At 45.8% G+C, this 72089-nt stretch overlaps 2 protein-coding genes across 4 annotated transcripts; both read right to left on the bottom strand.

The window, feature by feature from the left end:
* Positions 1-4700: 4700 nt before the first annotated feature.
* On the bottom strand, positions 4701-33235 carry LOC118508973 (mucin-5AC). 3 transcript variants are annotated; one of them, XM_036048950.1, is made up of 12 exons: positions 32692-33235; positions 26476-27577; positions 20313-20454; positions 13401-13558; positions 12032-13331; positions 11233-11958; positions 9994-10716; positions 6715-6892; positions 6492-6644; positions 6297-6412; positions 6066-6221; positions 4701-5980 (listed from the first exon to the last, which is right to left on the bottom strand). In XM_036048950.1, exons 3-12 carry the CDS (start codon positions 20452-20454, stop codon positions 5820-5822), a joined length of 3813 nt encoding a protein of 1270 aa, XP_035904843.1. In that variant the 5' UTR covers positions 26476-27577; positions 32692-33235; the 3' UTR covers positions 4701-5819. The 3 variants fall into 3 exon arrangements, with proteins under 3 accessions (XP_035904843.1, XP_035904842.1, XP_035904844.1); XM_036048949.1 differs by having other exon boundaries at positions 11221-11958; positions 32692-33234; XM_036048951.1 differs by lacking the exon at positions 11233-11958 and having other exon boundaries at positions 32692-33227.
* A 5008-nt stretch (positions 33236-38243) lies between these two features.
* Positions 38244-70239, bottom strand: LOC118510001. Its single transcript, XM_036051385.1, has 13 exons — positions 69828-70239; positions 61131-61257; positions 59532-59860; positions 58937-59456; positions 58762-58869; positions 58536-58689; positions 53377-53702; positions 45256-45435; positions 40190-40756; positions 39357-39534; positions 39144-39291; positions 38928-39077; positions 38244-38841 (listed from the first exon to the last, which is right to left on the bottom strand). Exons 2-13 carry the CDS (start codon positions 61210-61212, stop codon positions 38548-38550), a joined length of 3036 nt encoding a protein of 1011 aa, XP_035907278.1. The 5' UTR covers positions 61213-61257; positions 69828-70239; the 3' UTR covers positions 38244-38547.
* Positions 70240-72089: the final 1850 nt, after the last annotated feature.

Below are 72089 nucleotides of genomic sequence, written 5' to 3'. Positions count from 1 at the left end.
CGCAGACAGACAGCTCATCAAATCCGATTGCGGCCCTAATGATAGGATACTGACAGGAAATTTCTTACTCACGTTTTCAAATTGTACAATACAATTCCAAGATAAGAAATTTACATCAAAGGAAATTCATGTAAAAAATCCTTCAGTATCTGGAACAACGTTCAACATCGCAATCCATCGGAAAGTTGTAGAAACACCTTTGGCGTCCCTAGACAATAGAACATTGACAAATCGCAAACACATCGAACACATCTACTTGGAACAGTACAAAAACGTTACTTGGAATTGGAGCCTGTTAAGTGGAATTGGAATTTCCACTGCCGTATCTATAACCATGATCATTATTGCCTATGTCTATTTCAGTCACCTCGTCTCTGCTATTTTATCCCAAGTCGGAAAAAGGAAACACCGCATTCGGAATGAGTCCCGTAGCCATCGTAGTGCAGATGATACCGTGGGAAGTTCGAACGCGTGAGGGCACGCTTTTTCACCCCCCGGAGGAGTTACGCATAATAAGACACCGTCAAGTCGCCACGCGCGCACTTTCCGACGCGCATGTCAACAGCGAGCTGGCAACCGGACCCGACACGTGGACACGCGCTTCCGCTCCACGACAGCCGCTACCAGTGAACCAGCCAGGTCAGCTTAACGCCAAAGCAGGTCATTTGAAACATATTCCAGCCGATGTTAGTTAGTTACGATTTAGAGATCAGGGAATAAAGTAAGCTTTTTGTAAAAAGTACTCCCACCGTGTCGTTTCTATAACTATATATCCATACAAAACTCTCACATGAAAAAAGGAGGTCTATCACAACGGCGACGTGAAGTAACATAAAGGGGTATGGAAGACAGAACAGTCAGTCAGACCGAGCATCTGATAGCAGAAGAAATAGGTGGCAGAGTAGACATGAAGATATCTACGGACAGTATAGAAAAGCGCGTAAACCTTCTCTGGATCCTAATCCTGCTTATTGTGGTACCACATACAGAATAGTTCCAAGTCAACTTACGAGGTGGCAGCCTGAAAGAGACGATATATCATTTAGTTGGAAATGGGTCAGGGTGGTTTTGGAGGGTTTGACAATAAAAAGACTAGGACACAGGTAAAACTAAATTAATATCATTAGTGAACAAAATATGTCCATCAATAGAGAGGAAATTGAAAGATCCAAGAATGGATGGACGTCCAACTGGACAACGTGTGTTCCAATTTGACTGAATTTTTATTTCGATTTTATAAAATTGATCTCAGTCAGCAAAGAATTGGTTTCCCAAAGCCAAGTTATCCAAATTCTGCTCATTAAGGGTCATGCTATCAAAAACTTTTTTGAAGCCGGTGTATAGGGCATCAATTTGACGTTTAAAAACAATGTTGGACATAACTTTGAACACGAAACTCATGAGGTTTGTTGACGTTGAGCGTTTGGGCATTACAATATTATGATTTGGAAATATAATTTAACCCCTGGATTGGACAACATATTCAAACACTTTGAACATCGCACAAAGGATACTGACAGCATGATAATTAGGGACGACCGAACGGTCACCTTTCATAAAAGATAACATAGATGCAAACAACAAAATGTTGCAATCAACTATGGTACTAGGCGTTTAAACTAGAGCCTCTGAAAGAGACACTGTACTGCTGCATGGGTCAATGGAAACGCCAGAGAAATGCCTAGCGAAAAACTCGCAGCATCCAGAGACCGTATCAAGCACTTCAACATCTAAGGAAATGCAGGAAGGTGCTAGATACTGCTAGATTGAAGATATTAGAAAATCGCCAGAATAAACTCCAGTATGCCGTTAAAGTATATTAAAACATACTCGAGAGTTTTCAATTCTCGAATATTGTTCGCCCAACATTATGAGCAAAGCTACTAACAGGAGCGACAAGAACTGAAGGTTTTGAACTGAAAGGGCATCACACTTTAAAAGCAATGTTGGTGCGAAAACAATCCTACACATTGCGACAACGAAATGGGTCAAACAGCACCACCACCACCACCGAACACTTTCGGTCCATCAATTGCCATTAAAATCTATCGTTTCGCTGGACACTTTTAAATGGAAAACCAAAATCTTCCCCAAACGAAAAACCCGAACATTTAAATGCTACTTTTTAACTGTCGTTTTCTCCATTAAAGCGCGCCGCTCGATATCGCTCGATAGCAGCCGACGGCTTAATGACTACGAAGGCTTAGCGTATCGTTCAACGTGTGTTGCGATGGGTAGACGACTTCTGGCAAAGCTTACCCTGGGCCCGTGTCAACAAACGAATCAGTAATGCTTTCCCGTAGGGGTTGGATACATTTTTTTGCCGTTGTTGATTTGGTTTCGGTTTCTGTTGCTTCTATCCGAATTGTACTGCGACGCGCAGATGACTTTCTTTGCAGTGCCGGAAATTGACATCCATCTATCCAGCTTTCCGCAGCATGGTAGTAGAAGGAAAAAAAAACTCGAGGAAACATTCCGAAAGATCCGTCAATTGATGAAGCGCTTTTATTTGCTGTATCTATTTTCAGGGGTAGGTTTTCTTTGTTTGAGCAGTTCGAGGTTTTTTTTTGTTACTTTGGCTGATGTTTCCTCTCGTATTTGACAATCGAAAGTTTTCCCTGAAATACACAGGAAAAAAAAACCAAGACGACGACTTGAAAAACCCATCAAAACGCAACACACACACACAGGCTAGACATGGAAAGCAAAAGTTGTGGCGTGATGGTGAAGTACTTCGCGCGAAGAGCAAGGGTTAAACGGGAAGGTACACACGTTCAAAGTGTGATTTTGCTAAATGGTTCTGTGTCGTTTTCCCCTGCGGAGCAATTAATCTGTTACCGAGCAATGGAAGATTGCTCCAAGCAAGTAATGTGAAGATAAATACTTTCCCGAAAAGTGTTTGAGAAGGTTCGCTTAAGGCATCTTGAAGTTAAGTACAGTTTTACGTGTTGGCTTGAGTTGTGTATGAATGTTTTGACTGGATTAGTTGGTAGAAATTTTTGGTTTATTTGCTACTGTGTATCCTGTTGTTTTAAAAATTTAACGAAAGCGGATACTTTAAAAAAAGCATGCTTTACATGATAAATTTCTTTGATAGGTCATCCCTATGATTTACATAAAATATTAGCGTTATGATAATAACCAGGATATATGTATGTCTAATCATTACAACCTGAAAAATACTCATAGAACATTTATTTTAAAAAAAAATATAGCACCATTGCAATCACTCAGCAATAAATTTCAGACCTTCCACAATTCATTTATCCATGCGGACGTCCGGAAAAAAGACGTCACAGGCTTGGTCGGCCGGTGCCATTCTCATGACAGGACGAACTCATCGGAACTTAGTAAGGTTAATTCAGTGTACAATAGTGAGATCATCGCATAGTTCTTACTCAGAATTGGAGTAACATTTCTTCTTCAACATTTTTTTCCTTTTCGCGGCTAAGAGGATTTTTTTTGTGTTGGACGAACTCCAAGTGTCGTAGGTAGGTCTGTCAGCATAAAGGGAATAAAAATGTTCTATACAGTCCCAGCATCGTCGGCACCACATGCACTTTAAGTTGAGAAGCTTTAAAAGGCTGTAGAATGATAATCTGGCAACCGACAATCTTGCTTGGGTCTCGGGAGTTGTTGTTGGTGTATAGTTCAGAGCCAAGATAGGTGAAGTTTTGATTCGAAGGCCTAATCACCTACTGCTAAATCGCCATTTTTGTGTGCTGCAAGCTCGAAATGTGATGGCCTCTCATTTACGGTTTTCCTTGACTTGATTTGAAAGATCAAACGGCATTCGGTTAAAGGTCTTGCCGTTTGAAAGGCAACTACTATTTAAGCAACTGGACTTTAGACATCATATTATTCAATTAATTCCTCGCAGTTGTGATGGGATTTGTTATAAATTCTGTCCTTCCAAATATTATGAAAATTGCTTGCATGAAATCATTGCAATAACAATTGCTTACACTCAACTCATCATACTTTTATTCTGATTAAATATTAGAACAATAAAAATGAACATAAAAATGGTACAAATTGCCGTTAGGCAGTGCATGCCTTCAAATGGGGCCAAACATTCAAATTTGATAATTCGAGCAGCTTTGATCGCCAACATTTTCGAGCAGGCAGATAGCGCACCTAGTGGCAATATTTGGAAGCATATGTGTGAAGAGATTGCATACCTTTGTATTTATGTACACATACAATTTTGATGAACCATGCTGGAGTAGAGGAAAAATTCACGTACAACAAAAAAAGTCATGCGATATATGCTTCAAAATATATATAAATGATAAAACTAAAATGAGTTTCATTTATGTAATTTACAAAAAACGCAAATCTATGCAATATTTATATTTATTTGAGAATTTTATTAGAAGCAAACCGTAAATTCAGTTAATCAAACCGCAAACTCAGTATGAGCAGGCCACGACCTCTTAAAATAGTAAAACCAAAAACAACAGTATATAAATAAAATATTCATACGGTCTTTATTCGGCAGGACCGGGGTTCAAATCTTATCCTGATCGTTCCCCCGTATTAAGGGCTGACTATTCAACGACGTGGTATCATTGAGTCTAGTAAGCAAGAAAAGACAAGCATGACCTTAGAGGTCGTTAGGCCAAGAAGAGAGAGAGAGGGAGAGTGAGAGAGAGAGAGAGAGAAATAAGATAAGAAAAATTAAACACACACAGAACGACTCACATTTGTAGTTGTTTAAAATGTTTATTTCAAAGTATAGTACAGTCGAATTTAAATAGATGTTATCGGAATGGATGGGGCTTCTTACGTTAAAATATGTACAGGAAAATTTGTCACACACTTGCTGAATATCTTCTGACGAAAATGCTCACCGGTTACACACTGTTGACTTTGCACTAGCAGAAGCACCTTATGCGATTGTTTCTAAACATGTCCTTTCCGTCCTTTCTTCCTTCCATGCCTTCAGCTGCCGTTCCGTGTTCCGTTCCCCTAAGCTGGTCAATGCGACTCTCTACCAAGTGTATCTAGCGGCGTATAAATAAATAAATAAAGTCCTCTTACCATGTAACATCATGTACTTTACTAGCAAAATAGTGTCTAACTACCGATAACTGTCGTAACTCTAGGTTTGCATCCTCCATCCTGTGCAGCACAAGTGCACTGATCCGCTTCGTTCGTTGCAACGCTTGCGACGATGCATCGATTTATCACAACGTACTTTAATTAAAACCGGCGTACTTTACTAATGTCTTGTTTTCTTTCCTTCTTTTTCGTGCTAGGTTAAAGTTACTGTGTGTATGCGTGTGATCCTAGCGAGCATTTTTTGATCGAAATGCGTACAGCTTGCTGTGTCTTTTGTAACGAGCGCAGTGTCTACCACCGCTTGCAACTAAATAATACCTTCTCGTGTCCTCCTTTAACTCACTGGGTTGTGGATGCTTTGAGCAAAACTTTCGGGACGGGAGAATAACTTAACACAATTGCTCTAAACTTTACCGTGCCACCCAAAACGAGATGCACTTCGCCATCGAGTTTGCTGTGTCGACGATCCACCTGCCAGTGGCTTATCGATCGGCTCGACTGGTCGATCTGTTCCGCTGGCAGATCGATGATCAAAACGGCACCTTATCAAAACTGAATGCTATTAGTAAACGAATTATCAAACATCAACAACTACACGTCCAACTGTCCAGTCGAGTTGGCCAGGGATCAGATCCACCAGGTTCGTAGGTCTTCCGGAGAGCACTGTTCCAAGGATCTGTACACTGAGCGAGTAGGCATCGCTACTGCGTATGCTTTGTCAGTTAGTCACCGCCCGTTTGGCAGAGCTGGTGCGTTTAAAACTGTAGAATCTGATTAATCCAATCCCGGAACTCGGATATCCTGGTGTACACACCGGGTTGATTTGGTTCAGCGCAACCGATACCCCAGGAAATGACACCGGCGAGCAGGAATCGCTTGTCGGGGCGTTGAATTACCATCGGACCACCAGAGTCACCTAGTAGTAAGAGGAAGACGGAGACGAGACATTTGATTGAATGTGATGATATTTTCTCTTCTTTCACACCAGAGCCAACACCTACCTTCGCAAGAGTCGTAGCCTCCCTTCTTCCAACCGGCACAGATGAAAATGTGTGGAATGTGCTCAATATAGCCGGCGCTTCTGTACATCGTTTCACAGATCTTATTTTCGATCACCGGCACGGTAACCTCCTGCAGCACACTTGGCAGTGGTCCATCTGTGGGAGAGCATTAAAACGAGCGTTACCACACTGACTTTCCATACTCTATGCCACTATTGCGCCACTCTATACCTTCGTAGAGACGACCCCACCCGGTAACGAATGCTGTTCTGCCGATGAAGTTCTCATCGTTCTCCGGCACGCAGACGGGAATGATGTTCGGCTGGAACACCACCGGTTCGTAGAATCTAGAGATAATCGGAATGTTAACACGCTTCGCTATCGCCCGCTCGGATATCGAACCCCTTTCAGAAAGCTTTCTCTTACCTCAAAAGTGCTAGATCATACTCGAACGTCCGGGGATCGAACTGTGGATGAGAGGCGACGATCTGTACCCGGCGCTCCTGATAGCCGTACGGTTCCTCCTCCAGTGCCAGATCGTACTCGCCTAACCGCAGCAACAGATCCGACGGCGGCACACTGCGTGGTGAAAGGTAGGTGTATTAACGTGACGTGCGTTCGACGGCTGGATGCGGCGTCCCGTACTTACTTGTCAACACAGTGGGCAGCCGTAATGGCCCAGTTTTCGTTCAGCAGTGCCGCACCACACTTGTGCAGATAGGTGGACGTTCTCCACTGACGCAGCGAGATTTGCCAGGGCCAACGGCCAAACGCTGCTTTGGTGCCACCGACGATACGCGGCTCGGGGAACATCCGTTTGCCGCACACTGAAAGAGGAGTACACGAAAGAGGAAGACAAACACCGTATAAATATATGCTCGTAACGTGTATCGATAAAAAGGAAAGAAAAGCGGCAGATACAGTAAGAAAATCAGTCTCTCATCTCGGGCGAAGATGCGTGCATTAATGAGTTGTTCGGCGCAGCGAGGATGAATGAATCGTAATTATGCTGCCATAAAAATTGTAAATGATCCAAGCCAATCAGTTCGGTACGATCTTGATGTGCACGGTTTGCGTATCACTTAAACTGCGCTCTCCAGGACTAGCATGAGGTCGCGCTGCGTGGCGTGCTGAGTGTGGGAACCAGTTTTTGCTTTTTCTTATCTCACGCTGACTTAAGCTACCCACCGTGCATCTGAACGTGCAGCTGAAGCGAACTGTAGCGGGAAGATTAATTCGCTTCCAACCCGATCGGAAGGGTCACTCGCACGAGGAATATGCCGCAAACCATGCCGCCATCGACGACGATCAAAACGACAGCGTGCATAATATGTAATGAAATATTCACTTTACGCGAACGAAAGATGTGCCAGCGGAGCGAAAAGGATACCCGATTATCATTAGACGAACCGGCACGGATAAGAGTGGCCGGAATGTGTACGTATCGGTCTATTTGCACTCCCGCGGCTGATGTGGATTGTGGAACTCTACATGTAATTCGCTGTCAACGATGGTTTTATGTTTCTCCTGTGGCACAGCAACGCTTACCGTGTACGATCAATTCGCAGCGGACATCAACACTGTCGCCTTAGCTTGGCAAAGTAATTGAATGTTAAGATGGCGACCCTTCGGGTGGTTTAATGTATGATAAATGATCATTAGCACTGCAGGTAATGCATCTTGCAGGAATGAATCTATCAACACCGAGAATAACAGCGTGAAAACGTGTGACTATAGGAAGACTTGCACTATTGTTCCAGCATCACAAAGGGACGATATGTTGGTAGGTGTAATCGATCGGTACGAATGAAGAGTACTCTAATTTCGGAATCCCTTCCGATTGTAAACACATGTAAACTATCGAATTCGAATCGATCGTTACACTGCGAAGCTCCCTGTTCTTGCCCTGCTCTGACGACATAGATGTCAAAGAACTTGATCCGTGTTTTCCTTCCAGGCATCCAGTACAATGTCAGTAACCGGACTGCCGTCGTTGCGTGCTGCCCTCACATAAATGTACCCTGCGGTAACAATTAATTACATAATGTTTACATGGTAAGCGATAAGCCACCGCCACACTCCCCAGCTACATTCCGATGCGTGGAATCGATGCGTGCGATCCGAAACCCCGAAGAACGCATCACTATTTGCGATCGTCGTCGTTGCTACCAAAGGGACGCTGCTTAACAAAGTGTGAAGCGTACGCGCCCAGTGAAACAAGAACCGGATAACGAACGACCTGTGAATGCCCTGCATGACCACGGTGACAACGGCGCGCTAGGCTCGAAAGGATCACGCAACGCGCGCACCGTCAAAGTCAGCGTGCCGAACCATGGCGGGGATATAAATCAACATTACCGGTGTGATAGTAATGATACCATTAAGTAAATATAAATAATTTATTTTATTCAAGCCCGAAAAACCAGTAAATCAGGTGTTGGGACGTGTTCACGGCTTACACATCGGTCGGGCCGTGGATGTTTCGCGGGCGTCCTCTTTCACGCTCAGGACCTTCGTTCGTACTGAGTGGAGGCGATTGTTGCCTTTGCATTTGTTCTTCGCTGCTGGACCCGCCAAGATGCGATAATATTTCATCCTGGGTGAGGGTGCGTGCGAGCGATTCAATTTAGTGTCCGATCTCTGTACAGTGATGGACGTTATATTAAGATTGTTCTTGGGGCTTATCTGGAGGAGATGCTTTGAGGATGGCCAGCAAATTGTATGTTTTATGAATAGCTTTAATGCCCGTTCCCTCAGCCGGATTATTTCATTCCATCGCTTTGCCAAAAATCTCGATTTCCTTTGCGTGTTGGTCATCAGCTTGGACCGACACGGCAGGGGGGCACTTAAGTACATAAAGCTAATTTATCACACTATCAATCATCGCAGCGCCATTGTGTTCTGCCCAACAGGTCCTACGGTAAATAGGATCTACCTGTCGATAGCGATCGGCGTAATCGATTTTGAAACAGGTCGTGTCTGTCTCGGCCTCATCCAGAGATCAGAGATGTGCGCCTTGTGGCTTTGGGGGTCGTCGAAAGGTGCTCGCAAATCTTTCCTGTGAGGTATTGTTTAGTTATTTTTCTTTTCGCTCAATGTACAGCATTAAAAAATCTGCACGCCCGCTGCCTTTGCAAACCGGGACGAGCTGTGCGAACAGCCCAGGAACGGGGTGTTCCTGGTAAGGAAGAATTCCTGCACGAAGATGATACACTCGTGCCAGTGATCGTTCCCCTTTCCGTAGCACTCCATCTCGACCAGCCCTGCGCTGACTTGGGCGGAATTACGAGTGGGATTCTCGTCCGGTTTGGTGCATTAGGCAATAGGGACACCCGACACCCGCAGCCAATGTTTGCTACCAATCGTTGGCGAAACCCGGCCCAGCCGTCGGTGGTGGTAATGACAAAGATCAGCTGAAGAAGACACGAGACGCCAAAGGAGGAAAAACATAGCCACACTAGCGGCAATGAGCATTGTTGCTCGTCTCGATCCTTTTCGGTGCGGTACGTGCAAGAGCAGAAGGAGCACGGCCGATCGGATCTTCGTGACCGGCCCAAGCGTTTGGTTTTGCTGCGGTTTTCCCGTCCGCAAGGGCGATGGCGTGCGGAGGAAGCATTGAACTTGCTTTCAAGGTTGAAATTGTTTTATGTTATTATCAATTATTTATGTTATATTTTTATGACCATCCACCGACGGATCTCTTCCCGCGGGCACCTGGACTGGGTGTGTTTGTGTGCGGTGGGAAGCAAACAAACATTCAGAGCAAAATTGTTGCCCGCAAGGTGAGACCGATCGTAAGACGGAATGAGACCCTTAATGAGACATAACGTGGCTGGTTCGCGAAGATGAGATAATTTTTGGCGGACGGGTAATGGTAATGCGATGTTGCGTGTGCGATATAGTTCAACCAGGTCAAAGGTTTACTCACCCGATCGATAATCGATGCCCTCGAGGGTTGGCAGGGTGGAGGTGGTCAGGAAATCGGGTGCCAGCGTTACACCGTCCGTGGTTACGTTGGCGAGCATCGCCAGTGTGGTCGTTGTCGGAAGCGCCGCCGTCTGATTGCTTGCCGGAGGTTGCTCGGGGAACTTGACGGGCATTCCGGTTGTCGTGCCCTCGGTTGTCGTTGGGTCTCGGTTCGACTGCGCAGGTGGCTGTGGTGATGCTGTCGTCGTGTTGCCTGACGTCGTTGTCAGCACTGATGAGGATGAGCTGGGGCTCGTCATGCCGGCCGAGATCGAAACCGGTGACAAGGTTGATGCTGTCAGTGTGTTGGGCTCCAGGGATGTCGAGGTCGAGGACGACGTTGTGCTTTGGGATGCAGAAGTGCTTGCCTGGGTGGAAGACGACGTCACAGTGCTGCTTTCGTTCGTCAACTTGTTCTGGGAGTCGGTAACGTTCTCGATCGAGGCTGTGGTTGCATCGGTAGTTTCTTCACTTTCATCGGTTCCTTCCTCTTCCTCTTCTTCCTCCTCCTCACTGGATCCTTCTTCGCTACCGCTGCCGGACGCTTCTTCCTCTCCACTGCCTTCCGTTGCACTTTCGATCGACTCCTCGGCCGCCGTTGTGGTTTCACGGACGAGCATCGCTTCCGTGGTGGACGTCGTGTCGATAGGTCGTTTCGACCCAGCGTCGGTAGTAGAGGACGTGCCTGTGATGATAGTAAATGAATGGTTATTAAAGGCCCGGCATGCAACGTCAATACTTGCAAGCTAAATAATCCATGACAACATGTTATGAACCGATCTATTCTGGGCAAACAAAACAAATGATCTTTCAGCAATAGCACACTACGAGCCAATGTAAATGTCCTGTGATTGTGGGGTTGGAATGATCTTTTGCTACAACTATTTCAACTTAACCTTGGATTAGGATGTATGAAAAAATGCGAACACACAAATGAATCATGTCTTCCCTGCTACACAGACAAACTAATAAAAGAATAATTGACATCTGTTAATAGTGCTATTTATACGTGCTCTAGCCGCACAAGCCTGCCTTCATTGCACACGGTATTATGTTATTAATGACCGCATTTATGTGGCCCTTGTCATTGAATCTACGCACATCCCGCTCGCGTGCAGTTAGTAACGAAATGAATGAAGTTAGTGTGCGGTTCGGTTGAACCGATTATTTTAAAAGCCATGCAATTTACCAGATTCCTCACTAGAGGCTGATGATGTCTGTTCGGATACGCTCGCAAACATATCACTGGTCGTTAGTGTCGGTGCGGCGGAAGATGTAAAATGAGTCGGAGCTACGCTCGCGGGAATAATCGTCGTGGTCGGTGTGGATGCAGCGATCGTCGATGTCACGGTGGTTGGTGTCGTTTCGACGACCGATTCGTTAATCTCTACCGGTATGCTACTGGGCTTAGGGGGGGACTTGGTGATCGACGGCTGGGACACGGTGGAAGACACTGATCCGTGTCCAGTTACCATGGTAGAGCTGTCCGTAGTCGACGGTACGATGGATGAATGTCGGACTGTGGTACTCGTGCTCTCGGGCGCCACCGTACTTTGTTTGATGGTGGAGCTACCGATACTGGGAACGGAACTCTCCGTAGTCTTTGCCTGTGCCTCCAAGGATACAACATTCGTGTGTCCGGGGGTTTGTGAGGTGGACGTTACTTGCGAATGTATCGAGAGTGCGTCGGGCAACAGGAGCACGTTCTGAGCGGGCTCCTCTTGAACCGTATTGTATACGTAGGCCGCTTCCGGGAGAAGCGATTCGATCGGCAGTTTGGTGTCCTGCGAGAAGGACACCTCGACGGATGCTGGCGGTATGTGAGTGGAGGAGGGTGATGGTTCATGCTGGTTAGTTTGATTGCTAGCAATGACCTCTTCGGGGGTTAGTGTCTGAATGAGTATCCAGCTGTTGGATGTGGTCGGTCCTGTCGGGATGCATGATGATGAAGTGTATAAGCGTCATGAGCGGATGGAAAGCTTTAACCAAACGGCACTTACCTTGATTGACATTGGGTCGCTCCGTAGGTGTGTCCTCCAGAATACTTGTCCAAGTAACGAGACCGGGTCGTGAAAGTGTTGCAAGGTCAGCGGTATCACCTAGCTCTAGCGACGATTCTGACACCTTTACAGTCGATGTTTGTATGGATGGTTCGGATTGAGTGGTTCGCTTGGTGGAAGAAGCTGGGGTTGGAGTAGGTGTTGGCGTTGTGGGTTGCGTCACTTTAACGGTTGTCGTTGGATATGTCGTTCGAGTGGTACTGCTTGATACGGGAGCAGCACTAGACGTGATTTCCGAACTGGCAGAGTTCGTCTCGATCAGGTGATCTAACGATGTAGCCGGTACGGTTGCGACCTGGGAAGTTGGCTTAGGTCTAGGTCGAGGAGCTCGAGTTGTATCGCTTGCGACCGTAGTTGGCACCGTCGTCGTAGTCGGCGAGGTCGTAGAAGTGGTGGTAGGTCGTCTTCGGTTCGAAGTCGGTTTCGTTAGAGGCACCAACGAAGGCGAAGTAGTTGGTCGACGAGAGTACGTCACGGAGGGCGTTGTTGATTCGGTCTTCGGTGAAGATTGGTGAGTCGTTGTTGGTCGTCGCGAAGCATGGGTGGTTTGCGTTTGAGATGCGGCTATCGAACTGGGTGGCTTACGGGACGCAATGGTAGCGGAAGTCGTTGGCTGTCTTGTGTTTGGGGCAGGCGCTTTCCTGGTCGTCGAGGATAGTATCGTGGTCGACGTTTCCGTGGTTGTCGTTAGCGGTTGAGGAGGTCGTCGGTTTGGAGGTCGTACGGTTGTCGTTTTATTCGTTGTCGGTCGACGGTTTTTGTAAGGTTTGGGAGTGGTCGTCCTGGTGGTAGAGGTTCGATTGTCGTACGTAACTACGCTAGGACTACTGGGTCGTACAGGAGGACGCTTGCTCGCTCCTCCGCTCGTCGTCGATGTGGATTGACTGCCAGCAGGATTCTTGCTGCTCTGCACGTATTGAAACGTTGTGAACTCTTGGTACTCCGTAGTTGTCTGCAGATCGTCTTTTTGCTGAACCTTCATAGGAGCTTTCGTCGTACGTACAGTCGTAGTTGTGCGGCGATTGTTCTTTGCAGTCGTTCGTCTGGTAGTCGTAGAAGTACTGAGCAGTTCGTACTTTGTTCCGTTGCCTGCTGGAGTCGTTGGTAAGCGCGTTTCCGTGAGTGGCGGTTTTCTGTGCGTATTCATCAGAGAGGACTGTGGGAAATGTTGGAAGTTACCGGCCGAATTGTGATCTATGCTGTTATCCGTTATGTCCGGATCGAAGAGCAACCGATCATCCTGTGGGAGGAAATGAATTGTCAAAGCCTGATGGCTCGGCTGAATGGTTCAACGAACGACGATACTTACATTGACCTGACAGCACGATCCAAAGAATATTTTATCGATGCACACACCCAGATGCGTTCCGTTGGACTTGAAGCAATCGATAGCAAACATACAAATGCCTTCATCGCCAGTGCTTCGTACCACACAGGGAAGATGTCGAAGGTTTCTGCTAGCTTGAACTGGAACGATAAAATGCAAGTAGAAAGATTGGTTGTAAGTACGTCTGTTTGTTTTAGGATATTCTGATGCTGATAACATTAAGAATGCATATGCGGTTCAACAGTTGTGAATGCTATCCGTCAAGTACCGCAGTGCCAGATTTCAGTTTGCTTCGTGATGGGTTTTCACGACCAGTATTTCATTTCGCCTAACGGACTAGGTCAATGTGTAATAACACATTTTTCTTCAGCACCGTATCGCACGTTAAAATCTTCCCCTGCACTGCACAGACACCTGCGAAACCCATTTTCCATTTGCATACACTCTAAACCCCATCCGATAAGCGCCAGACAGAGCACATTCGAGCGTTAGAAATGGCTGAACTTGTGACGGCAAACGTGAGATACTCCGGTAAGGGCAACTGCCACGTTTCGTGTGCTCATGAATTACTGAATGTCCCGAGTAGGACACGCTTCCCGGGAAATGGCTGGATGCTGGATGGAATTTAAAATGAAACCGTTCCATTCGCTCCCACCCGATGCCTCTCTCGCTCTGCACGTTGGTGTTTGGTCCATTAGTCTTGTTTTCTTGAGCTCCAAAACGGGAGCCCTCGAAAGTGGGTCAGCCCGGGGTTTCGTTTACCTCGATTTATGGTTCTTATACAATTGCCCCTTTGTTTGGCGGGGGCTTGCCCATGATTGCTCTCCGAGAGGCGCTCAAAACTGCAGCTTGAATGCGCCGTCGAACGCACGGCGGAGAAAGGGAAGGCAGAGTTTTACTTTCTTCGGCTCAGAAATCTTTTCAGCTGCACGATTGCGGGGTTTTACAGGCACCGATTACTTTCTTTTCCGTTGGTAGAAGCGCATGCTTTAAAACGAGATTTCCGTGCTCGTCAATGATTCATCGCAGTAATGAAGATTGAAAGATTTACCTTCCGCTTAACGCGGATGAATTGTTTAACATTACTTAAGGAGGATGTCCCGGGGATGCGTACACAATTGTAACTCTTAAGAGTTGTGCTGTATCGAAGGGAAACGATCGCCGACATTAAAAGGAGTTATGAAAGTTGTCAGCAGAGGCGTAACATTATCGTGATCCCTGCCGGTGACACCGAGACGGCATGTCTGTTATGCTCGTTGTGATGAACTAACGCACGTAGTTTACCTACGAAAACAATGCGTCGTTGCTTCCGGAGCCGGAACTGACACGTATCGCAAACACACGCATGCTAGCTCTCCGCTCCAATGAGGCGACTATCCAGATGTTTTCCCATCGTTACCTGGCGCACTAACGGAATGGTGCGGAGGTCATGCGCTAACAAGAATGCCCTGCCAACAGACGTATTCTACCCGAGTGTCCAGCTGTCAAAGCTCGTTACAGACCTGAGCTTTTTACAGAGAGTTCATTCTGCTCCCTCCACAATGGGCTAAATTAACGTTGTTTGTTTTGCATTGGTACGACAGGTCGATTCTGAGCTGCAGGCTTCTGGATCCCATCCCAACGTTCCGGTCCGACTGGAAATGGCTCTAGAATCGGTCGCTTGGGGTTTGCATAACCAAAACCCGTTTGTACGCGGCCAGACAAACGGAACTGGCGGTTGACCAACATCACCGACCAGCAGCAGACTAATCGGAATGGCAATGGCCTGGCCGGTTGGTAGCGAGACATAACCGCGGGAAAAAAAAGGTTGCCAGTTGGGTAGCTTTATGTGCTGAGAGCCACGGGCAGCTTGGCAATGGTTGTATGATCTCTTTTGTGTCAGTTTTCAGTTCCTTTTTCCTGAACGAGCAAGTTCAGTGTCAAGTTCAAGTTGGCGCGGGTTTTATTTATTGCGATCTCGCTCGCTAGAATCATTTCCTCGAGTATGTCTACTAAATGCTGGGGTCTCTGTGGAGATGGGTTGAGGTCTTGAGTGAGAAAGTAAAGTCGCTTGTGTTTCAAGTTTAAGCGAGTTGGAGCGTTTGATGCCTAACATTAATCCATTATCTTTTTTATAATTAATTGATACACATCCGAAAATAGATAAGTGATAGACAGTTTATGCGAAATAATTTATCATTCGCGTCTTTTAATGTAAAACTCTTAAATTCTAAGATGTTCCTGACAAAAATTCTTCTTTTTCCGTGTGATTGCGACTCAATTGAAGAAGAAAAATTGATAGCAACATACGTTTTCAACAACCTAAATGAGAGAAAGGTTTACTCAACATAACACAAGGTCCTTTTTCCACTGGGAGTAATATTACACACAACATTCATCAACACACGTCCTTGCGTCCGTATCCTTCCGGTCTCTGGCCTGTCCAACGCCTACACCATGTCTTCCCTATCTGCTTGATCAACAAACCCGAGACAGGAATGTTGGCCACCAGGAATACTTGCGCTTTCGAATCGAACCGCGTGACTCACGCGCGTGTGTGTGTGTTCCCCAAGGGTGCCATTTAGTGTCGGGCACCAACAATTCACCTTAACCCCGTGCCAAACAACACTTTCTCCTGGGGGTGACGCTTTTGACGTAAAGTGTGAACATAATCCGTGCGTCACCCGGAATCCGGTTTTTTCGGCGCCCGGAATTGGCAACCCGCCGTCCGATGCGTTCAAACTTCGGACGGCCGTACAAATTTCGCCCACTAACTACACCTTTGGGCGGCTTAATGCTCATCGCCCGGTGACCATTTGTTTGAACGAAAGTGAACGTTGGGATTTTGGGCCTGACGGACATGCGGTGCGTTGTTGTTTGACTAGTGGAGGGTGAGCTTGTTGGACGGGACTGCTTCACCCTGCCAGAACTGCAACATTTCCTGCTTTCACTGCTGCTATTATTGCTTGTTGATAGTGCTACGTTCGATAGCGCATGGTGAGGGTCCGAAGCGAGTGAGTGGGGCGCTTTTTGGCGGAAGAAGAAAGTAAATTAAAGCTGCCCAGCCATTGGTAGGCCGAACCGGGCCTGCCAGCCAGTTTACCCAGTGACCCCAAAAAGCGTGAAACGCGAGAAACTCCCACCCCAACTCCCGTCCCAACGGGGCACCTTGCAAATGGTACGAAGAAATGGCCGCCAGTGCTCGCGGTGGCGTGTCAATTACGCGCACATCCCCAAGGCGGCTGGTCGTGATCAGGCTGAATGATGATGATGATGATGAGCAATGATGATGGTGCTAATGTAACACAAAGAAAGCCACCGCCGGGCTCGACGAAATGATACGATGCGGATGATTTTTTTCCGTTTGCAGGTAACCTCAATTTTTGGGAGCTGCCCAATCCGCACCGAAATGGCCAAATTGGTATGAAATGAGCAGCGCTTCTCAAAAAGCAAACTTCGCCACCGCGCCTCCAGTACGATTCCGCACGCACAACCGATGCCTCGAGGGACGAATTGTTATCATAAGCAAAATGCCGGCGTCGTGGCACCGGGAAGGAAGATGGGTTCTCCAAATGGTGTCCGCCAAAAAAAAAAAATTTTGGAAAGAAAATCAGCACCCCAAAAAAGCGAAATCGAAATTTCACGCAATTGTCCAGCCTGAAGTCATGGGTTCTCGGGGTGCTCAAGGGAAAGGTGGTCAGGATGAGTGGAGGAATTTTTCCATGCTTCGTGTAAAATGTGATTCCGCTTCGGGGTGGCACCGTTCTTCTTTTGTTTGCAAAGAAGCTTTTCATTCCATACTGGTGGAAACCGAACGCCGACCGAGACTGTCACGCTAAACGAAGGGGCGCGCGTTAAAACAAAATAAAACAACAGCATGGCCACATGGTTTTTTGGCGACATGCCGTACCGGAACGAATCTATTTTGGTTTTCGGATATATTTACGTTGTGCAGAATGGAGAGCACCATCGTCGCACATTCGCTTTCGTTTCCATGTCGAATCTGGCGGTGCACTAGAATGGGACATTGTTTAGTCGGTTGCTTCGAGTGAACCCCACGCTACCAAGGCGTACTTTCACTCCGAAATGAACTCCGAAACTGGAACTGGTACGTGGTGATTTCGGAACTGCGTGCAAATCGAGTTAGATGAGCTTACGGCAGGGAAAGCGTACGCAGAAGAATGTCTTGAGAGTTACGAAGTCCGGGTAACGACCGTCCTATCATGTGGGTGTGAGTTGTGGTAGGTGTTTGAGGCGAATTTGTGAATTGATATGTATGAATAAGCATTGGCTTGTTTGTTTATTAAAAGCGAAACAAAACCCACTTCTCGTCTACTGATACTCGGCTAAGGACATCGAAGAACTGGATAAAGTCCTAAAAGTAAATGGTGTTTACAGCTGCAGAGCAGCTGTTGTAATGCTTTTAAGTTCAATTCTTATAGCTTGGGATGGGTTCAAGTACGCCGTCACTGCCATAGATTTAAGTCCTTAAACCGACTGCTGTTCTTCCCATGCGATTAAGCTTCTACCAGTATCAACCTCAGTTTAATACCGGAGATAAACGATGTACACCTACATCTACATCACTTTGCTAGCTATTACGGCGAGAGCTATTCCAGAGTGTAGCTTGCAGCCAGTTTACAAGCTTCTTTGCGAACGCCATCACCATCATCATCATCATCCTGATCGTAATAATCATTTCCATAGTCATATCATATTTAATGGCGCATTTTTAAGGTGCATAAAAAAGGCACACCAGACGCTCCAGTGCGCCCTTAGGGTGGAGAACGAAAAACTGTTTCCGAAAAACTTTAAACAACTTGCTTTTTCCATTCGAGCGGACTTATCCCGTCAACTGTTGAGGTTCTTTTGAGCTCAGAGCGTAAACGTTCGTGCGAAAGGTCGATAAACTGGCTGCACCAAAATGTTCCACTAACGCGCTAGACACGAAGGCCCGAAAGGAAGGCAAACCATTGCAGCATGGAATCGGGTGGGAGAGAACCTCCCGGCCTTTGGGGTGGGTTTGTTATTATTCTACCAGCATCGACCGTAGCGGGTGGCACGCGTCTTTTGCGTCACGCAGCGACAACACAACACATAATAGAAAAGCACATGCTCACATGGGTAGACTGTAACGCATCATAACGAAAGAGAGACGCCTGTCATAACCGAAGCACAGGCGGGCCAAAGTTTGTTTTTTCATTTTCAAACGAGGTAGATTATTCTTGCTTCTGTTTTGAAGTTTGATTGAAAAAGAAAAACACATAATGAAACGTAATGAAAAGCACATCAATAGCTGCCAGTTCCGACACGGTTCCTTCCCCGAACCAACCCCGAAAACGATGGTGCAATCATCGATTAGAAGTTCCGGTAGGAAAGCGTGATAATTTCGGCCCAGCGGCTTCTGGCGTAAAATTTTTGATAGTGTACACCGAAAGGCATCCCGTAAACCATCGCTGGAACGCCATAGATGGTCAACGGGAAACGCTCACTTTCGCTTTGCGGCAAGCGTGACTACGGAACTGGGTAGAAGACTACCGGACGTGGTCGTTGGAGACCATGCCGCGTGTCTCGACGATCCCGCTCAAGACAATAGCTCCACACGCGGTAAGAAACCATAAACCCCCTGGCCGTCCAACACAAAGCCCCACACACCCACTTATCCTCGGTTCGACAGCTGCCGTCAGCGTACGGGATTCGGGAAGGAAAAACTGTCCCCTAACGGTTCTTGGCGCTTTATATGTTTTCTGCTATGCTGCTTTTCATTATTACAACTTTTTTCGTTTGTCTTCCTTCTATTATTTTTTTGTTTTTGGGCGTTGTTGCAGTGATACGGTTTCGGGTTGGTTGCCGGTAGCGGCCAAACTTTTAATGGTCACTTTAGATGCGGATGGCACACCGCGCCATCGCTGGACTAGCAGGGCCACGGTGTTTAAAATTCTATCCAGTCCCAGGTCCACGCTCGCTGACTGGCAAACGGTTGAACGAATTGTTGTGCTCTATTTAATACCGTTTTGATGGTGGAAATATTGCATCGGTTGATACAGGAGAATATTACGGAGCGCAATCGTGATGAAGATTGTGGACAACGTTTGGAAGCTTACCCATTGCATGTTTCCATTATTTCGAGGTCCAATATTGTTTGTGGTCGGATGGCATAGTTAAAGAAGCGCTACATTCTATCACGATATAATCAATATCAAATCCCATGTTCATTGCAGACCCTAAGCAGAATGAGAGTTGGATAGCCCTTTTACATCGAATCTGCCGACAGAACCAGAGCCAAAGGCCTTGTGGAGATTCTAGACGAGGCCATGTGATGTAGTTTGGTACCTTTTAAGTGATCGAGGTTCTCAGAACATCACAGCCTGCTTATAAGAAGATAAGAATCTGTCAATAAAGATAGGTTCCCTTAGAAGCTACCCGCCTCAAGTAAATGCTTAGTTTGCGTATACTATAGTCCGCCTAGATACAAATCTATCTATCTTAGAGGGTCTGATTATCCAACTACGAGAGAAAGCCAAAGAAGCTAGAAATATCCTAAGCTAGTCCTAAGGATGTAATATCGCCACTCTTGAAATACTTTCAACTTACGAACTACAATTTGAGCATTGCTTCAAATAATCGATGAATCATCCTTTAGTTTTTGATTTAATTACAAGAAGAGAGATCTGTAGAAACAAGGGCAATGAGAAGCTAGGTAAAACTCTGTCTCCAAATTAAACACGATGCCATCGACCCATATTACTGACATAATTAAACCGTAACATCTGATATCACCGGTCCACTTCACGTATCTGCTGCCCATCTGACTGACCGGGCCTGGGACTGATTGCGCTCCCATGTTACGGGCTGTTCGCATGTTATCTCGCCATCATACCTGTTATTTCGAGCTTTATATGTGCGTATACTTACACGATGTGAACGGGAACACGGGACTGCTGTAGGCTGACGAGAGCAAACTGGCGAGTAGCAGGGCAAGTGAGGTAGCGTACTGGACGGCACATCGGCGACTCCATCTCACCGTCCCCCGGCGTAGATCCACACTGGACATCATCTGGACGGCGTGAAGATAAACAGAACAAAATCGCAAATGAAAACGGGACAAATTAAAACACGAAGGAGAAGGGAGCGTAAAAAAGGTCATAGACGAAATTTGCATAACTTCTTCAAGGTTTCTTCTTAGGCAGACAAGAAGAGGTGGTACAGATATGCGATACCGATGGCTTTGTACTAATCCCTTCCTTTTGTGTGCGATTGAAGCTAGACGAAAACTTTAAGGGCTCTAGGTAGTTTTAGTGCTTTCTTGAGGAAGTAGGAGACGGTAAGCAGCAGCAGCAGCTAGCACTAGCTAATTGAAAACATTGTCCTAGCCTGGTGCACGGTGCCTCACGGCAAGAAATTAGTACAAGCAAATCGTAAGCCGAGCGGGTCGGCGCTACCTGGATACCGACGGTTCGTAATTAATTGCAAATTAAATCAACCTGCGATGGCCTTTCCATTCGTTGGCGTGACTCGTCGTTGATTAAGGAACAAAAGTTTTATCGTGACGCAAGCCCCATGAAACGGTGCAAACTGTGACGACGTTTCTGGAGAGGGTTGCTGAACAGTGTTAGTATGCAGGTGGTAGAAGCCTCGCTGCAGATATGCTCGCGAAGTTCAAGTTGAAGGTCATGATCATGTTGGGAAGTTGCAGCTGCACTGAAGACACTTATTCCTGCAATCATTCTTTCGGAAGCGAATAATTTCACTTTAAATTTGTAAAATCTTGCAATAAATCACTGCTGCTTGAAAGGTTGCTGTTAAGAGCTTAAGTTTGGCCCTTAAATCTTGCTGCGCTCTGCCACTTTAATTCAGCCCAGAGAAACTCCCAGGGCAATCAGCGGGATGTGAGTCGTTCCCCATTTTTCCATCCCGTCACAGGAAGCTGATTAAGAAGTCAAACATTTGAGTGAAATGCTTGTAACGAAGCCGTAGCTATCGTATCCAAAAACTGGTGCTTGCGAATATACGCGAATAAGTTTTACGCTTTGTTGCGCTCGAATAATAAGGTGCAGTGTGCCTGGAGAAGGCGCGCATACTTTCCCAGGCAGATAGGGGGTTTTGGGCCCCAAAGCAGATCTACCCTTACACATAAAAAAGCTCTTTTGAGATGTAATAATTTTTGGGACGCCTTGTTTTTGTGCGTCCCATTTCAAAGTCACCACCGCCACCGGTCCAGTGCTTGGGAAGCCGAAGGGCAGCGAAACGCACTCACTCACGGACACCGACAGACCGGGTTGCGAGTTCGGGTGTAAGTGCTGCGCAAAATCCTTCCATCGTTCCACCGGCAAAGTTGAACGACCGAAATATGTGTGTGTATTTTCATCATTTTCCCGTTTTTCACCGTGACCAAGAAGGCAAACCGTGGCACTGCCGGGTGTTCGTGGGGGTAATCTTCCCATGAATGAAGATTGCGTTCTCGCGCGCCAAGCGTACCGAGCGTCAAGAAAAACCTGGCAGAAAATCTAGATTAAAAGCCACCATCCTCATCAGCCTAGCCAGTGCGATTCCGTGCTGGACGCTGGAGCGAATGAGAATGGAGGGGTGAAATTAAGCCGAGTGCTGTAAGACCACCGAGCTGGAAAGAATTTCCGACCCAACCCACGGGCGTCACGGGCGGAGAGAAGATGAATTTTTATTTATTTTTTCCCTTCGGTTCGTTCTTTCCACCGGACTTTTCGTTGGAGGTTCTCCAGTTTTAAAGTATCGTTCGGTTTTCTTTTTTTTGTGTTGCGTTACATTTAAGCGCACGCTGGCAGTGATAGCACTCGGCAGAAGAATGGTAAAGAGTGCGCGTGTAAAAAAGAGTGCTTTTTACGCGTGTCTACTGCATTCGCAACGGAAGATGAACGGAAGACGGACTAGGCACAGGATCGGTCTGCAGCTCGCCAGACAGCAAATTAAAGTGCAGGAACGATTTTCTACGATTGTTGGAAGGTGATAGTGTAGCTGCGGCACGTAAACGATGCTCACTTCCACCCATAAGCCACTCCAGCATCCTAGCACACCTAGCCGGTTAAGGGGAATGATGGATCCTTTTGGCTACGATCGCAGAACGCTTTCGGTAGGAGGATCTGCAGTTGAAATTGCTTTCAACACTTGCCGGTAATTGTGCCTGACAAGATTAATCAGTTGCAGTTGATGGTGAGAGTACGCCTCCATACTGTAGATTTAAGAAAGAATGGAAGTAAATTGCATAGAGCCTGCGAAAGGAGTCATGTTACCCAATGGTACAATGCTATAGATTCGTTTCTGTCTCAGAGTGAAGCGATTAAAGGCGTTAACAAGCTGCCAGGTTTCGTCACTTCTGTATGTTTGCAGATACTAGCTGGTTGGTAGATGCAATTACTATCTGAACTGCTGGAAAGTTGGATACGAATATCGAATAGGTGTGTTGAAAAAAGGTTGAATGAGTCATGCTACAATGATTTGAATATTCTGATGAGTCTTAAAGCACGTCCTGACTATTATGAGAGGAAGTTTATCATCAAGCTAGGATTTATGAAGAGCTGCACATTTTTCTTGTACTTGATATTCTATTCCTGACTTTTGAACTTGACTTAGGATTTGAACACAAAAATTGAGGATCCAAGAAACTGTGGAGGTAATCCATAACGATATTTTCCAACACAAAGATTCTTTGAAATACAGACTTTGTGCTATCTTCCCTTTCCTCTTGACATAACGACTTCTTAAGGTCACCTGCTTTGCCATCACTACGAAGGAACGGTCCGGATGAGATTCAAACCTCGGTCCGGTCCTTTAAAGACCTGTCGTCTATACCAATTAAAATAAAATACTTTCTTGGTGTATCTCAGATAAGATCAGATCTCTCATATAGAACCGTTATCAGTGAACCCTATTTGCCCACCAGGAAGACACTTCCTTTCACACGCGCCTTGCCACATAATCCGTTCGATAACCTCAATTAAATGCTATCAATTTGTACGACTTAAAATCAACTCCAACGAACCGGACGCAGGGTGAGTGGACATTCCCCATTTTAAGAGATTGGTTTTAATTCATCCAACTTTCCGAGTGTGAACGAAGAATCGAAAATCGCCCCGAAACTGTCCTTCATCATCGTTCAGGCATGAGTGGCTGGAAGGCGCCCACCAAAAATAAAGTAAAGAGAAGCCACCCGAACGGACAGTGACACGATCCTAAAAGAAGATCAAGCAAAGCAGAGCAGAGCAGAGCAGAGCATTTGGTGACGCCAAACGACAACGAAGACGACGACGGCGTCGGGAATTTGACCTAATTCGATGTGATAATTTATTATTTCACCGCAATCAGCGAAACCGGTTCCGATCACTCCGCATTCGACCGCGAATGAGAACGGATGTATTTTTGATCACCAGCCACAGCCACCAACCCATGGGGACGTTTCCCGTGTGCAGTGGTTGATTTTCCGCCCGTAAAAACCTGGTGTCCAGGTGTGGACGAAAGACGGACACCGAGTTGGAACTGGAACTCTGCCATACCGAAATGAAAAGCATCCCACTGCGTCCGTGTAATAATTACACGCCGGAATCATCCGGCCATTAGCCGACGGCTGGAAAGGCGGACGCTGGATTGGATTTTCCGAAGAAAAGAAAGCTGCTTCCTCGGGATTGATCCCGGTTTGGCGGGCAGCTAGACGTAGATAAATCTTATTCCACCATCTCGTAATTGCAGCATTTCTGTCACGCGTACACTGCGTCCAATGTGTGCCACCCGGTACATAACCCCATCCCGGGTGGTCTGCGACGCTGTCCGGACGGGAATTGGTTGGATCAGATGGCCACTGCAACCCGGCAGTGAGCTGGAAACGAGATCAGTGCGATTTGTGCGATGATCAGTTTCTAATTGTCCGACGGTGGAAGCAATCGATCGTCGGGCATGCTTTTATCCGGTAGCATAAAAACACACATACATCACGCTGACCGGGCGTGCTGCCCGGGGGGGGCAGCATTTTCCTCGTTTCGCGCATTCGCAGTGCATCATTAATGCGTCATTATGTATGCGCCTCCGCCGAGATGGATTCGATCGTATCGGAGACGAACGCCGATGCTTTCCCCTCAGTTATGAGTCGCTCGTTGGGGTGGCGTGTGTTTGCTGCTCCATCTGTAATCTTCACGTCGAAACTGACGGGCGAGTTCCGTCCGAACGATTCGCTTTCAGGGCGATTAATCAGCTTTTGGTCGTTCGGTCGAGATGCCACGAGATGGAATTGCAAATTTGCATTCCTGTGCCGGTGGTCAGACGAGATGTCGAGATTGCGGTGAAGAGATGCAGACGATCGATGCTCGGTTCTCCTCGACTGGTTGTGGCAGCGAATAGGGACAGGGTTAGTGAAAAGTGGAGCAAAGGCCAACATGTCATTAGTTGGGGTTGTTTGTATGCATGTGGTTGTAGGAAACGAGATGTTGTGTATGGGCGTGAATAATTTGTAATACAATTTATTCCAAGAGATCTCGAATATTTCCAAGAATTGCCAAGATTCTTGTCTTCTTAAGCATCCTACTATACATTCTAATTACCGCGTGATGGTAATGTCCTGATAGACTTGTCACTTTTGTAAGACTTTCATGTAAGTGTCATGAACCCTGTTAGCCTTGCACCGTGTAAAACAAATTAAAAATGACTTCCACATAACTTTCTCGCCCTTTTCCATGGTTCAAATTGCTTCTTTCCGGAGAAAATACCTTCAGTGCACCTTCATATCTTACAACCATCGCACAAAGCTACACTCATTCCGGTAGCAGAAACACTCTGCATAAATTGCCCGTATGTAGCGACCCGTAACGAAATCCGATGCTCACCCAGTGCTGCACAATGCAACCAGCAGTGAGCAGAAAACGGACCGGTGGGGCATATCTTTATCATCAAGCACTCACGGTTCGATGAGTGTGAAATGGAAACTCCCGGGCGAAATTGCAATTGCATAACGAGCCGGAAAAGATGTTGACTAATCGATGCCATAATCCAGTGAGGTGTATCGGATGGGTTCCGATTGCTGTGAGTCATCAGCAACTGGATGACTATCCTTAACCTGTCGGGAGGACCTCGCCATACAGAGGCTGCCGGTGATTACCGGTGACAAAGTAATTCAAAGCAACCGGAAGGAATGATAGCATCACGGTACGTCCTCACCCTCTCAATGTGACCCTTAAGGCTCGGGGCTCATTATGTCGTTGTTTGTTGGAACACCCAGGCGCTCAAGGACGGTCACGAACGACCGTTCGCAGCATCGCGGTAAAGTATTATGTAAAGTTCACAATAACCGAGCAGCATCGTACCGGAAGAGCGACGACCCGTTGCCGAGGGTGATGCTGAACGTTTGTCGGTTGCTGATTGATTAGTTGACTGTTTAATGATAGCAGCGCGACGTTCATGGGAGCGTACCGACGGAAGACGACGTCAGCTGCCCTGCTGTTGCTGCTGGTGCTTTGGCGAAGCGGCGCGTTCTAAATTGCTGCCAAAGTTCAGCGTAAGATCCGAACGCACATCTACACACGGCCGAGGGAGGTGTTAACAGGTCGGTCAGTAATTATGCCCTCGGTTGTTTGCTCGAGCAATTAAGTACTCCCGCGTACACCTGTGAGCTAATAAATGTGTGTGTGCGTTTGGTTCGACTCCAGCGTGCCGGAGCTATGGACGATCCTCGGAGCGAGGTTCGAAGCTCGCTGGGTAATATCGTTTCTTGAAGATTGTTTGTCTGGTATTCATCACGAATTCCCATCCATACAAACATCCTGCAGGAGTTCCGGCAGACAAGGTAGCACGGTTCTTTGTTCTAAAAATATGTATACTCTCATGCGTCGGCTCGGTGGAACCAGTGATACATTTCAGACCCATTGAGGATGCCTCCATCAAGTGCCTAGTCGTGCGATGCGCATTCACATCGATCCCCTAATGATCCGATGTATCTAACAGCGCGTTTGTTCCTTTTGCTAGCTGATCTCACTCGTTAAAAAAAGGTCGATCGTACGCTTAGAACCCTGCGTGGACCTGCGATATTAATTAGTCAACCGATCGCCGAATGATAGCTTACCTTGAAGCCGTAACCGCAGGTTCTTCGTTTCCCTTTTCTTCCCTGCTTTCTGACCGATCGTCGATTCTTGCCCGATGAGCCGGTGAGCTCGAAGCGAATCTTGTTGTTTTTCTTCACCCCCGGACCGTCGCGGATGATGGATGGATTGGCCTGGTTGGCCGGCGTTTGACGTGGAAGTGTTGCTGCTGCACCGTTAGATCACACCGGAAACCACGCGGAGTCTGCGTGGATGCGAGGCGGATGGTGGCTGCTGATCGTTCTGATGATTCCACCGAGGTTCGTCTGCTGGATGCGCGATCATGCGATCTTCCCATCAAACGCGCATCATTTTTTGTCGTCGGAGGCCGCCGTGCAGAGTTACACTCGGATGGTTCACAAAATAATCGTAATCACTTGGAAGGCGGTTGTATGCGTGTGTTCTTCTAACGGCGCATCGCACTAGCAGACGATATTAGCTGCCCTGATCGTTGCCAGCCTTAGGGGCTGAAGGTGGAGAACCTTTGCCGGAGCTGGTGTACATCGGCACCGATTTCGAGGACCAAAACTACACTCGCGCGATACTTCGAATGGAAACTAGTTTTAATTTTACATAAAATCACTTCCTTACTATACGCTTAGAATCAACATCTTCAAGAACGGACACCTTTCTGCTCGTTTGCTTTCCACTTTGCAGCAGGCCAACTGGTGGTGTTGAAGCACAGGGAAGAAAATGTTTTTCCACCTTCTTCTCCAGAGTCAGAAAAAATCGAACGCACCGGACCGTTAGTATCTCGCGCAGAAGATCGTTGCCCACATTGCATGACCGGCTGGTTCTGGCTGAAGTTTTCCGACCCTCGGACACAGATACAATACACACACACACACACGCACGCACGATTCCACCCACTACACTCACACACAAAACACACGGCACACTGGTTCTGTTGGGGATTGCACTTAAGGTCGGAAATTGCAACACTGTATCAACTTTTCTCGTCTGGATAACTGCTTGGACTGGAGCTTAAGCCAGGCGCACTTGATTTTCTTGAGAATCCGCTGAGATCGGTGGCCTCGTTACTGATGACACAAATAGCGATACCTTTTTAGCGTCTGGTTTGGTGTTCTGAAAGTAATAGAGAGACAGGCTTGTGGTTAGCATGGTAAAAAAAAGCAAAAAAAAAGTCCACGAGTCGCTCGTGGAGGCTATTATGTTCTCTCAAGAATTCATCAACTCAAGCGAATCGAAAACCACCCCGGGGTGTAAATGTACACTCGATGCTCACACACGAGATTCGCCAAGAATTTGTAGCGCCAGGTGTCGATCGACCGGGATGGCGTGTGGTAAACGGTGTTTGGCTCAAGCACCACCCACCTATCCCGTTTGTCCGATGCCACTGTCCCTCTGCGCACACCACACGCTAGTAGTGCTACCACGTGAAACTGCAAAAACAACAGCATAAATACGCGTACCCGCAAAGAGTGTCCGTGTAGTTAGGAAGTGTTGGAATTTATAATTACAAAACGATGGCACGAAGCGCGTGCAACGGTGTGTGCGGAGTTATGCCCGCACCGACAGCAGGAAGGTGTCGTGGGGTGTGCTGGATGAGAGATGCGGCGAGTGAAATAAATACAGCAAACATTTATTTATAAACGATCCGGCGTACTATCCGGACAGGGAGGCAATGCTGCTGCGGCAATGCTGAGCATAATAAACGGTTATACTGGTAACGGTATTTAATTGAAAATCAATTTGCTGCCGTCTGTGGAGGTGGGTGAGGGGGGGGGGGGGGTGTGGGGGTAGGCTAGAACGGGAATCGGAGGAGCAGGTAAGGGTCTTTGCGTTCTGAGCACGGATTCTTTCCCGCTCAGAACGATGGCATTATCGATATCTGGACCGAGTTCTGGCTGGAAATGGGGTGCGCAATTTTAAAACTTTAAGAAGTCTGTGGCCAATGCAGGCTGGCTTTGAAGCTGCGTGCCGATCCATCTAGCCTAATCCACTCTAATGCTCAGTACGGTTAACTAGCGGAGCATGGGAAGAAGGCACCAATGCTCCGAGGCTACGGAAGAACCGGAACGAATCTAGAACAGGTTTTCATTACCGGAACGCGCGGTACATTGATTGCCGGACGAGTGCGCTAAGTGGTCAAAAATCGGTGCTGAAAGCAATGGAGCTGAACGATCCAACAGGCTCCATTTGTGTGCCTTGAGTATGTTTACGGACAATTTTCTTGTGCGAAATCACGTGCTATCCTCAATTAGACAAGTTTGCTTATTCGTTTCTGGACTCTGGAGGACTTCGGGAGTTTGTTTGTTTGAATATATTGCCTTCACTCTGTACTTCCCAAAAGAAACAAACTCTCCAGAAAACTCAACAAACAAAACCTGAAAAGTGCAATTCCGAAACCACTCGTCTGCAAAAGCCACACACTCGCCTCTAGTGCTATCATCGGCAGCAGCTGACTGACCATTTCCAGGGCTCTCTTCCAAGCAACATTATCAGCCGAAGCATACTTCGCGCATACACTAAAAACCTCACAACGACCACACACTAACGGTTTCCGTGTGGCGACGCCATCGGCATCTTCGATCGCCATTAATAAAAAAAAGACGAAGGAAAGGAAGCTAACATACTACCGCTATGCAAGAGCCATCTCGGTGTGTGTGTGTTGGTGGCGCTGGTTAGAAAACGGTTAATTGTGCTGTGACACCGACACCGAAAGAAGCGTCCGCCCCAACGGCTGGTGAAAGCGAGCGAACGCGAAAAGAACGCACGGAGTGACCTCATACGTCGCGGAACCAGCCCACAGTTCCGCAACCCCTTGCGCAGTCGCTCGCCCTGAAGGCTGAAACATGGTGGTACTCATGACTAAGCTCACATAACCTCAATACGGGAATCTCATTTCCTTCTTTCTTTCACGCGCCTTCGTCTGATGTCCACGGGTGGTGGTGCGTGGTTGGTTGGTGCAACCAAGGGTATATGCAGAATATAGACCCCTTGATGCAGGTGTTGCCCGAGGGATTGAAAAGTGGCAAGTGGCAAGAGGTAGATAACAACAACAACAACCCTTCGATGGCAAGAGTGGCAATCTGGGGCCAGATGCGGGAGTGTTGTTGCTTATCTGTGATGAGGTAGCTCGGTAGATTCCTGTTCCTGGCAAATTCAATGCTCGACATAAAGACTCTCCTTTCCCAAATGTCATTTGAACTTTGAAAAGAAAGAGAACAGTGCCCTGATCGCTAGCAACGATCGATCAGCGTTCACCAACAACCGAATATAGGCCCCATGCCGAACCGGATTGAACCAGATAATCTGCACAAACTTGGTTTATGCATATCCAGTGCATTCCTTACGCCCCCTTTCGATACTCCCGATACTCACTTACTTCCCGAATGTGGCCCCTTTTCGAAAAGACCTTCGAATTGTATGACAAAACCACTCGCTTGCCCAAACAGACCTTGGTCGTGATCGCGATCACGCTGCCTCAGCAAGACTTCATCTCCCCATCGGCGTCGTGAACCCGACCCAAAAAGGGGAGGCGTGTGTGCCGAGAGAATGACCACGCCAGTTCCCTTTTCTTCCCTACGATTCAGTTTCCTTGTCCCACACCCGTATACATTTCTCACCCTCTCCCTTGCCCCCTCGTCGTATCAGGCGTCACCGTCGTTCGTGCGTTCTCCGTTGAAAGAGTGCCACTTTCTAAAAAATAGGTTAACCGGCAGTGTAAACAAGTGTGGGTTTTTTTGTTGCATGCTGTGGGCCAACCCGCAGCTTTCGCCTCGCCCAACTCCCCCGATCTCACCCGCCCGCCGTCCAGAGAATCCTGACAATACGATCCGGGGTTGCTCGGGATGAAAGAAATGTTTCCTCCTCTGGTTCGTGAGATCGTGGTGTTCAGACGCCATACGCCTTCCCGAGCTGGAAAGGGGGGGTGTCGAATTCAGCAGCTCACATCCTGCCCCAAGAACTAATAGATACCTTCCCGCTGTGTGCCTCCCAACTCCCCTTTTCGGAACCGATTCGGGGTGTATGACGACCGCGTTTCAATTTCGTTTTCGCTGCGCAACTTAACTTTCACAATGCGTCGTTTTTGCACACGATCGGTCTCGCCCGGGGTGGGGGGTGGACGCATGGAGCTGTCCATGCGGGTCCATTGAATGTGGGTTCACAGGCGGAGAAAGTGTGCTGTATTTAATCCTTGCCTGCCGGTTCTTGGCTTAGGCAGCGCGTTAGAAAATGCCCCCGGTGGTGTCGAGGGAGATTTTATCTTTCGTGCCTTTTAATCTTCACCAGGCCCCTTGTCGATGTGAAAATAATGGACCCAGACCACTGGGCACCTGGTGGACCTGTTCACGAGAAAAGGTCGTTCGAGAGTGAGCGAATGGCTCCATTCTGGGCCTACCCCTTGTTGGGACAAACAATGACCAACCCGGGCGGGGTGTATGTGATGCGCTTGAGCATCGTTTCGAAACGGGTTTTGTTAACTTCTCGGCTCATTTCATCCTTCTCTACGGGCCGCGATCGATCCCTGCTGAGGTCAATGCTATCGTCGCTATCACGATGGCGATGCTGATGATGACGACGATGCTACGCAATGCAACAGATTCTTCCCTGTTTTAGCTTCTTCGTGCACGTTTATATAAAAGCGGGCGGCGAAACACGGGAAGATCGGGGCAAGTTTATGTAACTCAACTCAACGTGAGGACACAGTGAATGATCGACCGAGAGAGAGAGAGAGAGAGAAAGAGAGAAGAAAAAAAAAACAACGAGGAGCATTGTTGAAGAATCAACGAACCGTAAGACACCTCGATAGGGAGAACCATTTTTTTGTGTTCTTGGAGATATGACAAGACACTTAATTATGGCGTTAAACACGTGACTCGTTCGTTAGGATGTCCGAAATGACCGCAAATATTGTGTGCTGATAATTTGATCCACTTTAAGGAGGCTGCGCTATATTATTCGTCCCGAGGGGAAGCTTGTGTTGTGCAAACAAGCAACTTCCCTTGCCAGTTCCTTCAGTGTGTCCAATTTCGTACGATGACTCTTTTAAATTCTCTACCACCATCACTAGCACCATCAGCTACCGGAGTACCGGAACTGTAGGTTTGCTTATCCTTTGGTACACAGACACAGGGAGTAGCAGCAATCGGCCCGGTTCGATTCGATCAATCCGTAACGATCGGCCGATAGAGACGTTGATTGGTTTCGTACGACGGTGGTTCAATAAATCGGGCCGTAATTCCTAATTTATTGATGAATCGTTCGGCGGTACGTGAGATTTTTCACATCGGAAGGGAAGGAAATAGTTTGTTCCTCTGGAGTTGGTGCTTTTTTTTGTGTGCCTCGAAGCTCACTCAGGAAAATAAACAAATTGATGCTTTAAGCGAAACAGGTTTTGAAGTTTGGGAAGCTCTCGAGAAGGATTCAATCATGGGAACCGGCAGAACTGGACGATTTTGATTCGAAGTTGAACAAACTGGGAACATCAAGCTATACCACAGCGAAAGGATCTTCTAGCTCTTGATCTTCGAGAGCCTGGTTTAGTTGGTAGAAAATTCTTCGAAGCAATCACCATCTACTTTTCGCAGAATTCTACCCTTCCAACGGGTTTTTTTTTCACTCCCAGAGTTTGGCTTAATTAGCCAAAGTAAGAATCAAAGTCAACCAGTTCAGTATTGGCGACATAAAAAAAAACCCCGTGCACCACTGCGATGAAATGCCATACGTTCTTTGTGCCGTTTATCGGCCCATTCCATTGGGGTCCTCAGCGAAAAGAAAGGCCGTCACGGGTAGAAAGTTGCGCGATTTGTGGGTAACGTGGTGGTTCGAAGAACTCGTTTCTTTCGCTTAGCATCACATGGATACATTCACAAACGGGCACATACACATGTACAGATACACACACACACACACACACACCATCACTTCACACGTTTGGACGTTGTCTTTCGGTTCTGTTTTCCCAGCACTTTTTGTTCGGGGTTGTTGTTGTGAAAAGTATCCCTCCGTTAACCACGGGCTACCAGCTCATGTTCTTTCCCGCAAGTCGATCTGGATATGCCGATCGCTGGGGAAGACATTTTTCAACCTCAATCAACATTCACAGTTATACCAACGTTCACAGTTAATGATGAAGCTCACAAATTGCGATCATGCATCTCGCATGGGGTAGAACCTGAAGCAGGACGCCGCGCGAACTACATTCTCCGAGGCAATGTGCAAAGGGAACTTACGTTAAATTCGGTGCCTTTCAACTTGACGCTTCAAACCACTGCATTCTCTGCTTGCCGTGTTTCGAAAACGGGTCGTCGACGTTCTTGGACGGTTATCGGCTACTTTCACTTGACCACTGCGCACCGTTCTAAAGGATGATCGCACGCGCAATTTCTTTCGCTCAAGCTTTGGTCCGCCGCAGTGAATGGTTCAGCTTGGGGCGGGGGGGGGGAGGAAAGCACAATTTGAACACTTTTCCGAACGGTTCGCGGTACTGGTGCTGATGCTGCTGGCACCGTTTTCTTCTACGGTACGCACTCGGTCAACGGACGACGCGAAAATACGGTCAGCACTCAGCCGATCGGTCCCTTAGATCCGGCCTGCAGAGTGCACTCACACACACACACACACACGGACACACTCACACACAGCGGAGATGAGCCGCTGCGGGGACGGACGCGGAGTCTGTGCAGTGTGGTCGCAGATCAAGAGCCTCACAGGAAAGAGACCTTGACACTGAAGACGTTAGATTTATACTGACTGGCTGTGCGCCAGCCAAACATTGCCCGTGTGCCGCGTTAGCGCGATCGCGCATCCGTTTCTAGACCGAGCGGGACTGTGGGGTGGGAACGGGGCGCGAGGGATCGGTGTATGGGAGAGCCCAGCCAACCTGACGAACGCACTCCAGCCCGGGCTTCGCAGCTCGTCGCTGTGTAGTGGTGTGCAGCCGTGAAGACGGTGCGCAAGCGAGATGCCCATCGGCTGGCGTACGGGTGCGTGAGCTGGATGGAAGACTGCCAGCTATATGTTGTATGTGCGATCCTCCGATCCGGAGAGCGAGAGAACGAACGATCGCGCACCCCGGAGAACTGCAGGCAGAAGCGCCCAGGGATCGAAAGTATGTTGCGGCCAGCGAAATGGCCAGCGATCTCGTGCCCCGGTCAGTCTCGGTGGACGGTTGAAAGGGAGAGGGGGGGAAAGCGGGTAGGGAAACGAACTTGACGGAAACTGAGAGAAAAGCCGAACGACACGGAGAGAACGCCCGAAGAAGTAACACTTTTGAGGGAAAACGTTTTTATGCTGCACAAATGTTGGCCGTGTGTTGGTGTGCTGAGTCTTCCGGCCTCTTCAGGTCACCACCACCGCCGGCGTGTTCTTCTTTCGTTCCGTTTTATTGTGTACTTCGTTATCTGCTTTCTGCACCGGGCAGCGCGGCACTCGGGAGGGAAATTTTAATGTTTTGCTGAGGTTCATCGCTTGTTCATTATGATGTGTGAGTCACTTGATTTTGGGAGGCTGATTGTGAAGCAAGGATAAATGTCCTTTCTTTCTCTGGTTGATTTTGTGGTGATTCGTGGTGCTTCTGTTACTTAACATACTGGATTTTTGGACCGGTAATTTTGGCAGCTGAGTAATTTGTGTCACCACAAGAAGCTCGCAAAGGTGAAAGGCGTGTGTCAGAGATTGTTGGCAGTGTGTTAAGCCTCTAGTGAATGAACTTTGTATTTTTTAAATAATTTGAGATAAGCCTAAGCTAAAAATTAAGCGAACTCAAGTTTTGTGATGATTGATCCCCGTTTGTGAGCTGATTCACTGCCTGTTCTATTTACTCAATGATCGACACTCCCGGTCACCCGTATCCCGAGGGCACCTCGGTATGCGACCCGTTTCTGTAGATTGGCATTTTGCAAGCTTGAAGGGAAAGTATGCAGGAACACTTTCCAAGCTACGCGATGCGAAATTGTTTCTAGCTGGTGCTGGGCGGAAGCTTAGAAAAGAAGGCAAGGCCCGTAAAACCCGATGCCCTCAGCAGCACAGATTCGTTCCGATACAGTAGCCGATAGAGAAGCGGCTGCTAGCACGGGCACAGAGAATCCAGAAAGAAAGGGCAAACAGTAGGAGAGAAGGTTCGCCTTCACAAGGCGAGCCAGGATAAATGGGGTTGATAAGACGGTGGGGGGAAGGGGAGAGGATCTGGGATGCTCGAAGTAAGGGAAAAAGGATGGAAACAATCCAGCAGCAGCAAGTGGGGAAAAGTGGGATAAACACAGCCACAGCCGGAGGAAAAGGAAAGAAAAGCGGGTAACGCAAAGCAGAAGCTAGCCGATCGGTCGCTTGGATCTTGTTGTTGCTGTTAGTACGGGAATGGCATTCTTTGCATCAGGTTTTGCAACCATTTTCCCAACTGCTGACTCCCCATCGTGTCGCTAAAGCTCCCGATCGGTTAGTCAGTTTGCTGGGGTCTGGGGCAAAGATCCTAATTAACGCAACCATTTTCCTGCCCTCGTCGGAGTGTGGCTCCCATATTCCTGTGCGCCCTGGATGTTGCGGCTGTTGCAGCAAATGATGCAAGATGATCTCTTCTCACACGTTGACGAATCCCGGAGTATGAAGTTTGCCCGGTTTTGAGAGCATCGGCAGCGAGCGATACAGATGCAGTGACCGGATGCATTCGATATTACGTCGTGTGGTGTGGAACTGGTGCTCGAACCGAGTTGTGCGATTGTGCGAGTGCATGGGTGAGACACCGGCTGGAAACTCGTTTCGAACTCGCGCTCGGTCACTCCCAGCGCCGATAACTGTTCTTCTACGATTTATAATTCAATTCTTCAAAAATCAGGTTCCGATGGGGGACGATTTAAATGAGCGGGCTGACGAATGTGCACCAGGCAAGTGGGCCAGTTTATCCTCATTAAGCGAGTGGACCGGATTTAATGTGGGGCTTTAAAGGTCTCCAAACAAAGCAATTTAATGATGCCGCGATTCAGCAAAGCAGTGCGCACTTTGAAGAAGATTTTGCTAAAACACGGAGAAGTTTATTCGCATGTGATTGTTTTTAAAGAAAATCTTATTGAACATCCTCGATCTTATGGTGAGTAGCTTCAAGCGCAAAATTATTATTATTATTTCTACAAGCAAGCAAATGAAGACTCATCGCAGAAAAGAGGGCAGAAAGTTCGTGCTACAAACGTGCAATAATCAAATCAAACTCCGAATCGATCACTGCCCAGGCAAACGCAATTACCGCGCAATGATTCCCTTTTCGGACTGGCTTCGTACAGCTTCTCGTGGATCGTGGCACCGGGAGTTGGAGGGCTGGAACAAAGCGTACTCTTCCGAACCAAGACGATGGAGGTCACTGTAGATAAATTAATAAAAAGGAGAAAAATGAATAAATGATACATACGCTTACACGCTCCGGATCTCGGCCCCGGTCGGTTTTGAATTTGACCACTTCATCTTGCTTTTGCCTGCGCTTCGAAGGATCCCTTGGGAAGTTGGGTGGCTTGAAACTACTTTCCAAGCGATGTACGATAGTGCAATAGGGCAGGAATGCGTAGCAATAGTAGAGCGCGAGCATACGTGGTTATGTTAGATGGACTGTTTTCCGATGCTCTTTATGTGAGTGAATTGCGCTATGGTAAAATAGCAGACGGAGAAGCTTATAACGATGGCTGAACGTGTTGTTTTGCGTGTGGATTTGTGGCTCACACCCTATTTCTTGAGAAGGAGTCATTTACTAAGGTGCAGTCTGTTGCCTAGTGAATTCAAATTTCTCATCTAATAGTGACAACGGTTTGGAATAACACTTCTAGGGATCTATGGCTTTATGCTTTCCAGTCATTAAATGTCGATTGTGAACAATTGCATCAAGTACACCACTTCGGTATAGCAGCATAGAACAACATAGAACATACTTTCTCGCAATCCCTCACAATTCACCGCCGTTTTTGTCGCGATTGCACGCGTGCAGCCCGGATGGTGCATATTAGTTGAACGACCTTAAAACGATCATCAACGTCAACGTCAGTCATCATCGTTCGGTCGCAGTCGGTCCCCGCACTCGGCAGCGGGTTGGCATTGGCAGTGCTATCAATTTTCCTCGCCGTCGACAGCGACAAGCGACGATGATGATAATGCCCGAGAAGCGCAAAACGCGTCTTGGTTCCACGTGCGATTACCTACGCAACGCGGCCGGATAAATGCGTTGCGTGTGTGCGGTGGGCAGATAGGAAGAACAAAAGCGAACCAACTATGCGCCGAGTGATGAGCGAGAAATGTTCTTTAACGCATTCTACCCGGCCCGTGTTGGGCATGAAATCGTTTACAGGATTGAGGTTCGGGAAGATTAAGGGCGAGAAAAGTTATAATTGTACCTTGTGCATGGATGGATGGTGGTGGTTGGAGTAAATGGAAAGGAAAATGCTTTACAGAGTTTCATATCAAAGACTGAAGATTTATTTTTAAATGGTGATATTTGATATTTTTTCTTGTGAATAATAATGGTGCGATGTATCGCTGAACATAGTTTCTGTTTGATTGTCACGTATGATCCTTACAGCATTGAGAAAATGAAATTGGAGTATTCGTAGTTTATTATTGAGTTTGTTCGTTCACATTACACGGTACGCTCAGTATAACACGGTAAACCCAAACTTTACATTCTAGTTTGTACTGCGGTATGTTGTTATTTTGTAATACAGGTGTAAACGATGCTAAATTATAGAATAAAACACTATATCTTGAATTTAAATTTAGTTGTAGATTTGATCAAGAATGTAAAAGTTGAAGTTGTTGATTATTATTAGTGTCGAATGTTGGAATAAGAAGAAAAAACTATGAATATTCAAAAAGAAATTAAATTTTAAATACTCAATGCAACGGAAAAATGAGCCATCGCTCCGTGCCGCTGTACAAAATTACACGTGTTACATGATAGCATACATTTAGGCGCTTTCTAAAACGCAGATCAAATAGATTTTTAGGTATTGTCGTTTACACATGGAAGAAGCTTATGTTTAGTTGCGTTCAACCTATTGTAGAGTTATTCTTTTAAAATGGGTTAGGTTCTTATAGCGTAGAAGATAACCCACTACCATTGCAATCAAAAATTGTCAATATAATTGAATCCGATTAAAGGTGATAGGCCATCGAAAACTGTTAAAAGTATCTTTTGAAATCTTGGAACAAGGAACAGAAATTACAAAAATCCCTTAGAAATACAAGTTTAAATTCCGATGACATTATGCCGTGTAAAACAAAGCACTCTTTTCGTTGGTTTTGGGACATGAAATACGTTGAATAAAAATCATGTTAGTATAATACGAAGAACTGTTGTTCTTGATATTCGATCTTTTATTTACATAAAAGTTTTACTTTTTATTTCAGACATTTGACGGGACAGGATGTGATACGTGCCATTTTGTTTTTTTATTCCTGAACTACAGATGCAATTCACGGGGTGCAAATACCCCTTGGAGCAGCCTTTATTTAACAGCCGCTAGGTGGTTGATCGATTCTGGCATTGCATTGCATAACTTCAGGCGTAACCCAAATCTTTCACCGAAACGTGCATTGCCAAATGTAGGCATTACAAGAGGTTTCACGGCTGGTTTTTCCGAAGAGGTTTTTCGCAACTTCTTTTAGACTTCTGCTTTATACGATCATTTGATTTACGCAAACGATGAACTTCAGATTTCAAAAAAAAAGTTAACTTATGCAACTTTTTAATTTTTTTAAACAAATCAATCGGATAATTTCTTTCAAGATATTGCAGTATACTACAAAGAGCTTTAAACTCCACTCTGGTTTCTACTTTATTTGACTAAAGTTATCAATTTTTATTTGAAAAAAAAGACGACATTACTTCTCAATGCGCGGCATCATGTACAAACGTGTTGAAATAATTTATCAATAAATTACTATCCGCATTGCGTTCTGCTTACCGTCCTACCAGCTTACAATTAATATCAGCTTAAATTCTAACCGGTATGTAATGCATTTGCTGCGCCATTTTTGAGCGTTCCCGTATCGTGGTTGAGTTGTCATGTCTGAATAGTGGAGTCTTCGTTGTTGTTGGCGAACGTATGATATCCTTAATATTCCTTGCCCATCACCTTTTCGATCCAGGGCACAAACTTTTGAATGTTGGTGTACACTCCGGGCAGATGTTCTCGACCGCATCCGATACCCCATGACACTAGGCCAATAAGCGTTTTGCGTCCCTCGATCGAAAGCGTAAGCGGGCCGCCGGAGTCTCCCTGGCAGCTGTCACGGCCTCCCTCCTTGTAACCGGCGCACAGGAACACATCGTGAATGGTTTCACGACGTCCGGCCGCCCGGAACCATCGCTGACATCGCTCGTTGGGTATCACCTCAACGTCCACTTCCTGTGAGTTAAAGAGTTTGGAAGAGTAGCATCAGTAATATTGTATTAAAATCGTTTTGGGAGAAGCGTATCGTATGAGCTGTGTACCTGTAACACCGAGGGAACTGTGCTCTGTCCGTGCCGTGTTCGACCCCAACCAGCAACGGTTGCCATTTTGCCCACCAGCTTCACACTCTTGGGTGGTAAGCAGACTGGTAGGATGTGTTGCCGGAACACGACCTTACGATCAAGTTTAACCTATACGAAGAAAGAAGAAATGAGTGAGCTTGATGTACTGTACATTTTATAGGAATTTGACCTTACCAAGGCTATATCATTGCGAAAATCACTCGGGGAATAGTTAGGATGTACTTCCTTCCGTTCGATCGAGTACTCTTCATGTGTTAATCGTTCTTCCTGATCTCGAACATCCCACTCTCCAAGTCGGACCTTGAGGTTGCTGTTCGGTGTCCTGCAAATATTAGAACATAATTTGTTTAGTATAAGCTTTTAAGGAAACTCCTAACAAAAACTCACGTGGCGACGCAATGAGCAGCTGTGACGACCCAGCGATTAGACACCAATGCACCACCGCAGCTTAGCTTCTTCGTAAGAAATCCCGACTTGATAAGGGCCGCCTGCCAAGGATGCGTTCCGAAGCCACTCGAGTGACCACCGACGATACGGTTAGTGCGAGTGTACAGCTCACCACAACCTGTGACGGGTAGAGACATCGAAATAGCATGAGAATTAGTTAGATTTGTGTGGACGCTCGCTCTCTTCAGAAACCGTCCTTCCTTAGTCCAGCTACATTTTATACTGCTAAAAGAAACGCTACTGGTGAATTTCTTTTCCATAGGTGATTGTTTGTGCATTACTGGTGCAAATAGAAAGATAACCTTCGAGGATCCAGAAGCAACTACTGCAAGCGCGTGAATGGTGTGAAGATGGTGCACAATAGTTGAGCAGTGCACTTAAAGAAGGTGCTAGAACGCAAACCGTTGGTGCAGTTGTGTTAAACTTTTGAGAAGAGTAAAACTCAGTTGAAAACATTGCTTGAAATCCAACATCATTTTCTATTGAAGCCCTTAACTATTACTAGATTTACTAGAATCAGGATCTCTAAAGGACACTATTCCAAGCAATGTTTTTGAACACTTTGTCCAAACTGCGTCTTATTGTATACTCTAAAAAATCATAAAATAACAAGCGAATACGAAAAGAAAGAAAAAACTCGAAGCGGTATCTATGCGTTTTGACGACCGGGGAACCTTCCCACATCGCTACGGGGTCTCCACAACCAGGGAGAAGGGGAATCTGCACGGGGGAAACACTACGTAAAAAGGGATACTGGCGGACATTTCTGGTACCGTTCTCGATGCCGTATCCATCGTCTTCCTGTGCAGGATATCCAAACACCGCCGACGGTGGCCGTATCTGCCCACCGGAACCGGAACCGCTGGGACTAACACCGCCGAACAGTCCCGCCGTCGGACGATTGCCAAAGCTGAACGGACGATCGTGATCGCTGTCATCGATCCCCCCGAAGTGTGATGGTGGTGGTTGTGGTCGCACCGAGTGTCCTCCGTGCAGTGGTGGCTTCGCTGGGGAAAACGATGACGAACCGCTTCCAAGCTGATTGCCGTCGAAGCCCCACTCCGGTGGAGGAGGTGCACCGGTGGCGTGGTGTTGTTGGTGCGGTGATGGTAGATGTTGGTGTGGGTTCACCTGATGGTGGCCATGGTAGTGGGGTGGAGCGTTGAAGCCTCCGCTAGAAAACAGTGACGTCGTTTGTGTTGTCTGTGGACGGTTCTGGTGTGATGCCGGTGAGCCCGACACTGTTGAGGATGATGACGAGGAGGAAGAGGAGGAGGACGACGATGACGACGATGACGATGAAGCGGGTGGATAAAAACCGAACAGGTTTATAATGTCACCTATGCATAGAAAGTTTGAGGATGTAGTATGATAGGGCACAATTGTCTGGGAAACGACCTGTAGCTGAAGCCGTTTGGTGGTCTTCGCTTAATTTGATTGGATAATTATTGGTGTTGTTGCAAGTTGAAGTGTAAATATGATTCTGTCGTCCTTGCACTACGTAGCTGCGATTCGAAAATCCTGTGACCTAGCCATCCACTCGACAATGGCTGTTTGACTTTTCATCAAACTTTTGCGTCAGTTCTTTTGGGTAGAAAAAAGCCTTTGGAATTGCTTGAAAGCAACTATGGTTAAGTCAGTGAAGGTGTCTCAGGCGAAGATTTATTGGTAAGAAGAATGTAGTCTTTGAGCAAAAATGTTGATAATTGTGAGGCACATCATGAAGACCAGATTTAACTGCTTCTAGATATCAAAACATCTTCTTGCTCCTGGAGATAGCTCATAATCTGAAGAGGAAAACAAAAGCTTTGATCCAAGGGCCACAGCATTTAACTGAAGAATCAAAATGTCCTGGACAAGACAAGAGACTTTTTCTATTTTGATATTTTTCCATAAGAAACTGCCTGGCTATGTTGCCGATTTGTTTCTGGTTTATTAGCTCTAAAACCTCGAGAGATATCCGCATATCATTTCTAGCACTCTCCCCTTTGTTTTACTCATAGCTGAATACAGTGGCGGATCAATATGGGAGCGGAAGTATCGGTCGCTCAGGACTTCGTCAGTTTGGGGGGCCTCTTGGGAAGGGAAGTCCTATTGGTGATACTCACAAACGAGTAACAATTAGATGAACCTCAACTGCCATTTCATTCGGGGCTACCAAAGACCTTGAACTGCTATTGACTGGATAGTTAGTCCTGCATATGACAAGTCCTGCCGTGAGAAGACTGGCGTGGCTGACGTCCATGCTTCCAGATTGTACCATTTCGGAAATAGTAGTTTTATTTTTACTTTTGGGCGGTCCGGAGGCCGAAACGATAACGGTCTTTCCACGACAGGGTCGGGGTTCAAATAACACCCAGACCACCTCCCCGTACGCAGGACTAACTACTTTGCTACGGGTAAAATCAAGTCAAATGAAGACAGAAATGGCAGGCCGAGACCCCTCATGGTTGTAGTGTCAAGGAGGAAGAAGTTTTATTTTGACTTTTATACTTTGGGCCGTAGTTGAAGGTAGGACTATGCAGGACATTTATAATCTTAGTGCTCTCCTATGACTATGATAATATTATTCTGAATGAAACAGATGAGAACCTCAAAACACAAAAGTCAGTTAGTGTCAGTGAAACTCTGTCAAAACTAAAGAAATAAGAGCCACTACAATTGTTTAGCGAATTAGTCTCGAACGAATCCGGTGGGCTTGTCAAGTCATGATAATGGCACTGGGTGACTCAGCCCGTAAAGTCCTTTAAGGCCATCAAATTGGACAAAAACAGCCTGTAGGACCCATGTTTAATTCAAGTGTTGGTGCTGATGTCTGATGATTGGACGGCGATCACAATTTTTATGTGAAGATGGTTTTATGTGAAAGCTGAAGATGAAGCTTTTTTTAGATCAATCAGTAAAATACCATTAACATATAAAAATAGTGTTTTAAAATCGTCTCTGAAGAATAAAAAATGCACTAAAATCATGGCTTTTTTTCAGCTTTGAAGTGTTACTTCTTGTTGTTCTTCTGTTTAATGCTCAACCCTCGACGACAACCATAATGCGTTTGTATGCAAGCACCCACAAACAACACCACCAGCCGTAACTTTGTAGTAACATTGTTCGCACGATGGTTCGCCGTTTTTCCATTTCCATATTTCCCCTGCTTTAGCACCTTTGTCAAGCCGTCATAATTGAGCAGACGACACTAGGCAACACCAAACGCTATAAGACTAGCGCCATTTTTTGTTTCCAACGCGTTGTACGCTACGGATGATAAAACGTCACACCTCGCGTTTTCCTTTCGATGAGTTATGAGCCGCGTCGGGTTTCAAATGTTTTCATTTTTCACCTGCACTGCTTTCGTCATCTGCACCAAAACCTGACAGTGCTGTGGCGTTCGATGCAAAGCATAAACCATTCCGTTCGTCACACGTTTGCTGTGGTGAAAAGCTCCACCTGGAAGGGGCAAAGTATTCGCGACACCACTTTCCACAACTGCAACAGCTTTAGCTTTAGGGGGGGCTTTAGCGTTTTCTTCGGTTTGATGTATTCGAAGGGGCTGAAGCAATGACACAACAGTCATTTTCGATTACCATTACAGAGTGAACCTGCTGACGTTGCGGAGTTTAATTGCCGATTCATTCGTGCTGCCGTTCCGTCAAGGTCGTTCCTATGTGAGCATAAATCTTTTATCGGCGCGAACTGCGGTGGTGCGTAACTGACCCATTTAGATCAACGCGTGGCGTACAGGTGAAGTAGGGCATGAACTATGGCCTTAATTGCTCAACACAGCACGGCATGGTTGAAATGCAAGCTCGAGTGCGAGATCAATTTACTTGTGAACTGAAAGATGCATTGCGCTGAAGAAAGCTTCCGGGAAATGAAGGGTATCGCGGGTAAAACGCAAGCATTCGATAAGCTGTTTATCGACAACGGAAGGCTGGGGGATAACATCTCATTACTTTATTGTATTACCCACGACAAAAATGGAGAAATTAAAGCACTATTTCGAGACAGTTGCGTAAAGGCAAGCTGGGAAAACAGGATTCAATTTCGAAATATGCAAACCAGATAAACGCAAATCCGGTTGCAGATTAAATGCAACGATTATTTTCTCTGAATATTGCATTTTCGATGGACTAATTAGTGAAGGGAGTCTTCGCACCTTGTTTTTATTCATAAAGAACAGCCTGGCTGTATTGCTGTCTTCGCACTTTTAAGTGTGTTGCAAATATTTATGGCTTGCAAGATTCTTATATTATAGTGCTGATTAAGGTTCTCTTACAGATAAACTCACACACAAACCTTGTCTAGAAGAAATTTTTGCCGAGATCGAGTCTCCGGTTGGCAACCGTTAGACGTTAGAGTAGAAGCTTACGCTAGTACTTCAAGCTCTACGAGCTGCCTAACGAATAGCATTTTGATTATCATAATTTCCATTTGACGATTAAGAGACCTTTTGTCAAACATTCTATCATGATTATTTGGACATAAATTTAGCAAATTTCTCATTTATGTTTTATCGAATCTTCACAGCAATGCTTGAATGAGCTTCTCCGTACAACCATAATTGCTATCTGTCGAGAGCAATCTTTTAAAAAGAATTTCACTTCTGCAAAGTAACCAAGAAAAAGGGCTTTCCCTTTACTATCCGTCAAAGACTTCGTACCGTATCATTGGTGGACTAAAAACGTACCTCGCGTACCATTCCATAACCATTTGGAACACATTTGTTTGGCAGTGAAACGCTAAGCTAATGCGAAAAAGCCACACCTTGTGCCTCAACAATGCACACACCAAGAGCCAAGAGCCCGTAAATCATCCTCACCACACATGGTGGCAGGCAAAGGAGTACGTCTGTAGCAGAGTGACGTTGATAATTGTTATCACCCCCGAACCACCACCAAGTCCACCCCGCCCCACAACGATGCACAATGAATGGTGTGGGTTTCGCTGGTGCCAGCCAACCCGGTAGCCAACTCCCGCTCGGTGTGTATTGTTTATCGCTTGACAAACGCTGGCAACAACACTAATTCGACTCCTACAGCCTCTAGCACGTGTTCAACGCCGGGTGACGCTAGCCGAAGGAGGGACGCCCGAAGCTGCAGCAAATGGCAGGAAAGTGAAAGGCAATGGATTATGGTTTGGCGCGCTTTGCAAAACAAAAGCGAGCGATCTGCGCAATGATCGTGAAATGTTCCGCTGGGAGAGACAATTCGTACGCTACAGCACCATGCACGCATATAAATAATAGGATGCAAGGATTATTCCTATAGCAATCATGCCCAACAGTCTACGGGCACGATGTTGATTTATGAAGGAGCGTAAGGGGATGGATTTTTTTTACTTCTCGCTGATTTAGCGGAAGCATAGCCTTGCCAGAGTCACGTGCGCGAAAGTCAACATCGAAATTTGGCGAGTCATTGGGAAAGCGGGCAAAAAAACAAATGCCGACCAGCGTTACGTTACGTACAGGCTTAGCGACATAAAATTGGTATCGTTTTTCCCGTTCGTTACCCTGCAGTGCCAGTGCGAGCCAAGCGGATGTTAAAAGAAGTCCGCTCGACAGATTGATCCATGATGAGACAATTTTTGCCAGCCTTCCCGCTTCGATGGGGTGTCTTTTTTCCTGTTTCATTGTTTCATTGCGTCGTGAATGGCGTTCAGATGTGCGTTGTTATCCGAGCCGAGCGTGATTAAGTCATTTCAAATCGGTTCGCTGTCAGGTGTCAAACCGTTCGGCAAGTGTCGGGTGCTAACAACCGCTGGCACGCGAAATCGATGAAAGGTGGCGTATGGTGGTCGATATTGCTGTTTGAAGAATCGGACGACCAATTGTGAGCATACTTACTGGCATTGTGGACGGCACCGTGCTCGGGATCACTTTCCGGTGCAAAGTCGCGATCGATGCAGCAGGACCAGATCATCCCACCGGAGCAAAGATCTAGTGGTTTGCCGCCCCCGAGTACGCAGGATAGCGATAAGCCGCACTCGAATTTACGTCCTTTGTGACGGCATGTTTGTGGAATCACTGAAAATAGGTTAAAAAGAAGATTAAGACTTGATTACATTAAAAAAAGAAGAAAATTTTAAACATAATACTAATCAGAATCTAGCAACACGGGCCAGATTGTAAGTAAAAAAAAATACTATAAATCTGCTTTGGAACTACAAACACAAGAGGCTCATTTGTGAAATTTATTTCTACTTTAAACTGATCACAATAACAATAAAAGATAACTTATATTTGAAACATAAAGAGCTCGTCAAGCGTTGAACGCTTTAGAGGACAAGAACTTGCGAAACTGCAGAGGGACTGAACCGAGAACAGCGTTCCTTTTCTTAAACTCGGGGTGTCCTTGCAATTTATTGACAAATTTTTCCAGAGACAGATCTTTAAGATAGTATTTTACCCTATCTAGGCCTAAAATCTAAAATCAAAGGGTAGTATCTGGATAGTACCGCTTGGGTATTTTACTGTATTTTAGTCAAGATTTAATTTTTCCGATGAATTAAGCAATATGAGAGGTTTGACAATATGACGTCAAGCCATTATAATTAAACATAAATAATACAACAGGCTGATTTACTAACTGGACACACCTGTTACCACATAGCAAATTACCGATAAGAAAGTTCTATATTCATAGAATCGTTAAGTATTTAAGGATATAGCATGGTTGACAATACAGCCACGAGTAAATGAAGTCAAGGTAGCCGAAATTTGAAGACTCAAACTTCTTGAAATCTGTATAAAAAAACCATTCCTGATAGTCAATATTTTTAAGTACCATTCCAGTATGGGATCAGATCACATGGCCTCCATACATTTTTGGCTGTGTAGATAAAACAAATGCACTATGCACAACATCACCCTCAGATTTCTACTTAAGGTTAGCTTAAACACGCAGAATACGGTAATTATATGATATTCTTGTAAAGTTTTGTACGAAATTCCTCTTGTTTATTCTCATGAAAAATGCATCAACTGCAACAAATATCTGTGCAGAACGTAGACCGAGTACTGATGAACGTTGTATGTAAATATTGTTAACCTATCTAGACTGTTTCAATCATGAGTTAAGCGTGAAAAAACATGAAATGAAGCATTGTTGAATTTCATAGTTACTCAACAAATTACTATGTAAAAAACGTTTTTTTTCTGTTTTGGACTACTTGCGCAATAATATAAGCTTGATACTAATTTGAATGAAAAACTCACAGCATTCCTGCTGCCAAATATCAAAATTTACGTTAAAAAAACTGGTTGAAATCATCATAAACCAATGTGCCGAACTAATCTTAACTAAAAGTATCACCTACTTCTACCCAGCAGCTCAATGATTGAGTTTTGACCGTAGTCTTCATTGTTGAACGTTTGCCGCTTCCCTAGCGCATCGAGTATCAATATATCCTGTTCCTGCTGAGGCGTAGGACCACTCTGGCCGCAAACCGTACCCACGAGCACGATCGCAACTAGCAGCACAGGACACGCCAGCGTACAGCAAGCTTGTCGCAACCGTTGATCATTTCGTAGCTGTACGGTAGCCATCGGCACTTTCCTTCGCGTATTTCCTGACCGATGCATCTTTGAATACTTGATTCCTTAATTATCTCCAACGACACGTATAACTTTTCACCCTATAAACTCTTCGGTACGCACATTTACTTTGCACACCAAAGGCACATACCGCACACAAATCACAAACAAGAAGAGTTCGTGTGGTACTAATGGTGAGGTGGAACTAATTTGCGCAACTCCCTCACAGCTAACACCCTCGAACGGAGAGATTCTCGTCGTGCTTCGAAATCGTCTGCCAGACGTGTTGGGAAACGGTGAAAGAAATCGCATCCATGGAACCGTAATTTTGGGGTCGCAACTCAACGTAACACGCGTATTATCGTCACCGGAAGCATTATGAAATGACGCGCAAAAAAAAAAAAACAAAAAACGGCAACCGAAAACAAAACAAAAATCACTTTCTTCACAAGGTAACACCGCTTTTCCACAGGCACTGGAAGACTTTTGGGGGATTTTCTTTTTCTTCTTCGCAAAGCTCTTCTGCTGCAGACCGGAACACTGACAATTCGATGCACGAAAACGAAAAACGCTCACAATGGGTCTTCTGCTCGGTTAGCGTGCTTGAATGGCGTGTTGGTCAAAATTTCCCACCCAGTTCCGGTGTTGCGTTCGACGTCTGTGTCTCTGCGGGAAGTGAGCAGATTATGCAATGCTCCAATTTGCCGTGTTGCAGAAAAGAAGAAGCTGTGGTCTCGATCCGTGCCCCGGGGGAGCCGGCGGGCGAATTGGCAAGGAAACTCGAATTGCACAAGCTGATGATCGCACACTATATCACTTCCGCTACTGGATAGTGGAGCACATTAACGACACTGCCCTGGCGCATGCAACTTCAACTACTCGAGCCGGTTCATTAAGGCACATTCGTAGCTCCTTGTAGGCAAGGAGCACTTTGCTCGGTCGGTACAATGAACTCTCACGGAGCTGATGAATCTTTCCTTACACTCTAGCATACATAGCATAAAGCGTACACATACACTGGCAATGCAATCTTTCGAAAACACCCGCACCAGCCAGACACGCTCCCATTTGCGGTGGAGCGATCTATATCACGCGGCACTGGCACTCTGGCTCACTGTGGGCTCGGGGCGGGGATGAGAACCTTTTTCTCTCCCACCTTCCAACGATCTCCGTGGAGCAGGTACTCGACCAGCTTGGCGAGCGTTGGTTCCCACGTACGGGGGATGATGTATGCTGCGACGACGCAGGCAATTTCACTTTCTGTTGCAAGAAAACCTTTCTTCGACCGTGTGCTGCCACAGCGTGACCGTGGGACCACGGTCAGCAGTCTGCGTGTGGGTCGGGCTGAGGCTTTTGTGTGGTGTTGTTCGGTAGTGGAAGAGATAAGGGGTGGACGGGGGGAGGGGGAGGTGCTGGGGGGACGAGATGAAGACGTCGAGTTCAGTTCAGGTTCAGTGAGTTGATGTTCTTCATTTTAACACGCTAATGACCCTACGAACTCGAGCGATCGTGCAACCGACGTAGGGCTGCAGCAGGACCACTGCGAGCGGATTGCAATGGGCCGCGGAGTGGAATTAATTTCAATTAGATCGTTGGATCGGTCACTGGTTGATGTTTTTTTTTTGCAAACACACACACACGCACACACGACTGTGCCACTGCCGTTGAATCGTGTCTGCGGCAGTCAACTTTCACGCGGATCCGTGCACACGCTTTGACACAATGGCGGGAGAAAGGAACTTCGTCACGATCGGGCTCGAAAGGAGTAGGAAGGAAAGCAGCCGGGGCAAACAAGCGGACAGACAGCAAACGCACACGCGCCCTGGTCGAGAGTTGCCGATGAACTGAGGCAGCACGATGCAGCAAGATGCCATCCACCACGGTACGATCGCGGGCTGGAGAACAAAGAGCCATTTGGAGGATGAACTGAGCACCTTTCTCCTGGGTGGGTGGCCGTTTTCTTGGGAGCATTCATCGGTGAGTTACTTCAGAGTGGGGTTTTGTTTGTTTTAATCACGGCAGCATGTAACGTTCGGTAGCAACAGGGCGGCTGAAGAGCCGGAATGTGCGAATTAACGGGGTTTGTCGCTTGTCATCAGTGTGTCGGGCGTTGAAGTCTTTTGTCGTTTTTTGCTGTTGTGAGGCACATAAACCGAACGCCTGTGTGTACCGTGGAGTAGCTGAACCTGATCGGGACGTGCTGATAAGAAATGGGTGGGCAGCAATTATGTGCGAGGCCTTGCCGGGTGCTTCCGGAAAAGTGCATAGAACGTACGGCTGATCTTGACACGCTCTGTGTCGATTCGGATGAATGTGCTTCCGCGGTAACGGTTTCTTGCACGGTTATAAAGCAGTACAGTGTCGTTGTGCGTTATGTTGGATAAGTTTCTCAAGGGGCATAATTGGGTGAAACAGAAGTTTGGTACACGCACACCGGTAGTCACAATGTCAAGATAATCATTTTGCAACACAAAAAGCAGCAAATATTCGTGTTTTCTGGTTGACCTAGAAGAGGTTTAATTGTTAACGATATTATTTTTTCACTGAGGTTCCTTCACGTGTGTACTATAAGAAAAGGTTCTCAAAATAGAAATTAGAGCCCTTATTACTAACTACAAAATATTGAAGCGATTGTTTTCGTATTCACTTAGCCATGCAAAAAAAGAATACAATTTTATTGCATCAATTTGGATAAATTGAAATTGTTGATAATAATGATGCTGTTCCTCTACTGAATCTTTGAGTCTTGCGGATACTTATCGACGTTTAATAGCTTAAAACGTAAGCAAGACTTAAGTTGGTATGGAAAAGGTTTCAAGTTCAATAGTTTAACTAACAATAACGATGCTCATCCATACTTATAGCCTTTAAATGTTTAGTTATTCTTGTTTATAGCTTTCTTTCCCTTTGGTTGGGAATCCTCCTTCTTAAAATATTTGAAATAATGAATTTACAACTAAACTCTAAGCAATATACTATTGATTGTTACCACCTTTAAACCAATAAGATGCTTCAATCTTCAAAGCAAACACACCTTTTAGCTATAAATTAGTTTAGTCGTGAACTAAATAGCTGGTCCAGTAATTAGCATGTTTCACGGCACCCTTTCCTTCCCAGCGAGAAGGAGGATCTCCATCTTACTAAGTTTTCACTTTAATTGCTCGACTGGGGAAGGAAACTGTCTGAATTCTGGCAAGCCCCAATCGCAAGATTCCACTTGGGCAAACAAAGAAGAAATGATAGCAATTTACCGTCCCCGTTCCGGACCGCGTTTTCTTTCTGTCGCATTTGCTGCGTCGCCCAACACTCAGGACGCTCAATCCGAACTGGTGCACATCTGCTTCAAGCAATGAGCATCCACGCTTTTGCTCAACAGGGGTGCTCTATTATATCACCTCACCCAAATACTCGTCAAATGCTTGTGTCGAGTGCTTGCGGCTCGCTGATTGTACATTATGCATGCCCTTTTTTGTGTTGCACCTCGACTCGGGCTATCCTCCCAGTGCACCTTGAAAAGAGGTGTCGAAAGTGCTTCGGGTGGATCGGTTTTGCGGCAGCATTTGACGCGCTGCTGGCGGTTTGGCTGGCGGATAGTGACAGCCGGATAAAAGAGAGCGGACGAAACGACACAACCGTACCGTAGTTTGCCCCGGCCAGGAGAAAGTGTCTGAAATTGTACGGCGTCTTGTGCGCGAGCCTTGTGGTCTGACGGCATGGCGGTGGAAGCTTTTATTTTTTGCGCAAAATAATCCCACCAACAGACACGCGCCCGCCAACTTAGCGTAACACGTAGTTTCGTGGTTGGTGGTACGTATACGAGAGACACACTTTGCTGCTGTCACCATGTTTTGCTGCCACCGGGCGTGCGCTGTGGAGCTTGCAAGATGCAGGAAGAAGCCATCGAAAGCTACACGGCCAGGCGACAGGCGAAATTCGATCCGATGCCCACATCGGATTTCATTGTTAATCCACTGGTAATTTAGTTGTCCGATCCGTGGATCCGTCGGTCCATCGAGCCGAGGTAGGTTAAATAATTCTGTACCGCTGTCACTCTGCGCCAACATAATTACTCAAACAGACGCCAGCCACCCACTCCCACCCCCATCGAAGTTTCTCACTTACATAACGTCACTAAAGCCTCTCTCTATCTCTCTCTCTCGTTCACTCCCGTGCGATAAGGTCTTGCCGCCCACTTGGCCGGTTTTTCGGTCAAATTTATCGCACGATCGCTACTTCCGACGGTCCCGCAAATCGGTCTTGAAAGAAAGCGAAAGTGAGCGAAACATTGAGGCCGCCTCGTTTACTTTCTCTTTCGGGCGGTGCGGTTTATTTGGTCACCTCCGCACCGTCCGCATTCCCCTGTTCCTCCTTATGGGGAGTCTTGGCAGTGTGTGTGTGGAAGTGTTTTTGGTCCTCTTTTTGGGCACTAGCGACGCGGCAAAGGGATGAATTTTTATATGTGTGTGTGCGCGTTTATTTTCTGTTTTAGGGGGGTTTAAGTGCCACCGATGAGTGCCATCGGAAGTTGACGGCACGGAATCAAACTTGTGTCTGTGTCAGTGGAACAGTGAACAGCAAAACGCACCAGCAATAAAAATGCTGAGACAGTAAAGTTATTAACAAAAAATACTGTTCGCGCATTAGTATTTGATGATGTGCTGCGTTTCAGTCGCTCTTTCCATTATGATACTGGGGGAGTTTATAGTGTTGCGTAAGTCTAAATGTCATTTGGGTCTTCACGATAACATTGGTTCAACAGTGCATTATAACGAAGCTATTACGAGAGCGCGTATAAGTATTTAACAATGTTAAAACATTTGGCAATCTCTTTTTCTATAGTTCAATAGTTGCAGTTTTGCAAACAAAATTTTCTGTAATTTAACTTTTTAAAATTTTAACAGCTTTAAGCATTTTTATTACCGTATTGCGCACCATGCTGACGAATATCGTTATGAACGACCGTTTAAAAATAAAAAATAAAATAACAGTCCCATCTTTCCTATATACTAGACTTCCAAATAGGGCAACCGCGGAGGCGATAGCGACGCCGGTCTTCACACGGCAGGACCGGAAGAGATATTTGAAACTATCACAGAGGATTCAGAAACGGCAAACCAGTCACCACCGATCATGATGAAAAAACTCATTTAAATTTTAGAGAAAAATGACAGATTATCAAGAACTCTCTGACTACATTTTCAGTGGTTTTAAAGCATATGCAAGCATACCCAAGATGCCTAAGAAGCGATGAGCCCGAATAAATGAATCCTGACTAAGCTGCTATCACCTGACTTAACAACTCTCTAAAATTTAATCCATAATTGAAAGCCTAGAAGAGCTAGGAAAAAACTTGATATAGAATAACCGTGAAACTCAAAAATACCTTTGAGAAATTGATAGTGACCACAACCAACGAATTAATCCAAGGCGCTTTCAAAAAATAGATGCTTAAAAGAATATAGAGTACTTTGCATATAGAAGGATGAAGAAAGAACCGGTGAAATATAGAGTTCTACAAGCTGTATTTTGATTAAACTCGATGGAAGCTGATTAGCTGGTCAAGTCATGAGAATGGCATTGGACGAAGCTTTCGGCAAATAATTGTATGGCGATCCACACGGAAGGCATAGGGGGCTTAAATAAGGATGAATAGATAACGCTGATGCCTCCGCAAGAAAGTCCACGATGTCGATGATGTCCATGAATTTGGAGATGATTTTCAGTTCATCAGCGTTACTGACAATTGTTGCAGCTTATAGAGACGCAGCTTTGCGATACATTTAGTGGCGGATTAAACCCACTCGCGGAGACTCGAGGTGGAAGCGGAATGGATGCTGTAGGTTCCTGGCCAAATAATCTGATGACCGGGAGGAAGGCTCTTTGTAAGCAAGTAAAACAATTCAGGTTTAATTTCAGTTTTGTCATTTTAACAGCGGATAAAACAATAGAACCTTATTTTGTCTTCAATTTAAAAATGGTTTGTTTTTGAACCTTTTTGAACATTTTTTGATATTTTTGGAAAATTTCAAAAATAAAATTTTGAGAAAGAAAGCTTAGCCTGTGAAAAAAAAACCCAAGAGTGTGGTTTCACTAACGGATATTCTGTGATCTAGTGGTGTTATTGTATTGTCCGTTACTATATGTACTAAACTTTGCTTATGGTTACTGAACCTTTATCCGACCATTTATTAAAATAAATTATATTTTATTCGTATTTGCCATTGTCGTGCAACACTTTACAGTAAATTGATTTTATTATTTGTTCGCTCACATTACCATCTCCAGGAACCACTAGCTATCAACCAACCAAAAGACCACCCTGGTTTAAAAGCTATCACTATTTACACTAATCACGAGTGTAATCAACCACACCGAGACCGAGCCCGAGCCCGAGCTCGTGGTTCCGGTATGTCAAACCAGCTAATTACTTACTTCCGTCGAACTCTTCGAAGAATCGGCCCTGCTTCGGTAGCTGCCGGTTGATGAGTGTACGCAAATTTTCTCGGTCCAGTACTTCGTTGAAGCGCTCGTTTGCGCTGGCGTTCGGACGTTCCGGACGGCCATTGCGTGCAATCGATAGTTCCGATGCGGTGACAGCAGCAGCAGCAAACACGCCGGACAGCAGCAACAGGATCCAACCTAGATGCACACGCCGCAGCGGAAATCGGAAACGCATAGCGAGTCCCGGGGCCACGACACCCGCACACGTCAAGCTTTCCGTTCCGAGAGTCGTCGAACAGCTGCAGAAAACACCGCTTCAACACCACACTCCTTTGCGGGAACCGGTTTCGAAACACACAGCAACACTCTCGGACACGATACCACACGACGCGATCGCGTAATCACTCTCACTATCGGCTGGACTCGGACCGCGGCGGAGAAGTGCGGCGTCGTCGGTGGGGTGGGTTTGTTTTTGTTTTCGAAGAGCGACACGCGATTTGCGTTGGCGATTACGATAACGGCACGACACGCGTCCACGGATTAGGGTGCGCGAAGGAACAGAAAGGTAAGGCGGAGACCTAAATTTAGGCGATTAGGCAAGTGAACTTGGAACTGGAAAAGCCGACCTACGCTCGTATGTACGACTGTGCACTGACAGCTGTCGTACACAGCTGGGAAGCGTACAGGGAGTTAAGCTGTCGAACAGAGAAAAAAAAGACGGAGGTGCGTTTTGAATTGAGGCCACGAGGAGCATGCATCCGAGGACGAACCGAACTTTGCATGAAGAAACTGGATTCAAATGATTTCACTTTCACAAATTAAACCCACAACGGACGGTGTGCTCGAGTCTTCGGGAGAAGACGTCGAAAAGCGTCGTTTTTTTATTAGTATTTCTACTAAAATAATCACCAACGTGATTGAAATTTCCTATTTTCACCTCACACACACACACTTACGAAGCTTCTTCACACGACACGATCGCAATTAGCAGAAGGGTACCTGAGACAACTGACACTCTATCCCTGCGAACGGGCTGATCTTTTAAATCCGTTGGTAGATCGGATGGGACCACTCTCTGGCACCACTTCCGGACGGGTTAAGGCACACGCACAAAAACGAAAGCTTTTCGGTTAGCTTCACTTTCACGAGGCTGCACACCGGAGCAGCAGCAGCAGCAGATACTTCACCGAGGCACACTGACGCACGAATGAATGACCTGTCACGCTGTGCAGAAATATCGCGCTGGCATTAATGCAGCCTTGTCTTTCGGTTCGTGTGGGTGTGCGGGAGCGTTATGCAACCTTTCTTCTTCGAGCAGGAGTTATGATTCACCCGGGTCGGGTATGGCTCGTCAGCGATCACGTTTGTGGAAACGTTGCTTCAAGGTTGCGCACCCGTTCGGCAGACGGGGCACGATTTTTCGGAACGTTGCGCTGAAGTCCGGTTGCTAATCCGGTCAAAACACGCGGGGAAAACCTGGTACCACGTGCGATCGTGGTGCTGTCTACCGGGATACTGTGGACGCGTTCGGACGCGAGGCTCGCGAACCGATTTCGTTTCCACCACCTCGCTTCCAGCGGCGGCCCGCGGTTGATGCCAGTGAGGCCTGCGGAGGCCCGACGATAAGCATGGCAGTTTTGTGGTTTGGCAGGCAGTTATAATGGCTATAGAGGAGAAGTGAGAAAAAAAAACATCAAACACACACTCACACACTCGTATGCCACCTAACGACGCGCGGAAAAGTTCACGATCGCACCAAACATCCAGCTGGGAGGAAGTAAAACGAGGAAGCCTTAACGATCATCCACGGCCCGGTAACGGTTGCTATGCACGGAAAAGGTTTTCGGAAGGGTAAAGTACTTTGGCTTGGGGTTTTGTTTTTTGAACCGCTCAAAACGGTGAAGGTTGAAGTGGGGAAATTAAATCACATTTTATACCTTTTCGCGCTATCATTCCTCATGGTCTGATTCTTGCGTTCGACAACATTGATACTACTGCCATACACTGCCGAACGGGATACGGGAATTTTATGGCATAACGTTTTTTTTAAAGAAGAAATTTAAAATCAGATTATAATTTTACACATTCGGTGTGATAAACTAATGGGTGGCTTTAAATCCACCGAGTCTTCTTCTTCACACAAACCTATTTCACGATCATCCAACGGCCTACGGAGCATCCACCGTATCCATAGCAAACATTGCGCACAGAGCCCATAAACGCTTCCTACCAGCAAATACCACCTGGAAACCCTCGCCATGCGGACAAATATATCGGAACTTTCGCAAAAATGTTGTTAAACATTTCTCCCGAACAGGCCAGTTCCTTTTGCCGCAACGCAACGGCAGCGCCGGTTGACCGTGACGCGCGTTCGCGGGTATCAGATTTGGTCTAGTGTGGGAAATAATTAGCCGGGCTCGCGGTGACTTTGATGGGGTTCGAAAGGTGGGTTTTGTGCTGCGGGGGGATGGATAATTTCACTTTGACCGCTTGGTGGTGAAAAGGCGAGAAGAAAAAAAAATAGAGGAAACAGATTTATCGCAAAAGTTGGCGAATCCAATAGAGCGTGAATATGGGAGGGATGAATGAGAGAGAGAGAGACTAGTGAGTTGTACTATTTCATTTGTTTTTAATTGGGTGTGCAATACTGTTCTGGGAGGAAGTTATTGCGTTGAAATTTAGTTGTGCGTTCTTAATCCAAAAAGCAATAGTAACACTCACAATAACAATATTTTAACACTATTTCGATAGGGACGGCTGCTATTATAGCACGTGTCATGTAAATAAAAAAATATATTTGGTTTACACTGCCCTTCAAACCTCATTTTAAAATAGTATTTCAAATTATTTGTGAATAATTGAATGATTTAATGGTAAAATTTATCGCTCACATCAGCGTCAAGCTGTCATACTTAAATAAATAATATTAATGAAAGTATCGCTCACATAAAAAACTCCCCCCAAAGCAATGATATAATAATAAAAATGAACAATTTATTAAGGCAATTTTCAGCTCAAAAAAATTTTAGAAATAAGTTTTTTATTCACCTAATACTTTAAATTCCGATGGATTCTAAATTGAAACCATCGGATGCGACATAAAATTTGAAATTTCAAATCAGTAGAGAGACACGTGTATTGCAGATTGCATACCTGTCGGGCAAAATAAAAAAACTCCGCGAAAGGTATGCAATCTGCAAAGCAAGGTGTAATGTTTGTTTCGGATAGTATGGTTTCGATTTTTTGATTTTGTACATTGAATTTTCGGAAATGGGGAAACGAACTGCAGGTTTTGATTTGTATTAAATAATATATTATTTTTTGTAACTTGAGGCTACTTCGGTTAAATTATTGTATTTTGAACTTCGAACGAATGTTGAAAGACTTAGTTTTTTTCGTTCAACTACCTCGGGCAACCTTAGCAGATAGCCTGCTCTTACGGGATAGAGCTCGCCAATAGCTTCTGAGTTCGGTGCTGGCCTGGTCGAGCTTTGGCTATCACTGCTTGGGCTCTGGGGTGCTTGAGGAACACTGTTCGCAGGCAATTGTGTGTGCTGTCTAGTTTGTTTTTTTTTTTTTTTTTGTTATTGTTTCAGCCCAGATCCGATAGACGGAAGGACGATGTCCAAATTCCGATCCACCGCCACCAGAACCCCAAATCCAGCCATCGCATCCATAGAAACAGCAATAGAACCGGATCCAGATAACGAACATCCCTATCATCTACACCAACAACCTGGATACACACCCCGCAACCACCTCACACTCACAACCGAGCATGCCCGGGATAAGGCAAATAACAGGGAGGAAATGCCTTGTTAACATTTGTGAATTTGTAAACGTCAACACATGCGGTGTTGACAATACGGCAATAAACCGTAATCCTAAAAATATAAATAAATACCTCGGGCAATCAAGAACAGGATTGATTGAATTGATTACTGTGTGTGGGGATTATTCTACCGGAATGTGATGTCTGGTTCTGTTTTGTGAAATAAAGGTGCAGCTATCGTATAGGCTATCGTACCTTTCAATATTTTAATTGAATGCAGACTAATTCAATTACTCTACCAATGCGGACAGCCAATCAATGGCTGATCAACCTATTAGCGGGAGGAGCGGCCACTCGGGACCTTATTAGTCAGGGGGGCTTCATTGATAAAGGAAATCCTGTTACTTCCCTCTAACATCACAATTAACGGGGCCTCAATTGCCATTCCGCTCGGGGCCTCCAAATCTCTTGACCCGCCGCTGTTTCTCATGACTTAAAAAGGTAATTTACTCTCATATTACCCTTTTGAATCAACAGCATATAAGTACTTTTACAGAAATATTGATATGATTTTATAGAAAAAAAGTCAAACCCTAATTGCAATTATGGTCGATTGGTGATAGAGGCGGCAACCCCTTCGGTCTTCATAAGACAGGACCATAAACAGCTCTTTAAACTATCTCTCTTGAATAATTTTTTTTGATTCATTATTTTAGAAAGACTTTGAGGAATTAGACTTTATTTGACACTTGAAATCTTTCAAATTTTTGGCCATAGAACTTCTTTTTTTTTGTGTCATTTACCCAAGATCTTTTTCAAATCTCATCCGAACCGATGGAATTTATAATCCTCTAAGTATTAATCAAATCTTTGCAAGTTAAATAAAATTCACAAAGCAAGCTAAAAATAGCAAGCCTGGACCTTTTCATGTTGTAATATGATACTAAGAATTTATAAACATGTGATATTGAAGTCCGTATCGTAAGTAGTACCACTATCCGTTACATAGGATAAATAATTTATTTCATAAAATTCATTGCTTTATACGATCGCGTCTAGTCCAGCGTCTTACGGAAAGAGAGCATTCAGTCCAATGTTTAAATGGAATAAAATCTTCTTAAGAAATGTACCACAACGACGTTGAGTGAGAGTTTGCCACCAGTCAGAAACGGGTTCGCTTGCAGTTTCCTAGTAAGTGAGAAGATTTTCGTTTTCGTTTTGCTATATCAAAGAATCACAATAGCGTGCGACATTCGCTCTCGTCGGTTGATTAAAATGCTATCTCAATAAATAATCAATACTGTTTGTGCTGCACCGTTGGTTTGCATACGCGCAGGAGCACCGAAAGCCAGCCAGCAAACTGTCTGGCGTGCGTTACGCATAGATTACGCTCTGTATCCACTTGATTGTTTTCTGCACATTGTGGTAGATGCCTGGCTGATGGTCGACCCCGCACCCGAACCCGGCACTGGTAATACCGATCAGCGTGTACCGTCCCCGATCGTTGATGATCAGCGGTCCACCCGAATCTCCTGCAATGGAACGTAACGCGGCGGCGTAACGGTTAGAAGGAAGTTTGAAACAAAGCGTTACGTGAGATCTACCCAGGCAAGCGTCTTGATGACCATCAGAGTGACCGGCGCAGAACATCTCGTTGAATAGCTCCACGTTGATCTTCTTGCTGTTGTGCCATCGAAGACATTCTTTTGTACCTTTGGAATTGCGAAAACCATGTTTAATATTTGTTACATCTCTCTGCTTAAAAGTAGGAACACTCACTAATGATAGGAACGGCCGCCGTCCGTAAGATGTTTGTTCCTGTTTGGCCCATGTTAGCGTTAGTTTTTCCCCATCCAGCAATGATGCCCTTTCGACCGACCAGCTCCATCGGGCGCATCGGTAAGCAGATGGGCAGTATGTGCGATTTGTATCCGGCCGGACGCGTTAGCTTCAGCAGCGCCAAATCGTATCGATCCGGTTGCGTCATACGGAAGATGAATTTCGGATGAACGATTTTCAGCTCCACACGATGCTTTTCGGCCGGTAGGGGTTCAACGATTTTTCCCGAATTTTGTGTGTCCAGCTCACCGAGATAAATTAGGATGTCTTTCAAGCGTGCCTGTTGTATGCAGTGGGCAGCTGTTGCGACGAACCGGCGAGATACGAGCACTCCACCGCACTGATACTCTGCTATGCGGATGTGCGCTTGCCACGGATACTCCGCAAAGTTGGCCGTTCGTCCGCCGATGATGCGCTTCTGCAGGGTGTTCTGTGATGTTTGAGGAATCCCACATTCGTTCTACGATACGGAGGGAAACATAATAGTACGTTAAGCAGTGACTGTGGCGTTCATGGTTGGGAGCAGATATCTCACCTGCATCAGTTGATCGGAACGACGGTGAAAGAAGCTCTTCTGCTTGCTGAAGCCTTGCGCCGGTACAATCATGTTCGATCGACTAACCGGCACAATGGGCTGGATGATTGGTACTGGTACCATTGGTCCGGCATACGCCAACTTCGGCGCAATGATGGCGTTCGATTGTTCGTTCTCGTAGACGCAGCAGGACATAAGCCACCGATTATCACCACATCCGGAAACGTGTCGTCCACCTTCCAGCCAGCATGAAAACGAAAGCCGGCATGCTCGTACCTGGTTCTGGTAGACGCAAGTATCTGGGAGACCCAGGACATTATGTATGATGTCTGTAATTAAGGAGAGGTGATTAAAATATAAAAGGCCATGCCAGATGTTCACATAACCTCACAAAGCCTTGGAGCAGTATTACGTTTGGCAGCGTACAGGAATGTCTTGAGAAACAAGTGATTAAAACTCCAAAAAGGGGAAAAAACCAGTCATACCTAGACCCAAAGCAGAGATTGTATTGAAAGCGCAATTGAAGTTGTTAAAAGAGTTCATTAATCATTTCTTTAATTACAAAGCAATGTGCGCGTCTAGCGTAATTTGAACGATGCAACAGGTGCATGACGAATTGGAATTGCTTGCAAAATTTAACAACATCAACCACCAACCACAACAAATGCTGTCCAGCTTCCTCCATAGGATTGCAAAACTGCAAAATTTTCCGCCCAGCAAGAAGCAACGGTGATTACTCTTCATAATTCACCTGTCACAATGCCGCATCTACTATGCCTAGCTCCGGCAGGAAGGTGGTAAATAGCTAACTGCTACGTCAGGCTTCCTCCACTAGCAAGTGCTTGGCATAGGGACAAAGAAGCGAGACTTGGAAAAGAAAAACTACATCACTGCCGGTGCGAACGCTGTTTGATCTTGGTGGTGCAGTTTGGCATAATGGGCCAAGGGGGGGGGGGGGGAGTGAATTGGCAATATTTCGTAGCACCCAGTTGCTAGGTTCCTCATTAACCTACATCCGAACGGATCGGTTCCTCTTCCTACCCGGGGCAAGCAATTACTGTCGTTCGATGACCGTTCGAACGGGCAAGATTCGCGGTACGATCGCAAAAGATAGCGATCGGCACGAGCATTGATGATAGTGCAGCGCCGATGGAAGTGACCTCGAACTTGATCCCCGGATTTGGAGGGCCAAATCGGTGTGAAGTGATGCTGCGCGAGTGCTTAGCGTGAAATCTATCACAATTGTCCAGCGCAGTTGAAGTGTGAAGGGATGTCAGCTTGGAAGTACACTTGATCGATGGCCTAATTTGTATCTCGGCTAGAGATCGGTGTGAGATTGCCATAAAGTGTCGTTGCTGGATTTTTTTTACTTTAGGTACTAAACGTTAGACGCTCAGCAATGGCCGTTGAGTAACTTAAGCTCGTTGGAAGCATGAGAACAACCCCCATCGTCAAGTCTACGCTCAACAACGGTGTGAAAAAAAATCCCTTAAATACTTGTTGCAGCAATGGCCGTCGTGTTGCATGTTAGCAGAGAGCAAAATAAAAACTTGTGCTGTGCATCACTCAGCAGACAAAACAAAATGGGGTAAGACTTACTTGCGTGTACGAGCGTGGAAAAGCATCCGAACCAAATCAGCAATCCTACAGCGCAGGTTGTTGGGAAATGCCATGAGAGCATCTTCTTCTGTTTGCCGGCCACCGATTGCGTCGTATTTTCATTCTTCTGAAATCGAATCAAATTGAAAAGAATAGGTTAGTCGTGATAGGTTGGATTCGGTTGGCAATATCGTGGGAGCCGATCTTGTCTGCCCTTACTCGGCAAGGTATTCGAAGAATGAATCTGAACCACGGCAGACAACCAGGTTGAAGCTGATCCGTGGTTTCTCGGAATAGAGACGGTTTGGTCTAGTGATTTCAAGAATTGAGTGACCGAATAGACTGATCTGGTCTATTACAGTCACCCAAATCATCAAGTTATGCAACCGTGTGTGGAGGCAAACATTTACATATTTTACGAAGGTCTCGCTATGATAAGCGTCTTAAAAACAAGGGCCAATCTCGTACGAACACGCCGAACATAAATCAGTCCATCAGTCAGAAACCGTTACCCAAACTAGACGCATTCCGATCAAAAAGGAGATCAAAAGCTCTCCTCATCGGTCATCGTACGCAGTGCGCCCAATATCAGCTGGTCTGAGTCCTTCGGAGTCGCCGGTGCCGTTGCTTTAAGCCGCCGTTTATTTTTTGTTTCGCTAGTTTCGTCTGGCCTTGACGAAGGTCGACGTCGGCTTGGTCGGCGAGATCGAAAATAATTTTCCTCGTTGCATGCCACTGCGTTCTTCATGTCATTTCATCACCCACCGAGAGCCTTCCCCACGCCTCTCAGCCAGTGAAGGCAGTTGGGGTAAATATTTTTTCTTTGCATTTTCACTCACTCTTCGTCCATTATCTTTCACATTATGTTTTTATGCTTGTCCTTCGCGGCGTCCACGGCGAAGCCACCCACTTTTCCCGAGTCCATTTACGGCAAGAACGCCACGGGGCGAACGGTCTCACCGCACGGGGGGCTTGGATGGTATGGATGGTTTGACTGACGATTTTTTTCTTACCGCTCCCTTTTTCCTACTTAACGACAGCCTCACTCGCCGACGTGCGTAATTAGTTTGTGTCTTCGTTATTTACGTCGTTTTCGTTTACGGTGTGTTTGGCTTGGTGCTTTTATGTTGTGGCAAACGTTTGCAACCAAGGCAGTGCGAGCTTGAGAATAGCTAAATCACGCACGGTAATTGCTAGAATGTGAGGTTTTGGATATCCAGCACAACGCCAAAAGCAGGCCTTCTTAATGTGGCTGCAAATGAATCTTCTAGTTGCCAAACGGTTGCTTTAAATGTGTGTGAAACCGAGAGAGAAAATAGGGGTTGAATTGGTCGCTTTTCCTCCATTTGAAGTTATAGTTATCCACTTATGGCGCAAAATTAAATGCTTCAGGTAATGAACTTTGAAGCTATTCAATACATACTAAATACTTTTTCCTTTTCTAGTATCTTATACCAAAATGACTCAAATTGAGAGCTGTATTATTGGCTTATCACTATCACCGCATTTATCGCCACCGTGAGGTGTTGAAAGTGGAACTGACTCCACAACAACCATGTTATCTTGTACATCTTTTCGCAACATCAGCCTCTTCCAAGCTCATTTCCATAACCGAACCAAGTGGATCAACGTACCCGCGATGTGCAGTGTGCGTCCAGTTACTGCAGCTGAGTTTCTCGACCACCGCAGTAAATTGGAAGATTGAACTGCTTTTATTTCACTGAGTGCCAGGAAAGCATAGCATGGAAAATTGGTGCAGTTTTTTTCAACACTTTCGCTGCTATCAGAAATTAAAATATTAATTGTTTTAATAATGGGTTTGGTATGAAATTTATAAGTTTCGAATAAAAAGCTATTGAAAATTGATTAATAATTTATTCCGAAGACGACTTACATGGGCTTTTTAAAAAAGAGACTAATTTTAAAATTTTTTTTGCGATGGTTCTGAGTTTGAGCGGTTCAGTCAAGCATTCTTTATGATTTTTAGCATGTCTTTATGTGCTTACTAAATATAATAGCGATTTCAGTTGCTAGAGTTGTTAGAGCTAGAGTCTCAGCTATCGAGAAACAGTAATGTTGCCAAATACATGAAAATAATTACTGAAAAAAATGCGAATGGTAAAACACATCATGAACTGCTTCGAATCTTCCAACGCTTTATCACTGCTAGGGATAGACGAAAACATTTAATAGGGGATAGATTCCGGCCTACCAACAGTGCTGTTGAATTCTTTTAATTCGTTCCCTACTATGATTAGAAGAATCCTGGTTAAAAGTCCCTTCCGCAGTAAAGCTTGGACCTAGATGTCTAAGCTTCCGTCCAAACGAAAGCTGGCCAAGAAAGAATATCGTTGACCAAACTAGCTGTCCATGTCTGAGATAATAATCGCTTAAGATGAGCAGTAGATGGTCCTTGTGAGCGAGTCGTCGATCGAAGAGTCTTGAGCAACCCTCTACCGGTGAACGACGTGTATACGACAACCACTGCTAAGGTGTCTTACAGAGCCACTCGGGTCTGGGTATTTTCGTTGAACGCTTGTTGGACGTAGGATTGGAGCATAATTAAATGCAAAGAGTAATTTTATTTTCATCTATCCCCAAGGCTTATCTTATCTAACTCTAACATTATTCCTCATTATAAGATATAAAATAAATTAAAAATATATTAAAGCTTATTTTCTATAAAAGAGATATCTATAAATATAGAGTTAAAGATTATATGGAACATCTCCATATTTTATGTATCCATTCCTACTGTCTCCTCTTGGTAGGAAGTTGATATCTACAACATTCATTATTATTAATGACTCCAATTAGTCTTAGAGCATGGAATGTTTAAAGCAACATCGCTTAAGCAATTCGCTAGACGCTGGAAATGGGCATTATCTCTAAGATTTTTCCCCCCACAAACTTCCATCGGAAAACCCAAAACAGCGCACTTGCTTGATTATCAAACATTTAGCATTTCGTTACAACGGCACACAGAAAAGCCTTATCTCCTGTTCCGCAGCAACCCGAATCGTGATGCTACCCATTTAACAGAGTCTTCTAATGGTCCCGGTGTAACGTACAAAAGCATCCGAGCTGGTAGCCACACGAAAAGTGGGCCAATTAATCAACGGTTACCGGTTGGCCATTTGATAATTTCGCCACCGGCACCACTGGAAAGCCGCAGCAGGCTCGGTGACGCTGTGTGGAGGGCAAAATAATTATCTTAAAATATCCTCCAGCGTTACTGGTTACTACCACACGCAGCAAAACATTACTACGACAAGGACCTTGAGTGACTTCATCCGCTGGTAGCGTTGCTGGCGCCACGGTAGCAAAAACAACACAGCAAAACCGGTAATGAGTGTTTAATGAATTTCAGCTAACGCATCTGCCTTACTACCCAGGCAAAGGATAACTAATCTAAACGCAGGGTGAGTTGTGGTGATTCGAACGGAAGGAGCTAAGCGGAGGTGATAATTTTGGCCAGCTGTGGCGTTCGTTTTCTCGACAGGTTTCTCACAGTTTTGTCCCGTCTGCAAGGATGAAGGATGGAAGGCTTCCACCACGCTGTAATCTTTCATCGAGCGAATTTCTCCGAAATGCTCTCTGCATCTGGTTGCATCTCCGCCCAATTTTCACCACCCGTCCACTCCTCCCCTGGGGGGAGTGTACGGATCTCGTGAGGGCATTGACGCATTAATACGGCGGTACGCCTCTTTCCTCTTTGCTAAGCGGGGCCGATTATTCGCCAACGCGCCAAACCGCAACCATCGACAGACCGCAGCGAAAACGCAACACTGCGTCATCGATGAACCTTTCTCCTACGCCTGCGGGCGTTCGGTGCCGGCACAGCCTCTCTAGGAACCGGCCAGCATAGCCAAACATCAGCGCCATCATCATCATCATCATCATCGTCATCATCGTGTTCATGGTGCAAATGGTGCTGTGGCTCACAGGTTTGCCTTATTAAACAAACAGATTATCGGGCCCGCGTCGTGCTGGCACCGGCCCCTCCCCCTTACCCACCCCTTTTCTCCTTCCCCCCCCTCCGCCGCATCTTGCCGATGTGCAGTGCAGCGATGAATTAAATTACGGGAAATTAAAATGGAGAAATTACAGCCACGATTGACCTAATCCGCTCGGGCGGAATGCTTTCTACGATTGGTCGCAGGACGAACGTGCGCACCGAGGACCGCGGGAACATGTCCGTAGACGAGCGATGTTACTTGGAGGAGGAGTGTGTGTTGAGTGCAGCAAGAAACAAAGGGAACGACCGAACGGCTTGTCACGCAGCCCTCCCACACCGTCCGGAGCGTGCCACGAATGTCAAATGAATTTTCCCTCCACACGAAACAAAACGGTTTTCTGGCGCACGGATTAGCCAACCGTAATGCCGTCCGGAGGCTTCGCTGCACGGGTACGATGTTCGTTCAAAAAGAACGGCACTCCATCCCCATTCTGGTGAAGAACGGGCCCGACTGAGTATTTCGTTTGAATAAATTATGACAGTATCGCTTCACATGTCAATCGCCCTAAAACGGTCCTAACTCCTAAAGGTGCCGCCATCGCGACCATTACTATGTCATGTTAATGGCTGAATTGCTGTTTTACCCCTTGATCTCACCCGTCCGAGACGGGGCTTAGAATAGAATGAGTGTCGGCTCATTAGCGGTACAGAACGACCGTACAGAATTAGGGTTTTCGGGAAGCGGAGTGCCATAAAGTTTGGAACCGGGAGAAAATTAGAACCCGGTGTGGTTTGATTTGAGCGATAAAGCGGTACATTCGCAAAGCTTGACCGTTACCGGGTGGTTTTTGCTTTTGGCAAATGGTGCTCGGTTGATTGAATATGATGGACGCTTCGTTAGAGAAATATTACTGAAAAAAGGAAACAATCAGAATGGATTGCTGTGAACGGTTCGGTCGTAAAAATTGATCACTGTGTGAATTTACAACTTCATCTCACATAGCTTGTGGGCCATGGCCATGATACAGTGGTCAAAATCAATGTTAAGCAAAAATATTCATACTGAAACGAACAAGAGGAAGTGGCGATGCGTGACAGCAATCATAAATGTGGAGATATTTTTAGCAAATCGATTATTAATATTCCCGAACAGTGTGTGGTAACGGTATTTTGAGCGAAGAATCAAACAGAGCACCGATTGAAATCTTCATCTTCTTTTTCATTGGCTCTACCACCTCGAGAGGTCTTGGCCTAGAATTGCTAGTTTCCTTAATTTAATTTACTTGTGGCTGGATAATTAATCCTGCTCAAGGAAATGTGGTCTGGACGGGATTCGATAACCGGTCCATTTGTATGAAAACAGGTGCCTCGGCAACTAGGCTGCTGTTTTCGGCTTTGGGAATAAAATGGCTTCATGATTCCTTGCAGTCTTGATAAAAGCTCAAGAGTGCAGTCTTAAGAACCGAACATCAAAGAAATAGATCAATGGTGTCTATAGTTTTAGCTAATAATTTTAATAATTTTGTTTTAGAGTACTTTATTACATGTCTATGTAAAAAAACTTTAAGTACAGTAAAGAAGTGAGCACAATTAAGATCGTTACGAGCTTAAACAAGGTTTTGAGATTGCTTATAGAATGTGATGCTCATGTGCTGAGCATGGCACCGAACGACCTAGAACGACGATAGAATTAATCCGTCTACGACGGTGCCTAATCGTGAGCAGCATCTAAATTTCTTCAAAAATCTAGAACCTCAAAATAAATCATTTGATACGTTAGTTACACCATTATGTTAGATTAAATTACAATGCTTGAATAAATTTAACAAAATTAAGGGGACTTTGCAAAATTTAATTCGATATGTATCATTCTCATACGTACATTACTGGATATAATCGCTATGATTTTCTTAGATATTGAAAATTCATAAAATGAAGAACTCGGGGCTACTAAGTAGTCAGACGCTTTAAAAGTCAGCCATTTCGATTGTATAATTTCTTCTAACTACCTTTTACCAACTGACTTCCAGTATCAACTATTCTATTACCTGGTAAAACCAAGCAAACGACTCAACTCAGAAATCGTAGGTAAAGACCTATAGAATAGCTGGACGAACCTGTAGAATTTTCAAAACAGTAGAACAAGATTCCCTAAAATATTTTAAATAAAAGACCCAGAGTGTAAATCGAAAATAAGCAGCAATTATTCTTCATAACAACCAAGTCAATGCGTTTTAAAAGGTAACCAGATACAAACCATTATTCCATGCTGATCTCCTAAAACACCTTTTGTGGACACAAATCAATCGTTTCCATTGTTCGACCCCTTGTAAAACCAATCACAAACAAACCTCACAACAACGAGAAGAAAAAAAAACAATCCCAACACAATGTTCCTGCACCTTCTTATCGAAACGCCACCACAACCACCACCACCGGACCTATCACTTAGGGAACGAAAATAAATCGCAAATTCAAACACTCCCCGGACCCAAACACGCTGGGGGAAAGTACGTGCATGAGCGCAAAAAGTGAAAGAGCGCAAAACCGCAAACACCCGAACGGCACAACGCAATGCAAACGCCGGCGTTGCCCCTGTACCGAAAGCCGATTGCCGGTTTCGCATCGGGCCTCCATTGTCCAAGGCTCGGTCGCCCCTTTTTTGGTGGTGGTGGTGGGTGCGTCCGGACGACTGAAGCATGCATTATGCTCCATATTCAAATCGATCGAATGGACCGACACCAACGGCACCGCGCGAAAAGAAAGATCCGTAACGAACAAAACACTTTCGCCTCCGAAAAGCCGATGGTCGGATGGTGTGAAGGAACCGTTGAGGAAGCGTCTCAAATTGGTGATAACGCGCCCAGTGCCAAATAATGCATCCGACAACACCCGCACCCGGTCAATGCACTTTTAAGCGGGGTTGGTTTTCCCTTTTGTTCATCCAGCGGATGGTGATGGACGCATTCTCAGCCAGCTGAACAGCGAATACCCGGTAGTGGCAACGCATCTCGGTACGGTCATTTTCCATGTCCAAACTTATGCTTTCGAAACAAAAGCTTCAGACAAACGTGTAGCCTGCAGCTTCCCCCCCCCCCCTCGCCTGTGTCCCTCTGTCGTGAGCATCCGTGGTCTATTGTGGTGGGTTGGGAGATTTGTTTTTATTGCTTGCCGTCTTTCTTTATTTTGAGACCAAATTATGCACGAAAGCGATAAATTGAGGAAAACTCTGGTCCACAAACGAAACGCCGCTCGGCAAGGGTACAATACACGCCCCGGTGACAACACGATGGGATCGCCATGGAGAGAAAAGCATGCAAATCGTGCAAGCGGGAAAATGGGGGCCTTTGTTGTTTGGCGTACTTTTCTCAACTGCATGTCCGCACATTTCCACCCCTGTCCGCATTGTGTTTTTCGCGCATGGAGCGCATGTTTTTCGTGTGTTGTCTCGCGGCCTGTCCAACGCTGGTGAAGAGTTGACAGGAGAATTAATCTTGAGTCGGGTGACAGCATGCAGCAACGAACGCATGTAACCAGTTCCCATGAGTCCCCAGGTAGCTTGGGCACCGTGAAACCGCGACTATTCAACATCCATTTTCCACCCATGTTCGTGGAAATGCTGGACTGCTTGTCCAGTTTTTCACAGCCGCGTTGTTTTTGAAACACTTGCACCCAATTTATAGCCGACCTATCGGTAGCAGATCCACTGTTACCATTACGTCAGAGACGGCATCTGCACCAAAGCGAAGTGAGCAAAAAAGCCCGAAACTCGGTCACATTTACATGAACCGTACTGAACCGCGCTTGTTTCTTTTTGCTCCATGAGCTACTCCAGCACGAAATTGGGTGCTGGGTGGCTGGTTTTTAGCTTGTTTCGTGTGTGCGTCTGTGTTGTTTTTTTTTCTTGCCGGAGCTACATCGTAAAGAACTCCAAAGCGTTCGCAATGTGCACAGCTCGTTGCGTACGAAAATCCCGAAAGCTCTGTCATGCGACGGCACTGGCCTGGTTAGTGCGAATGCCAGTAGGTCTTTGCTTCCCACATTGCTCGGGGATGTATGCCCCGTTCCCGAACCCCGTTAGCAGACAGGAACAGGAAGGAAGAGGTACAGTTTTTTTTAACACACAAACTCTTGCACACACTCACGCACTGCCAGTAACATCGGCAAACAGCCACACACGAACACGGTCCGTGCTCCGGTCTTACTGGAGCACTATGATTTATGAGAACTATAACGCCGGAACCGGTTGGATTTAGTTCTTGTGTTTTGTTTCCGTTTAGGCTCACGGGCAAATGGCTTTGGGGCATGTTTTCGCTTTGGGTTTGCTTTTCGCCTCGAGCTGGCGTAGAAGGATCTTCATGTGATCATCAGCTGATGATGCTATGTTCTTCTTCGCATTCGCCAAACGGGAAGCGTTTACGATCAGCGCTGGACCGTAGCTTAAACCAAGCAGAGATGAACGAAGGCACACAGCAGCAGAATAATCGACCACCGAAGCTAAACCAACGTGATCCTCCACACACGAGGCGCAGACGTGTGCTCGACTGCCGTTTTGCGTTTTAATCCAATTTTTAATTAGAATAAGTAACTGGTTCACCCGGTATGGCTCCACTTTTCACGGCCCATTATTGCCGATCGCTTAGCAGACCGGGGAGGCGAGAGCACCCAGCCGAAACTTATGGCCGGAAGATTGGCCTCCTGTGGGATGTAGCTGAAAGAATGGCTGAATGGATGCGCACCTTCGCAAGGAACCGTCTGCACTCCAGGAGGGAGGTTCATCGGAACACGGAATCGATCGGGAAGTGGACCACACCGAATCGCGGAAATCGCCACCCAGCCTTACAACACACGTTTTCCGCAGCACGGGACACAATCTGGTGTCGAACGAGAGCGACTCGTTTTTTTGTTGTTGCTCTTCTTTCGCTTTTCTAGGACTGATGCAGCTCCCGGGATGTGCGAGCCGCCGCAAGAAGTCGAAAGCACCAACCCGGCAACACAGAAGCGAACGAAAAACATATACACACACACACACGGTAAACCGGTTCACACACGAGGAGGGTTCGAAGGGAAAACCGGGACTCACCCGGGAGCCAAACGCCCCAAACACAAACAGTACTACGATCGATCGAGAACCGAACCGAGCGGGCCGCGGTGTTATGGCAGACTGAAGAAGTGTTCCAAATGCCGGACCGGAATGTGCCCGTTCCTCGGTGTGCGCGCAGGCAAAACTCGCTCCGCAGCGACGCGGCATCGTCGCCCGGGCTGCGAAATAAAGCGGCCTGCAAGGGCTGTGCGCGAGTTTGCTCGATTCACCTAGGGGCCCGGCGTGGTGAGCGATCGCTCTTGGGAAAAGCGAAATGGAGCTATGGATTTACATGGGAAACATGAAAATACAAAACAATAGTATAAATTGAGGCTAAGTCGAAATTATCTGGAAGATTTAAGCTAAGTAACTCAGTATATCAAACAGTAAAATAAATATTAGTCAACCCAGTGACGGTTCGGAGTCCTTTGAGGCACGAAGCAGCATTAAATTTGGATGACTCTAATACATGGCACCTGCTGAGTGATTCGAAGTTAGAAGCTTAGCGAAAACATTATTGTTTATTGTTTATTATCATTATAATTCAATGGGCCACGCAGGGCCCCCTTGAAGCTTAATTGCTAAGACACTTAACAGTTATGAGGACGGACGGTTCGAATACAATTTAAAATCGCGGCGCGTGGCATGTCCGGTTGATGACGATTACTAATACAATTATATTCACGGCACACACGGAGAAAGGGATCAAAGGTATCATAACGGGTTCGGCGATCCTCTAAGTCACGCAGCGTCCTTGGGCGAAGTGGCCTGCTTGGGACGCATAGGTAAAGCCCAGAGGGTAGTGTTGGGGAATCGATCCGGTAGCCCAAAAGTCTCGCAACAAATAGTCTCCGGGCGTTGCAGTTACGCTGGTTCAGCGACTCGAAAACATTATACGAGACCCTGTATGAAGTTCTTCCTAGGCACCACAACCTTGATTACTAGCTTAAGTGACTTATAAGAATATATTAGAATATAAGAGTTTCTGTCGATAAGAATAAGCCCCGTAAAAACTCAGCGTCTCAAGCATCTGCTTCGTTTGCTTACAGTACGATTAATACCTGAATAAAACACCAAAAATAGCTTTAAAACTATGCACCAAAACAATACAATTCAATCGTTTGGGTTTGGGACTTTATTTAATTTTCGTTAATTAAAAACAAGGAAAATGTAACTGCTTAAAACATCTAAACTGTTTTTTTTTTCTTGAAGCCTTAGTCCTTTCCACATCGTTCCAACATGTCATTTTCGAAAGACCCTAACGATCGGTAGCTACTTCATCTTGACGACTGAAAGATTGGAAAAGGATCACTGAGAGCAGTTTGTAAAAAAACGTTGACTATGTATGTCAGCTATAAGTCTCTTCCAAACAACATGTGGTCACGATAAATAACTAATAAATTTGTACAAGCGCATTCAGTCACTCATTCTTAGTGATTTATCCTAAAAATGGACTAAAACGGTGAGTATTGCTCAGCAATTTCAATACGACTTCGTTTACGACTGAGAGGCTCCAGCCTTATAGATTATCTGTGCAGAAAAGACATGGCTCACCAACGATCGACAGCTAAGAAATAGATTGCTAAGACACAGTATTAACGAAAGAAAAAATCGAAAAACCTTCATAAAAGTCCAAATTTTTATTTTATGTTTTAATAAAAGAAGAGTTTATTTATAAAAGTTATTATATTTCATCCTAGAATCAAGTTAATTTTATTTTTAAAAAGAGATTTGTTTAATGATTGTTCAAAGAAATAGCTTGACACACAGTTGCGGAAACGGGCTGTTAAGAGATAAAATAATTTGTGTCCATGGAACATACGTACTTTATTAGATAAGGAACTTGAAATATTTAACATTTCTGTAATGTGTTTGATTTTGATGTTCTACTACAATACTTTTCCAACCGACAATACAA

Source organism: Anopheles stephensi, chromosome 3 (assembly GCF_013141755.1).
Source record: "Anopheles stephensi strain Indian chromosome 3, UCI_ANSTEP_V1.0, whole genome shotgun sequence".
In the NCBI taxonomy this organism is placed as follows: Eukaryota; Metazoa; Arthropoda; class Insecta; order Diptera; family Culicidae; genus Anopheles; species Anopheles stephensi.
Note: the sequence above shows the minus strand (reverse complement) of the source record. Positions and strands in the feature narration are given on the sequence as shown.

Bases quoted from the DNA above. Each gene is read 5' to 3' on its own strand.
- LOC118510001 (XM_036051385.1), bottom strand. From the start codon at position 61,212: ATGCTCTCATGGCATTTCCCAACAACCTGCGCTGTAGGATTGCTGATT. The intron at 58,690-58,761 runs GTAGATCTCACG...GTTCCATTGCAG, and splicing joins TCATCAAGACGCTTGCCTGG to GAGATTCGGGTGGACCGCTG. The intron at 45,436-53,376 runs GTAAGTAATTAG...ACCTATTTTCAG, and splicing joins CTTCGAAGAGTTCGACGGAA to TGATTCCACAAACATGCCGT.
- LOC118508973 (XM_036048949.1), bottom strand. From the start codon at position 20,454: ATGATGTCCAGTGTGGATCTACGCCGGGGGACGGTGAGATGGAGTCGC. The intron at 6,893-9,993 runs GTGAGTAAACCT...CTCCTCTTTCAG, and splicing joins GGGCATCGATTATCGATCGG to TGTGCGGCAAACGGATGTTC. The intron at 6,645-6,714 runs GTAAGTACGGGA...TTCACCACGCAG, and splicing joins GCTGCCCACTGTGTTGACAA to TGTGCCGCCGTCGGATCTGT.